The sequence below is a fragment of the Fundulus heteroclitus genome, chromosome 13 (genome assembly GCF_011125445.2).
Source record: "Fundulus heteroclitus isolate FHET01 chromosome 13, MU-UCD_Fhet_4.1, whole genome shotgun sequence".
NCBI lineage: Eukaryota > Metazoa > Chordata > Actinopteri > Cyprinodontiformes > Fundulidae > Fundulus > Fundulus heteroclitus.
The window spans coordinates 33,354,256-33,426,068 of NC_046373.1; the positions used below are offsets into that span (position 1 = coordinate 33,354,256).

General features: G+C 43.6%; 2 protein-coding genes and 1 long non-coding RNA gene across 8 annotated transcripts; all 3 read right to left on the reverse strand.

The window, feature by feature from the left end:
- Positions 1 to 5,953: 5,953 nt before the first annotated feature.
- LOC118565344 lies at positions 5,954 to 18,998 on the reverse strand. Of its 6 annotated transcripts, XM_036145609.1 has the most exons (17): positions 15,146 to 15,399; positions 14,884 to 14,916; positions 14,670 to 14,756; positions 14,359 to 14,430; positions 13,994 to 14,083; positions 12,637 to 12,739; positions 12,448 to 12,541; positions 12,286 to 12,335; positions 11,928 to 12,003; positions 11,684 to 11,758; positions 9,767 to 9,796; positions 9,469 to 9,513; positions 9,325 to 9,379; positions 8,651 to 8,841; positions 6,423 to 6,555; positions 6,127 to 6,284; positions 5,954 to 6,032 (listed from the first exon to the last, which is right to left on the reverse strand). In XM_036145609.1, exons 5-16 carry the CDS (start codon positions 14,050 to 14,052, stop codon positions 6,149 to 6,151), a joined length of 1,047 nt encoding a protein of 348 aa, XP_036001502.1. In that variant the 5' UTR covers positions 14,053 to 14,083; positions 14,359 to 14,430; positions 14,670 to 14,756; positions 14,884 to 14,916; positions 15,146 to 15,399; the 3' UTR covers positions 5,954 to 6,032; positions 6,127 to 6,148. The 6 variants fall into 6 exon arrangements, 5 of the variants coding, with proteins under 5 accessions (XP_036001502.1, XP_036001501.1, XP_036001503.1 ...); XM_036145608.1 differs by having other exon boundaries at positions 13,994 to 14,430; XM_036145610.1 differs by lacking the exon at positions 15,146 to 15,399 and adding an exon at positions 16,411 to 18,998 and having other exon boundaries at positions 13,994 to 14,756.
- A 5,686-nt stretch (positions 18,999 to 24,684) lies between these two features.
- Positions 24,685 to 39,561, reverse strand: LOC118565345 (SCAN domain-containing protein 3-like). Its single transcript, XM_036145613.1, has 2 exons — positions 37,806 to 39,561; positions 24,685 to 24,725 (listed from the first exon to the last, which is right to left on the reverse strand). Exon 1 carries the CDS (start codon positions 39,508 to 39,510, stop codon positions 37,837 to 37,839), a length of 1,674 nt encoding a protein of 557 aa, XP_036001506.1. The 5' UTR covers positions 39,511 to 39,561; the 3' UTR covers positions 24,685 to 24,725; positions 37,806 to 37,836.
- A 5,456-nt stretch (positions 39,562 to 45,017) lies between these two features.
- Positions 45,018 to 45,923, reverse strand: LOC118565547. Its single transcript, XR_004932434.1, has 3 exons — positions 45,814 to 45,923; positions 45,429 to 45,741; positions 45,018 to 45,353 (listed from the first exon to the last, which is right to left on the reverse strand). It is a non-coding gene; the product is annotated as an uncharacterized LOC118565547 (long non-coding RNA).
- Between the last annotated feature and the right edge of the window lie 25,890 nt (positions 45,924 to 71,813).

Consider the following 71,813-nt stretch of genomic DNA (forward strand, 5'->3'; position numbering starts at 1 on the left):
TAAAAGTGTGAAATACAAGTGCTAAATTCACAGTAAAATTGATAGTAGGTTGTTTTTGTGTGTGCATCTGTGCACCTTCATTCATACCTAGCAGGCTGCGGATTGACTGAGCAGGCTGAGCTAGCCTTCAAGAAGCTGTAGCAGCTAACGTTAGGCTAAGTTAGAGAAGATAAGATAAGATAGTCTTTATTGATCTCACAATGGAGAAATTCACTCGTCACATCGGCTCATACAAGAAGGTGCAGAGTAGGGAAGGTGCATTCAGTTATATACAGTGAATCTTCATATATACAATGGATCAGAAAGAATACCAAAAAATACAAAAAAGGAAATAGGAATGGGCATATGATGTCTCATTTACATTCTTAGTGGTCTATATATATATATATATATATATATATATATATATATATATATATACATAAAAACATATCTATATACTTAAATATATACATATATCTATGCGCCTACTTACATACGCACCTACGCGTATGTACGTGCATATACATTGTATATATTTGTACATACATACGTACATACATACATGTGTACTGACTTATGTTCAGGTGGTGTAAGGCAGCAGAAGTCACTACATCAGGATTATTGCACGGGTTGTAGGACAGTGTATTAAATAGATTATTGCACCTTGGTTATTGCACATTAATTATTACAGTTATGGTCACAGTTACAGTTACAGTGCAGCATTGTAAAATCTGGTAGCAGCAGGAATGAATGACCTGTGGTAGCGCTCCTTTTTACAGACAGGATGTCTAAGTCTTGCACTGAAGGAGCTGCTCAGCTCCTCTACAGTCTGGTGCAGGGGGTGGAAGGTGTTGTCCATGATGGATGTGAACTTGGACAGCACCCTCCTCTCAGCTACTTCCTCCACAGAGTCCAGAGTGCAGCCCAGGACAGAAGTGGCCTTCCTCACCAGCTTGTTCAGTCTCTTTCTGTCCCGCTCTGTGCTGCCAGGAGCCCAGCAGACAACAGCGTAGAGGAGGGCTGAGGCCACCACAGAGTCATAGAAAGTTTTTAGCAGAGGCCGGCTCACTCCAAAGGACCTCAGCCTCCTCAGGAGGTGGAGCCGGCTCTGGCCCTTCTTATACAGGGCGTCGGTCTTATGTGTCCAGTCCAGCTTATTGTTGACGTGAACACCCGGGTATTTGAAACTCTCCACAGTTTCTATGTCCTGCCCCTGGATGTTCACAGGTGAGTGAGGTGGGGGTCTTCTCCTGAAGTCAATCACCATCTCCTTGGTCTTACTGGTGTTTAAGCACAGATGGTTCTTCTCACACCAGTCCACAAAGTCCATGATGACCGACCGGTACTCCAGCTCGTTCCCCTCAGTCACACAGCCCACAATGGCCGAGTCGTCAGAGAACTTCTGAAGGTGGCAGCTGTCCGTGTTGTAGGTGAAGTCCGAGGTGTAAAGGGTGAAGAGAAACGGAGACAGAACGGTGCCCTGGGGGGCCCCGGTGCTGCAAAGTGCCACCTCTGACTGACAGCCGTGCAGCCGCACGTACTGAGGGCGGTCGGTGAGGTAGTCCATGGTCCAGTCAGCTAGATGTTTGTCCACCCCAGCGTCCTCCAGCTTCCCCCTCAGTAGCACCGGTCTGATGGTGTTGAAAGCGCTGGAGAAGTCAAAGAACATGACTCTCATGACGCTCCCGGTGGTCTCCAGGTGGGTTAGCGCCCGCTGCAGCAGGTAGATGATGGCGTCCTCTACTCCGATGTTGGGCTGGTAGGTAAACTGCAGCGGGTCCAGGGTGGGGCTCACCACAGTGCACAGGTGAGCTAGGATGAGGCGCTCCATGGTCTTCATCAGGTGGGAGGTCAGAGTAACTGGTCTGAAGTGGGCCGGTTCCCTGGCGTGCGGTGTTTTGGGAACCGGTACCACACAGGAGGTCTTCCACAGGGTGGGCACCACCCCCAGGCTGAGGCTCAGGTTGTAGATGTAGCTGAGGACCTCACAGAGCTCATCTGCACAGGTCCTCAGTAGCCTGGGGGGGGGATGCTGTCCGGTCCTGAGGCTTTCCTTTGTTTCAGCCTCGTCAGCTGTCCTCTCACCTGCATTGGTGTGACTGTGAGGGGGGAGGAAGGTAGGGCTGAAGGTGTGGATGGGTCAGTCGTTGATCGGAGTGGCGGTGGGGGGGATGGTAGGTCTCTGGAGCGCTGGTGGTTGGAGACATGTGGAGAGTTGAGGGCAAGGAGGGGGCCAGTGTGGGGGGAGTCGAACCGAGTGAAGAATGAGTTCATCTCATCTGCAGTCTTGGTGTCTCCGTCTGCAGCCCTGCTGGTCCTCTGCCCGAAGCCAGAGATGTTCTTCAGACCTCTCCACACATCCCTGACGTTGTTCTGTGCCAGCTGCTCCTCCATCTTCTTCCCATAATCCTTCTATTATAGATCTAAAATGAAAATGGCTATGTGGTGTCTGTTATTAACACGGGGCAAAGTGTTTTGGACATGCTAAAATGATTTACGACACAATGTAGGCCGATACATTTTCACCGGACTAGCCTGAAGTAAGCTAGCAGCAGAGTAACCTAAATCATAATATGTCCGAGGGCAGTTCACGCTCTCTCCTGGTCCCCTGGCTGAAGTAATCTGCTCCTGCTCTCAGGGCAGAGTAACCTTAATCATAATATGTCCGAGGGCAGTTCACGCTCTCTCCTGGTCCCAGGGCTGAAGTAATATGCTCCTGCTCTCAGGGCAGAGTAACCTAAATCATAATATGTCCGAGGGCAGTTCACGCTCTCACCTGGTCCCAGGGCTGAAGTAATCTGCTCCTGCTCTCAGGGCAGAGTAACCTAAATCATAATATGTCCGAGGGCAGTTCACGCTCTCACCTGGTCCCAGGGCTGAAGTAATATGCTCCTGCTCTCAGGGCAGAGTAACCTTAATCATAATATGTCCGAGGGCAGTTCACGCTCTCTCCTGGTCCCAGGGCTGAAGTAATCTGCTCCTGCTCTCAGGGCAGAGTAACCTAAATCATAATATGTCCGAGGGCAGTTCACGCTCTCACCTGGTCCCAGGGCTGAAGTAATCTGCTCCTGCTCTCAGGGCAGAGTAACCTTAATCATAATATGTCCGAGGGCAGTTCACGCTCTCTCCTGGTCCCAGGGCTGAAGTAATCTGCTCCTGCTCTCAGGGCAGAGTAACCTAAATCATAATTTCTATAAGGACAGTTCAGCTTCATGCTTACTCTGTGGGCCTCTAAAATCTGCATGCCCCTGTTGATGTTCTCTTCTTATTTTAGATAATGGAGAAATACTGGCTGAAGGGTGTTTCCAAAAGGCTGAAGAAGATACATGATGCCCGGGTTAAGCAAGAGGTTGTCATTGTCCAAGGAGAGGAAAAGGACTTCATGAACATTTATATAAATGAGGTGCAGGAAAAGCAGAATATGTATTTCAAAGCTCCAGTTTCCACTCATAAGGACTATCATTACTATGCCTGTGAAAGAGCCAGCAAAGCCAGTGGGCAAAGCAAAGGAGAGTCCCAAAAGACCAGGGCAAATTCTTGTGAGGCATACATATCTTTTAAATTCATTACTGATTCCGGATTCAGAGGTGTTGTGATCCATAAAATGCTGCAACACACTGGGCATGATGTATCTAATGAAGAGGATGGGATGAAAAATCGTATACACCCAGAACTGCTTGGATTTGTATAGATGTGGCTTACACAGGGTTGCTCAACATCGGAGACCCTCCTGAAGAGCTGTGATTGGGCACACAGAAATGGCCATGTTGATAAACAAAATTGAAGGTTCTATCTAACCCCTGAAGATGTACGCCTCATCAAAAAGAATCTCCATGGTGTCACCTTTCTGCATCGTAATGATTCTGTTAGTGTTGACTATTTGGTCAACACTGAGCTTCAACAAAACATTTGTTTTTATCAGCCACTCATCCACCAGCAACCCCTTATCATAGTTGTTCAAACACCATCGCAAAAAAAACTACTGGAAGAGAACCCCCATCCCATGGTTTTCATGGACGCCTCCTATAAAGGCATTACAGCCTATGGCTATGCCTTTTACGCACTGCTGTTGATCAATAAAACCGGAAGAGGTGTACCATTTGCATATTTTATCATGAGCAAGGAATCAAGTGAAACACTAAGCCTTTGCATACAGGAGCTTCAGCGAAGCAATCCTAGCTTTTATCCAAGGTCAGTGTTAGTGAATGTGTATGTTGTAATCAGTTCTTTATTAAAAGTAAACCACTGTATTGGAAACATTCAATATTTTATTTTAAAGAAACTGCACAAAGAAGCCTGTTACCGTCTATTCGGAATCCCAATTATTCAGAATTTGTAATGGTAGTGTACTTTAGTAGCTAAAGTAGGTCTTTCAGGCAAAATATTTTACCTTTGGAAATGTATGACTTGAAGGCCTGTTTGTTCTCTTTCCTAGCATGGTGTGGTACAACTCACTTTTTTTCTTTTGTCTTTTTTTTCAAATGCTATAGGTCCGTAATGATTGACCGTGACCTAAAGGTGCTCAATGCCGTCAAACATGTTTTTCCAGATGCAAAGGTTCTACTTTGTTGGTTCCATGTGCTTCAGGTGAAGTAAATGATTACACTGTATTACTTTTTGACAGGGAAATTTAGAATATTGTGCAGTTAAAATTCAAATAGATAAACAGAAAAAGTGAAGCTGGTAGGTATTTTCTGAAGAAATAGTGTTAATTATGTTAAAGGTACAGTAAGGGATTTCACAAGAAGCCACATTTGTTTGTGTATGTTTAAATTTTATTTTATTAGCAGACGGTTCTGTGCCAAAAACATACATGATATTTTAGCCAAAGACCAAAGGAAACACGCCAGAGAGGTAGCCATTTTTGTATGCTGCTATAGGCTGTTAATAGATGGCTTGTGAAGACTGATGGAGGGCACTTGACAGCTGACCAGAGAAATGTGGTCATACATGCCATAGTGTCCATGAAAGCATGCCCAAGGGTAATATTCTTCTTTTTTAATATTCATAAGCCCAGTACCAATTAAGTGATCAACAAAAGCAAAATTATACATTTTGTATTCTGTATACTGTATGGAACAATTGATATAATAGCCTTTAATAGTGATATTGATGATGAAGGATCTGAGACAAAAATCTGTTTTTTAGGAAGAAGAATTTCTGAGTGTGTCTGCTAAAAAGTGCAGCGAGATTGACACCTATTTAGGTAGTACACATGTGACAACCTACCTTAAGACCCATTGGTTCCCTTATGCTGAGCTGTGGGTTAATTTTGGCAGAACATTCTTTCACTGTAGCAGTGAGACCAACAACAAGGCAGAGAGGTATTATACTAACCATTTGTCATTCATATTTTAAAAAACAGTATTTAGTCCCTGGGCCAGAATCTGCAGGACGTCTCCTTTTCGTATGAACTGTCAGGGGGCAACTTTCTTCCACCGGGATAAGTTGCTTCACATAGCAGTGATCTCAAAACATGCGAAATACAGAAGCAAAAAAAGTAATCAACAGTCAACTGTACCACAAAAATGATGAAAACGTAACCGTCTTCCATAGTGATGGAAGCATTAGTGTTGTCAGTCTGAAAAGTCCAACTTTGTGCACGTGTACAGCAAATAGTCACAGAGAAAAATGTGTCTGTATACATGTTGTAAATATCCTCCAACCTCAAGAGCTACCCACACACTCAGAAAACACAGTACAGTCACAAAAGCCTGAAGCTGAACAGAAACCGTCTATACATGCCATGTTGACAGACCTACTAGAGTGGTGCAGTTCGAATAGTTTCAAGCCAAGCCATGACCTGTATAACACTGTACAAAGAGCACACAAGCTGGCTTTCAGCAACTTCACCAGTGTGTCCAAAAAAAAGAAAATTGTGGCTTTACATGCATATAGGCAACATATGAAAAGAACAAAGCATGAGAACTTCCAACTAAAACGAAGAACAAGGATACACAACAGACTCCACTCAAAGGACTGATTTTATTGAACATGTTGAACACTTGATATACAGTTATTGGGCCGGTTGGAGACTGGCTTGTTTGTCTCTATGGTAGGAGAAGAATAAGAGAATATGCAATACATCAATGCAGTATATGAATGAAAATAAAGAATTATAAATGTGTACAATCAATATCTCACTTTATTTCTGGGTCTCCAAAATTTAAATTTTTTTGGCCAGATAGGTGTCGATCAGGGCAAAGGTGCCCTTCAACATTTGGGGACCAAGGCCATGAGTGGCCAGGCCATAATTTTGCCAATTGGCCTCCATGGTGGTCAGGAGGTGTCCCAGTGTCTTCCTGCAAATGTATAGTAAATGGTACAGTTTGGTGGAGGCATTGATTTTGATGACAACAATGAGAAATAATGCAATTATTCAAAGGATGTCAAATGATAATGCAATAAGTCAAATGATAACTGTACACAAGCACAAGTACCTGCAGTTTTCAGTTTTTGCAATGGCCTCATGTAACCCATCACCCTCCTCCAGACAGGTCTGGCTGATTTTGGTGATGGGGAGGAACTTTGCTGCCAGGAAGTTCAGATCCTCTGAAAGGGTCACACATTCCTCTACAAAAAATACAATTGCATATTTACATTTAGAGAAATGTAAACAGGAACTTTAATGACAAGTATGTTTCGATAAACAATCTGATCTTTTATCTGCTCTTTGCTGCTGGTATTAATCTGCTGGTTACAATGAAAACTACTTTTAGTTTTGATTTGCAGCCTGCACACATTAGTACTCATACAACTGGTTTAAATCAACTAAGGGAAGGGTTCCCTCAAAGCCAAAGGCAAGTCTATCAAGAGTTCAGCAACAGTTTTAATCTGTGTGCACCTGAATAATATATTTTAGCATTAAAGCAACACTAAAGACTTTTTTGTACCTTAAAATAATGGTTCCAAAATAGCTTCAGTGGTTCATCAACTTGTAACAGGGTGATCGGCACTTCTGAATTCGCTTTGCGGCCCTCTATCGGCTATAACCGCACTATGTAAGTTTGCCAGATCGGGTAGCGTATCTGTAGCCTAGAAATCTAGAAGCACCCTAGCAAATTACATTTGCTTCCAGGGCTAGCGGATCTGTAGTTCGATGGAATGAGACATAAGAAACCACAAATTTGCCTCGCATCTGATGTCGCAATACATCGTACTTTTCATATTCTACCTTGTCTGTGGACATCGTTATTTGCAAAGCCGGTGCTGGGTAAACAAATAACGTGCGTGCGACAGAGGGAAAGTTCTTTGATGTTGCTTTAATTACAGTGTAGTAGACAGTAATCAGACAGTAAATCAGTAAATCGAATTACCCTTACTTTCTCTCTTCATCTTCTTAAAGGAAAATTCCGTTTTTTAGCACTTTAAGGCCGTTTTCTGGTTTGTTTTGGATGAACTAGGGTGGTGGATACCGAAATTTTGACGATTGGTCCTGTCTCGACTTTTCTGACTCGTTTTGAATCGCCTTTTCGCTTCTCAGGGTGGCTGGCAATGGGCATACTGTAGTAGGTTACTCAAACACGTCCTAAAACAACCCTTATGTAATATTCCGGTTTTAGTTCTGGTTTATGTTATTAGTTTTAGTTTTCCTCCTCTCTCCTGTTTTTGATTGTCTGGTAGTTTTGAGTTCTGTCTTGTTTGGATCCTCGTTTTGTTGGCGTTATGTTTTGGTTTACCTTGTTTTTTGCCATCACTTTTATGCTTAGCCTATTTTTTGTTATCTGGCCTTAGTTATTAGCTTTTTTCAGCTCGTGTCTGTTTGGTCTTATTTTCTACCTTAGGGTTTTTGTCCATCAGTCAGTGTGCTCCTTTTATCACCTCCACCTGTTTTTGTTAATTAGTCCCGCCCTGCTCTCCTGTTCCGTCACCTATTTAAGCCCACCTTAGTTATTTGTCTGTTGCCAGAATGTCTTGTGTAGTTCCCTCCCGTCAGCTTGCGGTAAGCACATCTCTGCCTCTGTTATTTTACCTGCCCGTCTGCTAGTCAGTGTCTGATCTGTTCTTTGTCCTCCTGTTTTTTGAGTCGGTTTAGCTTATGTCTGGTCCTGTTTGATTCCCGTATGTTTCCCTTTTTTGCCTCCTGGATTTTGTTATTAAACCCCTTTTCAACACTCAGCTCCGTGTCTGGCTCACATTTGGGTTCTATCTCTACGATTCATTACACCTTAAGGTTCGTTTTTAAAACTGTGCAACTCACCGAGTGGTAAGTGGTGTTCCTTGATGTTCCAAAACAAGTAGCGTAGCGAAATACAGTTTCTGTCGTCTTTAATTTGATATTTTGTAAAATCCCAATTATTTCTGTTGGAAGACTCTGATATTACTGCGCCACCGTCTATGCTTCAGGTTCAAATACGAATCATACATTGCGCCGATATATTTGCTTTTAATAGTCAACAAACTCCACTAACCACTCGGTGAGTTGCACAGTTTTGAAAACGAACCTTAAGGGTTGTTTTAGGACGTGTTTGAGTAACCTACTACAGTATGCCCATTGCCAGCCACCCTGAGAAGCGAAAAGGCGATTCAAAACGAGTCAGAAAAGTCGAGACAGGACCAATCGTCAAAATTTCAGTGTCCACCACCCTAGTTCATCCAAAACAAACCAGAAAAGGGCCTTAAAGTGCTAAAAATCGGAATTTTCCTTTAACCTCTAAACCTCAGTTACCTTCACACAACTTGCTGACACTTGTTGACAGCCTTATTCGTGGTCCTGGCTTGACCTCCGACTTGTGCAACTTGGCCATGAGCACCTCTTTTTGGCTCTTGCCTTTCCTTAAGTAGGCCACCAGAGCATTGGATGAATAGCACTCTGGTGACCCACACCTTCTAAACAGTTCCTCCCTTGTCACTGTATATCTGCAATATCAGTGGAGATTTTAAGCAGGCATACTGAGTTAAAACAATCTTCAACCTTGGAGAAATGTCAGTAGGTAACACTTTAGGTACAGGACAACACATAAAGGAGACCTAAAAAGGGTTCTACATAAGTCATTCCCAACAGCTTCTTAAATACATGACTCTGTATTCCCAGCTTTGGCCCAGTATATCTAGGTGGAAGCTCATATTGAAGGTGGCATTAACAAATGGCGATCAAATGACTGTATGTTACTGTACAGTCAATCAGCTTAATGCTACCCACACCCTTTTCTGTGATTGGACCTATCTGAGGCAAAGATTTGAACTTCCATTTAATCCCTGCTTGCAGAGCAAAATCAAATAGCATGCTTGGAGGGAAAGGGGCGCAATGTGTAGACCTCTGTAGACAGTTATTGTTTGGAACTATTTATTCATTAGAAATAATTATGTAAATGTATGAAATATTGAAATATGAAAAATTACCTTTTGGCCTTGGTCCCATCAGATATTCGGAGAACACTCTCCACTTCAAATAATACTATAGAAGTGAAAATATATTGTTGTTATTTTAATGTGACCTCATTTCATGCCCAAAACTATGATGACCATAATACAGTATCTTCCTACCTTGTTCCCCCTCTGCGGCCGCTGATTCTTGTGCCAGGCCACCATCTAATGTATTTAAGACAAATCAGAACAGCATTCAGGGAACAAACAGTTTCAAAGATCTCTGTATGTGTGTGTGGGTGCATTTGTACATAGGTGGTCTATTCAAGACCAGAATAGGTGTAAGCTAATTAAGTGTCATTTGGAACATAAACGTAATGTTGTATTTAATGGTGAAATTGTTATTCTGGTATAGTTACTCATGAACAGGGATGATCTTGTAACTCACAGAGTAAATCTCAGAACTAAAAAGTTTTACCTGCAACTCCTTTCTCTGTGGTCTCTGCTTCTGTTGATACATAAATAGAAACAATTATATTATGTAACAGCATGTCTATATACAGTAGGCTGACTAGCCAACAGACTTGCATACATGTCTGATATATATGTTGGCCCCATCCCATGCAGTGCTTTAAAAACCAGTAGCAATACATTCAAATCTATCCTAAAAGAAACTGGCAGCCAATGCAGGGACTTAAGTATAGGGGTGATATGTTCTCTTCTGCTTGTCTTTATTAGGACTCGTGCTGTCGCGTTTTTAACTAATTGAAGCTGTCTAATTGTCTTTTTTGGAAGTCCTATGAAGAGCCCATAGCAATAGTCTAGCCCGCTTGAGATAAAAGTATGGACAAGCTTTTCCAGGTCAGACTGGGACATAAGGTCTCTTAGATTGGCAATATTTTTCAGATGATAAAATGATGTCCTAGTTACAGCTCTCATATGATCATCAAAGTTGAGGTCACTATCAATTATGACTTTAGTCTTTACTTCAAGCACTTTTGTCCTAAAAAGTGTAGTCATTTTGTCTCTTTCATACTTCCTCCCAAATACAATTACTTCAGTCTCCTCTTTGTTCAACTGCAAATAGTTTTGGGACATCCACCTATTTATTTGGTCAAGGCAGTCACACAGTGAGCCAAGGGGATTCTTATCAGTGGGTGACAGGGCTAAATAAAGTTATGTGTCATCTGCATAGCTGTGATACGAAACCTGAGTGTTTTTTTATAATCTGACCCAGTGGGATCATGTAGAGATTAAAAATAAGTGGCCCCAGGATTAACCCTTGGGGGACACCTGACGTCAAGGGTGCTGGAGATGAGGTGTAATTACCAAGGGCAACAAAGAAAGTTCTCTCCTGCAGATAGGACTTCAGCCAGTTGATCACTCCGCCTGATAGTCCAAGCCAGTGTTCCAACCGGTGTAGGAGTATGCTATGGTCAATTGTATCAAAGGCTGCACTGAGGCCCAGTAATACAAGCACTGAAGTTTTGCCAGAGTCTGTGTTGAGACGTATGTTGTAGCGACTATCAACCACCTTTTGTCGCTTCTGGGTGCGGGGAATCTGGAATTTAACGCGCTTACAAAATGATGTTGAAACCAGGAGATAAGGTATGGGCGTTCCCATTTATTGAAGTAAGTTTGTATATGAACAAACTATCCAAACAATACGAGTGGCGGTCTTTACAAGTGAGATGGACAGGTAATTATGGAGAGTGTGGATATAAAAGAATTTAACCAGTGGACGCAGGCTATTGTGTGCCAAAGAAAGCTGTAAAAACCGTATGACCTCCCGTCACCCAAATCCTTTCTGCCCTCTCACGTCGCACCTATAAAGCCTTCCCCTCCATACCGCCACCAGTGGTAGAGCAGAATATAGGTCAGTGTGTCAACCTAAACAAAACACCGCCACCCAAAACAAATAAACCAGAAACAAACCATACCTAAACACCAACAACTATAAATGGCTCCTACATATGTCATTTAGCACCTTAATAAGAGCTGTTTCTGTACTATGATTATAACAATAATAATTGTCACAGCTTTGCCGGGTTCTTCAGCAGCACATCACTCTCCACCAGCTATCGGAACGCCCCCTATTAACACCAGATCCATGTTTCCGCCCTCCTGTGTGTATGTCATTAATATTAATTTCTGTACAAACCAAGATGACGGATTCCTAAAGAAACGCAAGCACCCACACCATTGGTGTATCTAAATTAGCTATGTACCAAAAATGACAGTTTACCGTGACTCGAAGAGCTGTAAATAGCGTTATAAGGCTGCGTGTACAAATCTGCTTGGAGCTCCAGTGGAATTTTGAATTGCAACGAGAATTCTCGGGCTAACCGTTCATGTGCCGTGTGAAAGGGCGGAAGTAAAGCAGACAAGCACCTACCCATCTGAGTGTAGGTAGCATTCTCCACGACAACAACCTCTTCCGTGTTGTCCACCTGGACAACGTCAGAGTCATCTAGCAGCAAAAAGGAGAATAAGCACATACTGTATATCTGGTAAAGGCCATGGGATAATTCTTGTCATCTAGCCAGTAGCCATGGATGAGACAGATACAGTACAGCCAGTAAGCCCTAAAGTCAGATCATGGATTGAGAATGTGTTGAGAGGTGTAACTGATAACTTACAAGCACAAAGAAAACACAGGCCCTTCTTTTGCAGGCACATAGTGTGGCAATGCCCACTACAGGTACCACATTTAACCTTAAAACACAATTATGTCAGAATCAAGTTTAGACGATAACAATAAGAGTTACAATTTATCTGAAAATTGCTTATCCAAAGCAAACTAAAATGATTCCATTTACAAGGGGCGTTTGGTATCATCAGGTCCATATCTTTGTTGTAAATATAAAAATTCCTCTCAAACATAGTCTGAACTACTTTCAAGCACTCATTAAATGCATTTCCTTTCTGCACTGATTTCTAAAAGCATAATGTAGCCAAAGCCAAAGTAAGCGCAGTATGTTATCAAACATTGTATACCCCTTTGCCATGCAGCAGCTTAACACAAGAACCACATCGTTTGGTGCGATCTGTGGGATACAAGTACTTGAATGAATATTTGATATGCCTCCTTGAGCAAAGTCACTAACATGAAAAGGAGAATCTTTGCAAAAGTACCCAATAAGACATTAATACTCTTACCTAGTGCTGCCCAAAGCTCTTGTGTCAATTGCTGTCTTTTTGTGAAAAGACAGCAGTCCCTGAAGGGGGAGACACTAAGGTGGCATTCTGCAAACTGTTAATGTGAAGTGTAGCATCATGATTTGATAATTCACATACTTAAATACATTTAAATGACATGGCAAAATGATTCTATATGTGAAATGTTACCATGATGGTGAAAACACCACAGGACACGCTGTCCATTTGCTTTCCATGTTTAAAGGACTTAATAGTCCAAGGTCCAGTTGTCTGCCTAGCCTCTGCAAATTTTCTAACAGTCAAAGGAAAAGCTCAGATTAACAACAATGTAAAAAAAAAATATTTGGAAGCATTGCTCTTTACACCAGAGATGACCAAGAAACAATATGTGGCATAAATTGTTCTTAGACATGAAGGCCAATTGGGCCGGTGCTTATGTGCGGTTTCCATGGTGCTAAGCGGACAAGAGCCGTACACTCCCCCAGCGTAAGGCAAGGCAAGGCAAGGCAAATTTATTTATATAGCACAATTCAGTACAAGACAATACAAAGTGCTTTACATGATTAAGATATACCAAAATAATAAAATGTAGATAGAAAATAGAATAAAAGCAAGTAGGGATAGAATGTAGTAACAAAAAAGAACATTAAAAACAGTAAAACTGTTTAACTAGATCAGTCAAAGGCAATTTTAAACAGATGTGTTTTTAATCTTGATTTAAAAGAACTCAGGCTTTCCGCACTTTTACAGTTTTCTGGAAGTTTGTTCCAGATAAACGGAGCATAGGAACTAAATGCTGCTTCTCCATGTTTAGTTCTGGTTCTAGGTATATGGAGTAGACTGGAGCCAGAAGACCTTAGTGGTCTGGAGGGTTGATACACTGATAACAAGTCTGTGATGTATTTAGGTGCTAAGCCATTTAAGGATTTATAGACTAACAGAAGTATTTTAAAGTCTATTCTCTGAGATACAGGGAGCCAGTGTAAGGACTTTAGAACTGGGGTTATGTGCTCTACTTTCTTAGTCTTAGTGAGGACGCGGGCAGCAGCGTTCTGGATCAGCTGTAGCTGTCTGATCCACTTTTTAGGCAGACCTGTGAAAACACCGTTGCAGTAATCAATTCTACTAAATATAAACGCATGGATTAGTTTTTCCAGATCCTGCTGAGACATCAGTCCTTTAATCCTAGAAATGTTCTTCAGGTGATAGAAAGCTGACCTTGTAATTGTCTTTAGATGCTTTTGAAGGTTCAGGTCTGAGTCCATCACTACACCCAGGTTTCGGGCCTGATTGGTGGTTTTTAGTTGAAGTCACTGAAGCTGTGTGCTAACTTTTGTTCTTTCCTCTATTGGTCCAAATATTATTACTTCATAGTAGGTAACTCCCAGCAGAAGCTGGTACCCATGTTACAGCTGGGTGGACTGAGTCTTGGCACGACGTGCAACATCAAGTCAACATCTAGGACTCAAACCAGCGATCCTATGATTCCTTGTCTAACCCCTTAGACCACTGAGCTACCCGCTCAGCATACGTTTCCCTAACTTACCCCCAATTGTCTTTGATTTGCGGACATCTTATCCGTAGACTCACCCAAAGAATTGGCATATGTAATGACCTTGGAGGTTAGGTCAAAATGCTACAAAAAGGAAACAGTAACTTTAGTGATTTGAAGCACAAAAACCAGGACAGAGACAGAGAGCATTGGTAAAGTTTGTAAACAGCGACAGAAACTGGAACTATGTTTGGAACCTGGAGTGGTGGAACAGGTTTGAGAGAAATTACATGTACAGTAATGACTCTCCTTGACCACTGGAGGAGAAGACGATCATAACTTGATTATCCCAATGCAGAATTATCAGAGAACTTAAACAATAAAACATTACTTACATAGTAAGCACTATGTTTACTTACAACAAAGGTCCAGTGGTTACCATTCTCCAAATAGGGGCCCATGATATACCTACTGCTGTGTAGAATGTTATTCTGGGGAGATGGGGTAATAGAACAATATACAGTAGGTCTTGTCTTGTCAGGATTATGATTGCCAAGTCTTGGTTAAAGAGGCTTATTATCAGAGCACAACTGTCCACATAAGTAGAGGGCTTCACAGTATTCTTAGGTAACATATACAGGCTACTATGTTATCACCCAGCATGAAGCATGAGTGAGGTTGTGTATAAATTGCATCCAGTCTAGTGTGTTGGTCAATAAATTAATCATACCTTCACAAAGTAGGTGCTCCTGGCCCTTTTTGTGCCCTCCAATATATTGGTAATTACATGTGATGTCAGGACACATGTTTGATCATGCTTAAATAAAAGACAACATTTGTGAATGAAGCAAGTGTGGATTTATAATGCTAGACACAGTAAGTTTTGGTTAAGTCCAAGATTTGATCTCAACATGACGTGGTAAAAAGTATGCACATCACATTACCTTTCCTTTCAGATAAAACATGGCATCCATGATCTACAGACAAGAAATGTTGATATTAGAAAAAAGCAATTGACAAGTAAAAGATGAGTTGTGGTTCCATACTTGGAGAGAATGCACTCCTTAGGGGTGGGCACTGAGACATCATGACTTGCAGTAGGCTAACATTGTATGTATGTATGCAAGTGTGTATGCATAATATGTATGCATGTATGTATGTATATATATGCAGGCATCAGACATTCCTTTGATAAAACATTCAAACCTCATCAGAGATGCAGTGTTGATTATAAAGGGAACGGAAACTTGCAAGGCTCAAGGGAAATTGCCCCACATCCCCTAGGTGGAAGTACCCTGGAAGGGCCTCATTTTTCACCCATTTCTCTATTTCTGTACGAGGGAAAGGCAGCATTATCTGTCTATGTCACACATTAACTTTTAAGATTAAGGTTTTTTTTGTTTGTTTTTTTACAAAATCAACAAACCAACAATAATAAAATAAAAAGAAAAAACTCCACTCATCATTCCAACAAAATTGGAGATACTCTGAGAAGAAATAAAGGTTAAACAAACACCCTAGGTTAAATATATAAGGACTGTCAATCTATGCAAATATCCCATTATATGTCAGAAGAGCTAAAATCCTCACAGAAATTACAAGTAGGTTACTCTGCCCTATAGACAAGTATTAATATTACTTCAGCCCTGGGACCAGGTGAGAGCGTGAACTGCCCTCGGACATATTATGATTTAGGTTACTCTGCCCTGAGAGCAGGAGCATATTACTTTAGCCCTGGGACCAGGAGAGAGCGTGAACTGCCCTCGGACATATTATGATTTAGGTCACTCTGCCCTGAGAGCAGGAGCATATTACTTCAGCCCTGGGACCAGGAGAGAGCGTGAACTGCCCTCGGACATATTATGATTAAGGTTAGTCTGCCCTGAGAGCAGGAGCATATTACTTCAGCCCTGGGACCAGGAGAGAGCGTGAACTGCCCTCGGACATATTATGATTTAGGTTACTCTGCCCTGAGAGCAGGAGCATATTACTTCAGCCCTGGGACCAGGAGAGAGCGTGAACTGCCCTCGGACATATTATGATTTAGGTTACTCTGCCCTGAGAGCAGGAGCAGATTACTTCAGCCCTGGGACCAGGTGAGAGCGTGAACTGCCCTCGGATATATTATGATTTAGGTTACTCTGCTGCTAGCTTACTTCAGGCTAGTCCGGTGAAAATGTATAGGCCTACATTGTGTCGTAAATCATTTTAGCATGTCCAAAACACTTTGCCCCGTGTTAATAACAGACACCACATAGCCATTTTCATTTTAGATCTATAATTCTCTAACTTAGCCTAACGTTAGCTGCTACAGCTTCTTGAAGGCTAGCTCAGCCTGCTCAGTCAATTCGCAGCCTGCTAGGTATGAATGAAGGTGCACAGATGCACACACGAAAACAACCTACTATCAATTTTACTGTGAATTTAGCACTTGTATTTCACACTTTTATTTCACAAGAAAATTAACTTACCTTCCCAATGGTTCTTATAGCTAATCGAGAACTGCGACCATGAAAATAAACAGTAACAACCGCTTGCTTCTCTCGCTAACTTCAAATTAGTTAGGCGCGCCTCTCCTCTGTTCTGATTGGTTGCCTGATTGAACCAATCCCATTAGTTTCTGCCCTCAGAACATCTTTCAGTAAGCAAAACTCCCATCTGCTTTGCAAAAGGGGAGAGATGATACACCTGCCGACTGCGGGCAACAGCTCTCGCTCTCTCTCCCGCTCAGGCTAGTTTTATTAAAGTTAGAACACAGATTATACAAGGTCACACAATGAATGACGCACACATCTTATTGCTATCTTACTCCCTAATAACTATCTTCTCGTTGTTTCCTCCAGCTGCATGTGAACCGGAGTTTCTGTTCTTTCCCACTGCCTAGGACTGGCCTTGAAACTCTCTCCTAATACTTTTGCTCGTAAACAGCTCATTTAACCTTATCTATTCACATTCTATTCTTCTAACAAACAGACAGGCCTCAAAGCAAATATATTGCACATTAAAAGCATGTTATACCTTCATAAATGTGTACTAAAAAATGAATCAAAATTAATACATTCCACAACTCATTCCACCTGCCAACCTCTCTACTTAAACTCACCTCAGTCAGCTCCTCTCTGCCGGATCGTCTTCATTTCTATCTCGTCCATTCCTCACGACTGCCTGCCTGCATTCCCTGCCTTGGTTTCCTGTCTTCTCCCAGCATCTGCCTGGCTCAACAGCACTGCACCCGCAGCTCTCCAGCTCCCGTCTGTCCTCCTGCTCCTACCATCACCACTCTCCTGCTCCAGCCTGGTATAAGCTGTTGGTCACATCCTCCACAACCCTCAACCTTCAATAAAAGCTCTTAAACTAAGCTCTGTGTGTGGCTGTGTTCAGGTTCGTCTAACAACTCATGACAATGACAGTACGAGTTTTCGTGAAGGAATCTGCTTAAAGATGGACTCAGCAGAGATCATCCCGCGTGACGCGGCGGAGCTCTTCTTCAGACAACTAAGAGAAAGTTTGGATACCGTTGCTACGCTTAGCCCACCTTGGAGGCGGGTGGTTGCAGTAGCCCAAATACGGGATATGTTAAGAGATAACGCTTTCCTCCTGTCACATCTTAAAATAACTGGGCTGTTTGAGAAACTGGACTGGAATCATCGTGCAGCGGTTTCTCAGCTCCTCAACAAGCCACCTCCTCCCTGACCACCACTCACCTGTTTGTCCATCTCGCCTGCTGCACCCGCTACTTCTGCTTCCTCCTCGCCCACAATAGCGTCCTCGTTGCCAACAAACCCCTCCCAGCACAAACACTGTGCCCGCTGACACAGAAACGCCTCTGTTGTCCCTCCTGAGGCTCAGCCTGACACCACCACAGCTCCTCTGGTGTTTCAGACCGAGTCTCCCCAGTGAGTTAGCCTGAGGTCATCCCGGCTGCCCCGGTGAGCCAGGCTAGACGCCATTGAGTTCCCCATTGTCTCTACCACCACCTCTACGACACTCAGCTGGCCCCACGACTAAGATCTTCTGCCGCTGTGCGGAAGACCACGCCTCCTCCAGCCAGAGCTCTACATATTCAGGAGTCGCTTCTGTGGGCCTTCTTTTATGGGGACAGAGAAGATTTATTCCCTCGATCAGTTGTTTCAGTTATGCCTCCCGTCCCCCAGCTAGAGACAATTGGGTCAGTAGCTGCTCAGCCACCCAGAGCTGAGCCTATAGCTCATCCAGTCAAAGCCAGAAAGAACACTTCTAAACACGTCCACGATTAAGTGGATAATCTGGACCCTGCTCCATTCGCAGAGGGTCTGGCTGCCGCTTCAGCTCCTCTCTCCGTGGGTGCGATGCTCGCCAGTCTTCCAGTCTGCATTGGTGCGACAGTAGCCAGTCCTCCAGTCTGCGTGGATGCGATGGTCGCCAGTCCATCAGCCTGCGTTGGTGCGACGCTCGCATCTGCTCCTGTCTGCATGGGTCCAAGCACGGCACTGCTCCGGTCTGCAAGGGTCCGATGCACGGCACTGCTCCAGTCCGCCAGGGACCAACACTCGCCACTGCTCCATCCTGCGAGGGTGCGACACACGCCACTGTTTCAGTCTGTGAGGGTCCGACGCACAACACTGCTCCTGTCTGCGAGTGTCCGATGTCCGCCTCTGCTCCAGCCTGCGAGGGTTCGACGTCAGTCTTCACTCCCCAGTCCTTCGAGGAGGGGGTCCGGGCAGACCCGCCTCCAGCTTTCGCTCCAGAGTCCTTCGAGAAGCTGGTCCAGGTGGACCGGCTCCGGGTTCATTGGGCTCGTCTTCCACTATTCATCTTTCTTAATAAGCTTCTTAAAATCGTAACTCTGTGTGAGGCTGAATTCGGGTTCACAAACCTCAGCTCAGGACAAATGGTAGGCATATGATAACTAAAATAACTTATTAAAGTACTCCTACAAAAAAAATTAGGAATCAAAAGCTTGTACAACAATGAAAAAAGATATAAAATAAATATTAAATACGCAAAATAAAGCAAATTCAGCAAATAAATTGCTAAAAATAAATAAAGTGCAAAAAATTACAGCCTTCAAATCTGTGAATGAATCTGAAAATTACTTCACCAGCCCTCCTGTAGTCATAGCAGAACCAGAAGCATCCCTCCATTTCTGTGACAAACAAACAATCGTCACAACATTTAATTTTCTGACCAACTGTACTATTTTTATATATTTACCCATTAATGAGCAGAGGTGTCAAGTAACGAAGTACAAATACTTTGTTACTGTACTTAAGTACACTTTTCAGGTATCTATACTTTACTCCATTACTTATTTTTCTTCCTACTTCTTACTTCTACTCATTACATTTTCACACAAGTATCTGTACTTTCTATTCCTTACATTTTTAAAACAAACGTTGCTCGTTACTCTTGGCTTCAGTTTAAAATTTATAAATATTAATTTCACGCAATGTGCGCCATCCAATGCAGATCATTGGCGCCAACCACACCTAGTGAGAACTAGTGTAATTGGATGAGTCATATAACGCAAACACTCATTGGTTAGCCATTCTATAGCAATTTTTTCTTTTCTTCTCTCTCTCTCTCTCTCTCTCTCTCTCTCTCTCTCTCTCTCTCATAACCATATCTCTGTGATGACACCAGCATCTTCCAAAGGCCACAGAGCCCCAGATCCTCCTCCTCTACATAACAAAGAACATGGCTGTGCTCAGGACTTTCAGATAACCTCTCTTTAATACACACACGGGCCCTAGCAGCAACTAGTGATGGGTCGATAAGGGCGTCATGAAGCGTTTCGACACATTGCCAAACTGTATTGATACTGTGCCAATACTGTGTCACTGAATACTGACACCTGCTGGACCTTAAAAATCCCTACAGGCAACCTAGTTGACAGAGTTAACAGACACTGATTTGATGACCTTGTACACACAATATTTACAATTTAAGTGATTGTATGTTGCATTGTATTTTATATTTCCATTTGAATTTAAAAATTAGATTTTTTTTTTTTTTTAGATACAGTTAATAAATAATGTGAACCTGTATCATAACATAATAACTTACAAGTAAACATGTTGTGAATGCTTGTGGACTGGATTTTTTATTTATTTTTTAAAAAAAATTTTTGCTGCCATGTCCTTTCAGTGCACCCCCCCCCCACACACACACACACACACTCCCCCTTTTGTGTTGAACAGTGAAGTGTGGTGAAAACAGCTTTAATTCTACATCACATAACTTTCATATCGCCCATGCATTGACTTTTTCAACAATTTTCTCTTGCGGTTTTCAGCAGCAACGGCATTGTTTCTTATGGTTTAATATTTCTAATTCTATTTCCTGTCATTGCCATGGTGAATCAGTTTTTTGCGTTCCAGTGATCGGGCTTTTTTTCATGCTCACGTTCAATTGTTGATTGGGCGCTGTGTTTAGTTACCTGACTATCTGTTCTGAAATCGGACATGCTGAGGATGACAAAGGGAGGAAGAACTACTCAGAGTAGCAGCTTTCGACTTAGTGTAGATCAGCCGTTTTTTGTGAAACGACGCTCTGAACAAAGACGCACAGCGCAACCTGCCGAACTATAAAGGCGTCTGCCCAACCCATCAATCAGCGGTGCACTCCGATCAGCACCTGGCGCTCACAGAGCGGGGCAGTGGTACACCATCACACCAGAGTTGCAAAATTGTTTAAAAAAATTTGGTTTATTATTATTTTGTTTACAGTTCAGCTTGGATTTTATTTACTGCGCAGCATAGCTTTGCTGTGTGCGCTGAATCTAGATGCTGTGAGTGAATGTAAACGTGCGTAGTTTAGAGGGGACAGAAACAATTTGGCACGTCAGTCAGTTCGAAACAGTACCTGTATCGGTCACGTGACTTTACCATAGCGATACGCGCATCGACACAGGTTTTGCTCTACAAGCTCGACGCATGCGCCGACCCATCGGTGTTGCTGGACCCATCACTAGCAGCAACCTTATCAGACAAGATTGTTTCCAGCATCAGCTTGGGTCTTTTGTCGGATATAGATGTGATATATTTGTGATATGTGGCAGAAATAAGAAAACCAAAAGGTTTACTTATACTAACATACTAACCACTAAATCATCTAAACTGGCTTTATTAAACATTAGCTCTTTTTAACAGAAACATGAATTAACCTGGCTGCGGTCACTCCAGGTTCTTTGACTGAATAATGTGGTGTTTCTATTGTAGACTTCTGTAGAAGTAAAAAGACTCATGAAACCATAACTATATTTTACCATATTTAATCTAAAAAGGCAGAGGGATGTTTACAGCTTCAGTACTGGACTCTCACACAAACAACTCAGGGGCCTGATTTCAGACGTCAGAGAGAGAGTCCCGTTCATTCTTCACACAGCAGGACCAAATTGTGTACACTCATTCAGAGGTGTGCCCAGTATGATATCAGTGTTCTGTTCATCACATTGGTGGAGATGATGGAGAGGATACTGTAATGCAGTCATGTCCTCACTGACACATTTTCCCCTAATCAGTAATTCTGTCCAATCCAAGAATGTCAGGCTCTGGCCTCCAGAGTTTGTTTATCTGTAATCTCCATGGTAACCTATAATGCAGTCCAGTCTCTGTAGTCATACAATCTCTAACAGTTACATGCATTTAATGAAGCACCTATTCTAATAGAGTCAGCTCCTCCAAACTACAATTTTCTTTGTGAGAACAGACAGCAAAGAAAAGGTGGAGGAGTGGCAACATTGTTTTGCGATTTACTAAAGTGTAAAAAGGTGTTTCTGGGAAAGTTTGACTCTTTTGAATATTTGGCTGTCCAGGTAAAGAGCCCAGTACAAACTTGAATGTTTACAGGCCTCCTAAGTCCCAATCAAACTTATTTAATGATCTTAGTGAACTCTTATATATGTGATATGTGTCATGGTTTGGGTTTTGTTATGGTTTGTTTGTTGTTTGATTAATTAGTTCTCTCTCCTGTCTTAGTATTAGCTCTGGTTTTTATTATTTGCTTGTGTTCTGTTTAGACTTAGTCTGTTTTTTTTAGCTTAGGTTTGGTCTTTATGGTTATTTTGGTTCTGGATTAGTCTAGTTTTAGTTTCTGTTTTGGTGCAGTGTTTCTCTTCGTTTAAACAATTCTGTGATAGGTTTAGTTTCTGTTTTAGTTTGGGTTTGTCTTTATTTATCCTTAATCTGCTTTAGTTTATTAGTTTTCCACCTGCCAGTCATTAAGTTTCACATCTCAGTAACATCCTGTCTGTTTGCCTGTTTTTCCTGCCCACCTGTGTACCGACTTGAACTGCTATTCGACCACAAGCTCTGTCTTTGTCCTGCTCGCACCTTTTTGTTAAAATAAAACCTTAATAACTCATCTGCTTGTCTGGCCTGAATACTGGGTCCACTTTGTCTCCGATTCTGTAATGACCAGAGGCAGCGGACCCAGAATTCAGCCAGACCACCAGAGGTTCAGATCAGGTTCTTTATTAACAAAAATCAAAGACTGGGACAAAAACCAAAAACACCTCACAACCAAAACACGGCACAAAAATAAACGGACAAGCTTGGCAGGCAAGGCAGGAACAGACAGGCAGAAACAAGATGGCTCAGATCTTTGGAGAAAAACAGGGTCAAAATCCATAAGCAAAAAACAAGACCAGTATACTGCTGGAGTAGACTCACCCGTCAACTCAACGAGAGACGACCTGGCACTGATGTCTTGTCTCAACAGTTTATATGGAGGTAGAAGCAGATGAAACCGGTGAGAGGTGATTGCAGCAGGGGTGGAGTTAGGCAGGTGTGCAGAGTAAGTAATTAGAATAGACATCAGTGCTGAGGCTCAAAACAAGAACAGATCAGAAACCAAACCTAAAATAACTGCAAAAAAAACCCTCAAAACCCACACTATGACACAAACCAAACTAAGACAGAACCAAAACTAAAAAGCTGACAAGCCAAGTGGACAGGAACAGAAACTACACCAGACTTGACAAGAACCAAAACAACCCTGAAGTACAAACCTAAGGCAGGAGAGTGAAAAAACTAATCACATAAACCAGAATATTACAGATTCATGACAATATGTGTTGATTACAACTGTTTAATTATTGTGGGAGACTTCAACTTCCATGTTGACAACCCTGAAGACAGAGGTGCAAATGAACTGTGTGAAATACTTAGAAATTCTGGTTTAACTCAACATGTTAAACAGCCAATGCACAAACGGGGACATATTTTAGATTTCCAAGGTTAATGTAACCTATATTGCTCTATAAGTTGAATCATACATACCAATTATGTTGTATGTATTTCCCTTTGAAAGCAAAGGGACATCATAAGAAAATGCACCTTTAAGGACAATGACATGAAACTTTTATCCAAGCTTACTCTTCTACTTCAACCTCATGCTGCAACTCAGTAGATGAACTGCTCGATAGCTTTCTGTCTAAAGTCTCAGATATCACTGACTGCATTGCTCTAATTAAAGTGAAGGGTGTTTCCAGTAAGAAAATAATCTCTGTGGAGAAGCTCTCCTTATATTTCTGTGTCTCTCTGTATATATATATATATATATATATATATATATATATATATATATATATATATATATATATATATATATATATATATATATAAAAATTAGGGCTGGGCAAGTTAACGCGTTAATTCCGCGTTAATTCATTAGACTATTAACGGCGATATTTATTTTATCGCGCATTAACGCATGTTGCTCACATGCTTTCAGTCAGTGTCAGTCAGGCAGCACTCTCCCGCTCCCCCTCCCCTCTCGTACATGGCTCAGCGGCGCCAGCCAATCAGCACGCAGGCTCAGCCTGGCCCGCCCACTCAGCTCTCACACAAACTTGACAAACAAACAGCTGAGAGAGACCGCAGCAGCGAAAAAACATGAACAGGGGAAGTAGCACCGTTTGGCTTTATTTTAATACCGTAAATTAAATCAAGCTGTATGTTTTGTAAAAAGCCGGTTCATTTCAGTGGAAACACAGCAAATATATCTAAGCACGTGAAAAAACATGAAAACGTCGAGCCCCAGAAACGGAGAGAGGAGACGAAACTTCTCTCATTGCCCCGACAGACCCACAGACGTCTCTGACTGAGGCGTTTCAGTCCTCCTGGGAACATCCAGGTAGATCAGTGGATGGATGGATGGATGGATGGATGTTACTGGAGCCCACACATAACATGTAATTAAGACCTTGAAAGAACCCAGTACATATATTAAAAAGTGTTATTTAAGATAAGATAACATTAGCTAATCCTTTTTTTATCCCACGACGGGGAAATTTATAGGATTAAAGCAACAGGCAGGTGCACACAACACAGACAAAATTACATAAGGATTGAAATATATAAGAGGTGGATTAGCAAAAAAACACTGAACATAACATTATTATTATTATTATTATTATTATTTAATTGTAATAATAAAATAAAAACCACAAAACCCAAAAGGTCAACAGTTTCATGATACATCAAGCTTAGGGACTGGCTAATATACAGCAGGTCAAAAAAGGCCATATTTTGGCTGTAGTGCTTGCTGTTCTCTTATAAAGAAAAGATCAACTAGTGCACTAAATTCAATAGATGGGTTGAAAATATCCAGTATAAAATAAGTGCTACAAATGTTACAACACTTTTGTTCATATGGCAGCAGAACATTAAAATAAAAGTGCTCTTTACACTACGTTTGAATTCATTCTTGGAGTTTGTAAATACAATGCGATTAATCGCGATTAATCGCGATTAATCAGGGAGATTAATCGCGATTAAATATTTTAATCGTTGCCCAGCCCTAATAAAAATAAATAAATCATTGGTGTGACACAATAACAAACTAGCTTGAGCGCATTGCTGAGCACTGAGAGTTTCTCAGTGTATATTGTTTTTTATCAGAGTAGGTCAACAAGTGGGGATAACGAGTTGTCACTATAATTGGCACTATAAAAATTAAATTTTATTGAAAATTGAATTGATTAGTTTGTTCCAATTTGTCTTCATGATTCCACAAGCAAACACGTTTGCACACATATTTCAGTGAGCAAAGGAGTTCTTGGGTATGTGTCTCCATTAAGCTACCCATACACTGTATGATTGCTTAGCTTGTATGACTGTTTTTCCTTTTTTGAGCCAGTTCTTCAGTCATGCAAGAATTTTTTGGATTGGGCCTATTTCAGCTATAGCATGGTGTAGTATACAGGGGGTAATGAGGGGCGATTAGCCTCTCACGACCACCTCCCAATCAAGAATCGTACGGTCGTATAAAAATGAAATATCTTTGAATTCAGTTGGCCCTTGTGAGGTGATCGGGAGTGCATCTTGCTGTAGAAGTAGAGCTACGAGCATCTACGAGCCGATTTCTCCCAAACTTGCGCATTGCCCATGTGCAAACAAGGGAATTCTTCTTCTTCTCAGATGGAAACATAGGAGTGGAGAGAGAAGCATGGTGGAGGTATGTGTGACATGGAGTCAAACAACGCGTAGAATTGCCAAGGCAGCGTGTTTTGCACTAGTGAGCCTCATAACAACAGCGAGCAATGACACTTCTGTATTTTTCTTCTACTGTCTACGATGGCTTCTGGGTAGACAAGTCCGACAAGCAGCATCTCTCTACGGGGTTGAGTGCAACATGTGGTTCTTGGACGTACAGTGTGAGCAGTCAGATTGCATGTGAGCATTGGGTTGTACAGTGTAAGTACAGATATCATGAGCTGTGAACTTTTAAACCCTGCAGTTTTGTCGTAAAGTTTGAGCTGTATCTTAATACAACAATTGAAATTATCGTACAGTGCATGCCTGGCTTTAGATCCCAACTTTATTGTGTCTTCCAATGAAAGAGTTAGGCCTCCTTGCTAGTCTTTTTATTTCCTGAAAATTTCTGAATATCTGAAATCTCAGAATATTTTTGTAATCAAAGCTCAATCATCGATCAATTTGAATTTTAATTAGCTTGACTTCCATGTGAACTGCCATCTAGAGTAGTTGTTTCTAAATGATCAATAACCGAGATCTCTGTTTGCGGTCCCTCAAAAAAAGTTTATTTGCTAGAGAAATGAAGGGACATTTCTGTTGCTGCTTGTTCTCTGTTAGTAAAGTAGTTATCTATACCACTGTAACATAATGGTCAGACAGGGAACCTTGAGTGGGGCTAGATTCTGGGAACCATTGCAGACGGACAGTCATTCTTTGGAAATATTGTGTGTTTTCATGCATGTGTGGTGGGTGGAGCAGATAAACAGAGCAGCCTGGAGCTTGAAAGAAATAAAAAAAAAACTTTGTAATAGCAGAGTATGTCCCCATGTCCTCAAGTGCAGCTTATTACATTTGCATCTCAACTCTATGTGCTTTGAAGATTTAAGCATTTCTCTGAGTCTGGGTTACCATTAATTTATTTTCCTCCACTTTCAGCCTGCTTGATACCTACCTTCCATATCCACCTGTTCTGTGTATATGTGTGCAGTACTCTAGAGCAAAAACAAAAAAAGAGTTTTAAATCAAAGGTTTTGCTAAATCATCTTTTTAGCTGATAATCATACACCATGAGTGAAAGATTAATTAGAAAGCTGTTTATGCATTTGTGCAAGCTGTAATGACAGCCTCATTTTAGCCATTGAGTAATTAGAATGATTAAGAAGTGAAAAGCTCATCTTGCACTGTTACAATGACAAATCTCCAAACTCTCAGAAAAAGCACATTTTAAGTACTTCTCTGAATAGTCCAAAAAAAAATCAAAGCAGTAAAATGAGGAATGTTTCCACTATGCAGAAAATGTGCACATTTCATGTGCGCAAGTTAATTATGCCACTTCACAGGAGCTTGTGAAAGGATAAGGAAAGCTGCATAAATTTAGCTGTAATCCAGGCAGGCAGAACTCATTTGCAGGGATGGTCTTATCTGGGCACTGCAGCTTTCTCACAAAATTAACCTTGGATATTTGGGCCCAGTTCAGCCAGCGTTTGATTCTCTCTCTATCTCCTTCTCTCTCTCTCTCTATTTTCTCCCTTTCTCTCTTCCTTTCAGTCACACATTCTCTGCAAACAACCCCTCCCCCTAGAACAACCCCTCCCCCTAGAAACCAGTACTCCCCTTTACTCCCTGTAAAGGATGTCAATTTGTCTAATTGAGCCTCTTACATTTTTTTAAAACAGTTTATCACTGAAATTGATGAAGTACTTCAATACATATATAGGAAGGAAGGAAGGAAGGAAGGAAGGAAGGAAGGAAGGAAGGAAGGAAGGAAGGAAGGAAGGAAGGAAGGAAGGAAGGAAGGAAGGAAGGAAGGAAGGAAGGAAGGAAGGAAGGAACTATTTATATTTTGATCCATCTACAAACTTCTCCACATCATCCATGACATGCCTGTGGTGCTCCCTGGTCTTTATCATGCTGTTCATTTACTAATGCTCTGAGGCCTTCACAGAAGAGCTGCATTTATACAGAGATTAAACTACACATAGTTGCACTACAGTGATTGGGACATTTTCAGTTGAGTGCACATGATTCTATTTAGGGGCATCAGTGTGAAAGGGAGCTTAATACAAAAGCACAATGAAACCACTGAGGAAAAAGTAGACAATTGTTGGGGGGCCTGCAAAGACAAAAGGCCCATAAACTGGTTAAGTGTCTTTATTACTAAAAACTTTTGTTTTAATTGCATAAGCTTAAAGGTTATAGCCAAAACATTTTTGTCAAAGACATACATTTTTCAAAAATAATACAACCACAGAACGTCTAGAGTGATGCAGAATAAAAGTTCTAAGTTTTGATGGTTCCAAAATATCTAAAAATGTATATCTGGTTATGATGCCAGTATCGACGCGAAAGGATTCTTCTATTTCTATCAACACCAATAGAAATAGTAGGTTGAAGTCACGTGAGACAGAGCTCAGGCATTGTCTGGGATCATATTAGCTCTGCGATTGCGCTGAGAAATGGCTTCTTCTTGGAATTAGATTTCTCAGATTCAAGTGGACCAAAAATAAGGCAAAATGAGGGTGAACATCAGTTAACCTTTTGAGCACTGGTGCCGACTTCAGGAAGCAAAGGGGCTCAAAAGCGACACAGTGGTTGCCGCTTTTCTTCTGGACAGGTAAGTAGAAAGTTTGCTGTTACTAACCATTATGCTAGTGCTACCGAACCTGCCAGCCAGCTGGCAACCAGTACAGTTGAAGGTTTGAACTACAACAGTTTGCCGGGACGAGTTAAACTTTGTAGCTATCTCCTTTAACTTAAAAACATGGTTTTCAACAAAAGAGAGTATTTGGGAATATATTTTACAGTTCCAAAACACACTTTGGATCTCTGATCAGAATTTAACAGTGCGAGAAAGGGACATTAAAATAGCAGTCAGGAGGGCAGGAGTAAATTAGGTTTGCTGAAAAAGCAGCTGTGAGCCCAACTTGTTTAATTTCCCTGTTGTTTCACCTCAAGGACTACAGTCCTCTTGCCCTGACATCCCACACTATGAACGTTCTAGAGAGACTCCTGTTGGCCCAACTGAGTTAGTAAACAAGCTATATATCAAGACCCCCTGCACTTTGCTGGAGTTGAAGATGCCATCGTACACCTGCTTCAGCAAAACCACTGTCCTTTAAACAAGGTAGACAGCACTGTAAGGATCATGTTAAAGTAAACATGAAGTACATTTAACACAATGCAGCCTAATTTGCTTTGTCAGAAACTCCAGAACACGCAGAGGGAGGCCTCAACAATTGTCTGGGTCAGAAGCTACTTGATTAACAGACCCCAGTTTGTGAGACTCAAGGGTTGAGTGTATAACCAGGTAGTCAGTCGAACAGGAGCACCACAGGGCAATGTACTTTCACCATTCCTCTTCACTCTTTACACCTCGGTGGCTGATGAAACAGCTGTGGCACCTTCTAAGTGTGTGATGGCCTCTTCCAATACAAGACATACTCCAGTCATCTGCAGAAATACTCAGACAACTCTGCAGTCGTTGGGTGCATCAAAGATGGAGAGAAAGCTGAGTATAGGGAGCTGGTGGAGCACTTTGTGACATGTCGTGAAAACAGTAATCTAATACTGAATGTGAATAAAATAAGGGAGATGATTGTACGTTTCAGGAAAAACAGGAATAGGTTCAACACTATTACCATACTGGGAGAAGAAGTCAAGGTGGTGTAGGAGTATAAATATCTTAGTGTTCACCAGGACAACAGACTGGACTGGAGATGCAACTCTGAAACTGTGTACAAGAAGAGCCAAAGCAGCCTGTACTTTCTAAGGGATTTTAGGTCCACCAGGGTTTGCAGCAAGATGCTGCAGATTTTCGCTGCCATCATCTGTTCGGTAGCAGCATCAGAGCAACAGAGTTAAAGAAGTTCAATAAGCTTAAAGAAGGCTAGCTCTCTTGTGGGGACCCTTCTAGATTTTATGAAGAATCCTTTGCATAAAGAACATTATGGACATCCCTGAGTGTCCTCTTCATCAGACTGTCATGCAACAACAGAATGTCTTCAGTCAGAGGCTCCTCCAAAACTGCTGTAAGACAGACTGCTACAGGAGATCCTTCCTGCCAGCTGCCATCATCATCTATGACAGCTTGTTGAAGAAATCTTCATGAGTTACACCAGCATTTAATTTCCCTTTGTGATTATTTTATTTTAATCCCACAATCCCCTGTGCTGTCTTCATCAACTGTGCCATTAGTGGTGGACTGGAGTTGACTGACAGATAGCAAAGAGGGATGTGTGTCTGCGAGCGCTAGGTGTGCTCTGTGCTCAGCTCTCTGTGCCCGCCCACCCACCCAATCTTCAGTGACATGGGGTTGACTTTTGCAGCTGAGCGTCTCGTGCAGTGAGAAAAGACAGAGCCAATTCAACCTCTTTTTGTGTTCTTCCCACTACGACTATGAGGAATAAAGAACTTTGTGTTCTCATGGAGTATATAGCAAGCTTTTGGAAGAGCTAATGCTCTGACACCTTCTGTTTGTCTCCAATCACCTTAGATGCTCCTCACATGATGGGGCCATGTGCAGCTTCACTGCACATGGCCCCATCATGGACTATTTCACAAACTGGTGCCAGGAAGCCATGCTGGAACTGAATGTCACCAAAACAAAGGACATGTGTATTGACTTCAGGCACAAGACCTGTAACCCCTCTATAACCATCATAAATGGGCAAGACATTGAAATTGTTCACCAGTATAAATATCTTGGGTCTATCATAGACGACAAACTAACTTTTAACAGTAACACAGACATGCTGTGTAAGAAAGGGCAGCAGCGCTTATACTGCCTCAGAAAGCTAGCCAGGTTTCAGGTTGACAAGACTCTGATGACCATGTTCTACAGATTCTTTATAGAGTCCATACTCACTTTCTCTGCCATCTGCTGGTTTGCTCTTCTTAACATAAAGAATAAAAATGCCATATCCAAGGTTATTAAGGTATGTAGTAAAATCACAGGCGTCCAACAGAAAAACATGACTGAAATATACAAAGAGCAGGTAATTAGGAAGGCTGAGTCCATCTTGGATAATTACACCCATCCCCTACACAACCAATGTCAGTTTCTACCCTCTGGTTCCCGTTTTAAATATCCACCAGCCCGGACAAATAGATACAAACATTCTTTTCTTCCCTCTGCTGTCCAGCTGCTAAACGCTACCAGGAAAATCAGATAGTCACATGTTGCATACATATAGGCCTTCGCTTTATTCATTCTCTGCGCTGCACATATTTATATACATTTATTCACCTTACTTTTATATTTTATGTGTTTCTTGTGTTTTTATGTGTGAAGTGTGAATGTTTTATTATTACTACTGCACAAAAATTGCCCATATTGGGACAAATAAAAGTTACTACTACTACTAATTTGTACGGATGGGAAACACCTGTGGCTGACATCCACCTGGTGCACCCAGCTGGAGAAAGGTAAGAACAACACACCACACTTCCACTGCACACAACGTAAGTGGTTTTATATGTTTTTATTCTTTAAAATTTGGTATTGATTTAGTTTTTATAATATTTTTGGTATTTGTGTGATAATTTGGTTTGTTCTGACTAGACTGTTGTTAACAGGTTACTCTTATCGGTGAAGGACCTACATGGTAAGTTTGTGATAGACATATGATTTGCGTAAACTGAAATGAGTTATAATCTACACCATACTTTAACAAAAAAAACCTTTAAGGTGTAGAAGTAAGTGAACCCCGATCGAAAGATACGATTGTCTCGATACAGAGTATTCCGGTTAATCTAGGAAGTTGAAAATGCAGCGGAAATTTGGTCATTGGTCAATACAGTGGAAGCTGATTTTGGGTTTGTCGATTCTGATTCTTATGTTGGGGATGTTTACTTTGAGCATTGTTATTCAGGGAGCAGGTACTGTTGGTCTTATTAGACATCAGAAGCAGGCCATTCAGGATGAATATGATTGTCTGACTCAACACCGTGGTATTGAACTGCATTACATTAGGAACAGGGGTTATATTTGAATTTGATTTATGTTCAGTAATACATTGTGGAAATGACCCATCAGTCTGGAAGGAATCTGATATTTATGCTTGTGTGTTGCTGAAGGGCACCCTACCCTCTCTTTACATTGGTGTCAAAACTGGGTTTATATGAGATGGCACACAGGGAATAAGGCTACTCCGGTTCGCCATGGAGGTTTTGATAGATTACTACAAGAAGCATTAACCCTTACTAGAGGTCATCACCAGGTAGAGCGGGGAGTTAACCCCATTATTCTGACAATTTCGGAATTGAACATTAATCCTTATTTTGGGGAAACAACTGGGGTTTATTCTGAGTATAGTAGTGGGGTAACTATGCCCAACCCTTGTAGTATTAGTTTGTCAGGTTTTTATCTCGTCCTTGGTGTAGATACAGGGGGTGAAGGTCCCGTTGGTTTGATTAAAATCTCTCTACATAATGCAACTACTTCTGCTGAACAGGTTCCTTCATCACATGTGGGTAAAGGGTTATCCTCTTCAGAAGGATTTCATGTAGATTATAATAAACTGACCCCTGGAAACATTATTGGGAGTTCTACAGGGGAAATGAGACAGAACTTGTGGGTTTCTTGGATGCCTCAGACTGCTAGAGAGTATACTGTTGATAATTGTGTAGACTGCACCTTTATTTCCTTTTGAGTATCCTAGAGAATATAATTGCATCTTGGAATTGACAAAAGGCCACTCTGCGAGGTGCAAGTAGTATCATGATCTTTTCCCTCCCATGAATAGTAAAACTAAACCTAGGCCTTTTACTCCTGGAAATCAAAGCAAGCAGTATGTGTGCTTTAACTTCACAGACGAGGGAAAGAGGATTCATCAAGGGTAGGAGTAATTCCACCTGAGTGGTGGAAATGGGTGTTTCCTTTGAGAGGAATAGGTATATCTGCTGGTGCGGATTCCATTCGGCCGTTGGAGTGTGTGCAATGGTAAGATTGGTGGCACCACTGTTGCTCATGGGACCAGGAATGAAGCAGGGAAACTTGTTACATAGAATTAAGTGCAGTTCTGAGTTTGATTTAACACATAATTCTCCTACTTATATTGATGCTATAGAGGTCCCTAGAGGAGTTCCAGATCAATACAAATTAGTGGATCAGGTTGCAGCAGGGTTTGAATACATATTCCTTTGGGTTACCTCTAATAAGAATGTTAATAGAATTAACTACATACATTATAATGTGTTGCGTTTGTCTAATCCAGGGGTTCTTAACCTTTTCGACCTTGAGGCCCAATTTTTAAAGTACAAAGTGGCCCGGGGCCCATTAAATATTAACACTGTACAGTTTGATTTGTATTCAATAATAAACCAAATCCACTTATTGTTTAACAAGCAAAAAAAATTGTCTAATAAAATGACATGATAAAAGGGGATCATCACAAAAACTTTTATTAAACGTTTATATAAACCTGCACACACACATCAAGACACCGAACAGGCTTATAATTCATGGACCAAATCAAGCTGTGTTAATAAAAAAAATTTAAGGATCAATTCAGGCTGTTTAATCATATTAAAAAAGACCAATAGTAGTGTCATGTTTGCCTTGAGATGTCGGGCCCACATGCAGAAACACACTCGGTAACAACGGGTAAGTTTAAAAGGTTTATTTGTTTACACAGGCAAGAATGCTAGGCGGCGAAGCTAATCTGCGGGCTGGAAGGAACTCGGGCAGGAACTCGGGCGGCAGGGAACCAGGTCGATCTGGAGGTGAGGGAAGAACATTAATTCTCGGAGGGAAAAGCCCTAAGGAAAGTAGTCAGGTGAACGTAAGCTTACCACGAGGTGCTAGAAACCTGACCGGGGAGGACGGCAGTGTGGACTCAGCTGGATGTTGGTCGTAGGTGTCCGGGCGGCTGAGAGCGTGGCGAGAGGTCCGAGCAGCACCGGAGAATCCAGGACAACGGATGGAACCTGGGGGTCGTTGGAAGTGCGTCTCGTCCGCGAAGCAAGGCTCCACTCGAGAGGAACGAGGGAATCCCAGAAGGTGACTCGAGGAGGACTGAGGAGCTTGAAGAAGGACGAAGGAGCACGAGGAGGTACCACAACGGTAACACTCAGGCATCCACCCGTTGTCCGAGTGCAGATCTTATAGTGCAGCTCCGGTGCTGCTGACGAGCTGCAGGTGCGTCTACTCCGCTCACCAGCCAACCACGAACACCTGTGGACGAAGCAAAGATGGCAACAGGCTGCATGGCCCTGCCAGCTGAGTCCTGACACCACCCCCCCCTCAAGGGTCGCCACCTGGCGGCCCAGAGGAAGACGTGGATGGACGAGAGGAGAGAAAAGAGTCAATGAGTGAGCGGTCCGGAATGGCGGAGCCAGGGATCCAGGACCGATCCTCGGGACCGCGGCCCACCCAGTCGACGAGATACTGGAACCCCTTACCTCGCCGACGGGAGGCCACGATCCGTTGGATCTGGCGTCCATGATGGTCCTGGGAGGGTGGAGGGGGTTCGGCCGGAGGGCACAAGGGGCTGGAGTTGACAGGCTTGATCTGAGAGACATGGAATGTGGGATGAACTCGGGAGTGGAACGGGAGGCGGAGACGGACAGTCATGGGACTGGGAATGGAGGTTATCTCGTAGGGGCCAGTGAATCGTGGGGACAGTTTGCGTGAGGCTGCTCCGGAGGGGAGGTCACGGGTGGAGAGCCAGACTTGTTGACCTGGTTGATAACTGGGGGCTGGGATGCGTCTACGGTCGGCGAACTTGCGGTTATTCTCGGCGGTGTCCTTTAAGGCCTGGATGGTTTGAGACCAATAGAGTTTGCAGCGGTCGATGTGGTCCTTTACCGAGGGTACAGCGATCCGTCTGCTGTCTTCGGGGAGTAGTGGTGGCTGGTAGCCTAGAGAGACCTCGAAGGGGGACATTCCTGTTGCGGCGGAGACGTGGCTGTTGTGTGCGTATTCGATCCAGGGTAGATATTTGCTCCAGTCTGATGGGTTCTGTGAGGTGAGGCAGCGGAGGGCGGTCTCCAGCTCCTGGTTCAAACGTTCTGTCTGACCGTTGGTCTGCGGGTGGTAGCCTGAGGTTAGGGTATACCGGGCCCCCAGGGCCACGGCAAACTCCTTCCATACCCGCGATATGAATTGGGGACCACGGTCAGACAGAACCTCCTGGGGAATTCCGTGTAGGCGGAAGACATGTTTGACCAGGAGCTGGGCCGTTTGAAAAGCTGAGGGTAGTTTTCTGAGGGGAATGAGATGACAGGCCTTAGAAAAACGGTCGATTACTGTTAGGATGACTGTCATACCTTGTGACGAGGGGAGCCCAGTAACAAAGTCCAGGGCGATATGGGACCAGGGACGTTCTGGGACAGGCAGAGGCTGAAGAAGGTGGCCGGTTTGACGGTTTGCTCTGAGCGCATACGGGACAAGAGAGAACGAAGTCCTTGACGTCTTGGGACATGGAAGGCCACCAGAACCACCGTGACAAAAAGGAGCGGGTTCGATGAATGCCAGGGTGAGCAGAGAACTTCTCTGAATGAGCCCACTGTAGTACTCGGGTACGGGCTGAGCGGGGAACATAGGTTCGGTTGGGGGGGCCGGTTCCAGGGTCTGGATCTGTGAGCTGGGCTTGGGAGATGACATCCTGGATCTCCCACTGGAGGGCTCCAAAAACACAAGAGGGAGGAATAATGGTCGTGGGTTCCCTCTCTGCGTCGGGTGGTGAGTAGAGACGGGACAGGGCGTCTGGCTTCTGATTCTTAGAACCGGGACGGTAGGAGATGGATAAATTGAATCGGGAGAAAAAAAGGGACCAGCGGGCTTGTCTAGGGTTTAGTCTCTTAGCTGTTTGAATGTAAGCCAGATTTTTATGGTCGGTCCAGATGAGGACGGGCTGCTCGGACCCCTCAAGCCAATGGCGCCACTCCTCCAGGGCAAGCTTGATTGCAAGCAGCTCTCTGTCGCCCACATCGTAATTCCGTTCAGCAGGAGACAACCGTCGAGAGAAGAAGGCACAGGGGTGCAGTTTGTGGTCTAGGTCGGAGCTTTGGGAAAGGATCGCGCCCACTCCTGTGTCTGAGGCGTCGATTTCGACCACAAACTGTTTCTTTGGATCTGGGTGGACGAGGATTGGTGCTTGGGAGAACCTCCTCTTGAGGTCGGAGAATGCTGTGTTTGCTTGCGGGTTCCAGGAGAAGGGTATCTTGACCGACGTGAGGGCGTGGAGAGGAGCGGCGATCTGGCTATAACCCCGGATGAACCGACGATAAAAGTTGGCGAAGCCTAAGAAACGTTGCAGCTCCTTCCGGGTCCCGGGGACCGGCCAGTCGAGGACCGCCTTGATCTTCTCGGGGTCAGATCGAACCCTTCCTCCTTCTAGAATGAGGCCAAGGAAGGACACAGAGGGTTTGTGGAACTCACATTTTTCAGCTTTGACGAATAATTTATTCTCGAGCAGGCGTTGCAGGACCAACCGAACATGACGCCAATGATCTGTGGGATTGTTGGAGTAAATGAGTATATCGTCAAGGTAAACAAAGACGAACACATTGAGGAAGTCTTGGAGGACGTCATTGACCAGAGCCTGGAATACTGCTGGGGCGTTACAGAGGCCGAACGGCATGACTTGATACTCAAAGTGGCCCAGGGGAGTCTTGAAGGCTGTCTTCCACTCAACTCCCCGGCGGATCCGCACCAAGTGGTAAGCATTACGTAAGTCTAACTTAGTAAAGACCGTGGCTGACTGGACCGGTTCTAGGGCGGAGGAAAGGAGTGGGAGAGGATACTTATTCTTCACCGTGATGGCGTTTAACCCTCGATAATCGATACAGGGGCGTAGGGAACCGTCCTTCTTGGACACAAAGAAAAACCCTGCTCCCAAAGGGGATGACGAGGTTCTAATCAGCCCGGCTGCTAACGATTCTTTAATATATTTCTCCATGGCCTGGCGTTCGGCCTGAGAGATGCCGAACGCCAGGCATCTCTCAGAGACCAAACTGCTGGCAATTTGGGAAACGGGTCTCTGCCCACTTAAGAGCTCGGCCGGTAAGTAGCCGTAAAATAAAGGAAATCTTCACGTCATCCTGGACGAACAAGCGAGGGGAACGATTAAAAACTAGGGCACATTGGAACAAAAATCCTCCGCAATCACCACTGTCTCCGGAGAATTTCTCCGGAGCAGGGGAGGAGGCCTGGGGATCGGGCGGTGACGTCACTGGATTCATGACTGACTCGGAAGCGGAAGTAGAAGGGGCTGAAGCGGCTGCCTGCTGGTTAGCATTTAGCATGGCCGTGAGTTGGTTAATTTGACCGGCTAAACTCTGTATCTGGCCTTGCAGGCCTACTACAGTGGATTCTAACCCACGGATCTGATCTTGCTGGGCCGCTAGAGCCCCACCGAGTGTGCCTGCTGAGGCGCTTTGGCCTGAGTGTTCTTCTGTCATGTTTGCCTTGAGATGTCGGGCCCACATGCAGAAACACACTCGGTAACAACGGGTAAGTTTAAAAGGTTTATTTGTTTACACAGGCAAGAATGCTAGGCGGCGAAGCTAATCTGCGGGCTGGAAGGAACTCGGGCAGGAACTCGGGCGGCAGGGAACCAGGTCGATCTGGAGGTGAGGGAAGAACATTAATTCTCGGAGGGAAAAGCCCTAAGGAAAGTAGTCAGGTGAACGTAAGCTTACCACGAGGTGCTAGAAACCTGACCGGGGAGGACGGCAGTGTGGACTCAGCTGGATGTTGGTCGTAGGTGTCCGGGCGGCTGAGAGCGTGGCGAGAGGTCCGAGCAGCACCGGAGAATCCAGGACAACGGATGGAACCTGGGGGTCGTTGGAAGTGCGTCTCGTCCGCGAAGCAAGGCTCCACTCGAGAGGAACGAGGGAATCCCAGAAGGTGACTCGAGGAGGACTGAGGAGCTTGAAGAAGGACGAAGGAGCACAAGGAGGTACCACAACGGTAACACTCAGGCATCCACCCGTTGTCCGAGTGCAGATCTTATAGTGCAGCTCCGGTGCTGCTGACGAGCTGCAGGTGCGTCTACTCCGCTCACCAGCCAACCACGAACACCTGTGGACGAAGCAAAGATGGCAACAGGCTGCATGGCCCTGCCAGCTGAGTCCTGACAAGTAGGAGTTTTACTTTAAATTAATACAATAAATTATATATATATATATATATATATATATATATATATATATATATATATATATATATATAAATCATGAAATCAATAAAAAGGGGGTGATCAAATAAATGCATTCAAATAATATAAATCTATAAATATAAATAAACTAAATGAAATTAAAGTGCAAATGAAACTATAGCCTTATAATCTGCAAAGCCATTGTAAAATTGCTTCAGCAGTCTCCATTTTTGCATGGCAGAACCAGAAGAACCTTTATATCTGTGACAAATGAACAATGACACAAATAATAACAACAATTAACAACAATAATACAACTCCCTCTTATCTTCACCTCTTAATGAGACACTTGGGCCTGCCTCTGAGACATAATCAGATCCAGTCTGGGTGGAATGGGAGAAAGGCTCACTCTCAGAGTAGCCTCCAGAGTTGCTCTGAGTCTGTTTCGGGCTTTGGTCTTAGTTGTGGCCACGATGGAGAATCCTGATTCACACAGGTACGTAGTTGTGAATGGGAGAAGGAGTTTCACAGCCCTCAGTGCAAGACATGGGTACTCCTTTGAGACAGCAATCCAGAAGGAGCCCAGGTCCAGTTTGCCCCACTGCAGCTTTAAAGTGCTGTCAGTAGAAACATCCAGAAGCTGGGATTCCAGGTGTGAGGGCAAAGCAACATCATTTAAAGTGGAATCCACTGAAAATGGGTCCAAAATCCACATGTTTCCCTCTCTGGGATCCTCAGGAAAGTAGTCACCAAATTTCTTTGCCAGTTGGGAGAGGTGCTGGGAGACTGAGTCACTGATCTTCACCTGAGGGGAGTTTTCCAAAATGTCAGACAAAAGTGGAAACATGTCCATCCTCTTTTCCTGGGCCCTCTTGGTCCACAAAGCAAGTTTCCTCTTGAAAGCTTCAACTTTGTCTGCAACACAAAATATGTTGCTGTTTCTTCCTTGAAGTGAGGTGTTCAGTTGGTTCAGTAGTGAAAAAATGTCACAGAGGTAGGCAAGTTTTGCTGTGAACATTGTGTCAGCATAGTAATGTGCAAGATGAGATTTTTTCTCAGTGAGAAAAGAGAACACCTCATTCCTCAGTTCAAACAAACGATTGAGGACCAGTCCTCTCGAGAGCCATCTCACTTCACTGTGATATAGCAGCTGGACATGATCTGCTTCTATGTCCTCACAAAGCTTAGCAAAACATCTGGAGTTCACAGCATTGCTTTTAATAAAGTTTATGGTTTTCACACTTACATCCATCACCTGGTGGAGATCCGGTGACATCTGTTTTGCTGCAAGGCTTTCACGGTGGAGAAAACAGTGTGTCCATTTTGCTTCTGGTGCACGACCAAGTATCTGTGTAATGACACCATGATGCTTGCCAGTCATTGATGCTGCACCATCACTGCACACCCCGACACAGTTCTGCCAGTCCAGGCCGTTCTCAGTGAAGTAGTTATCCATGCAGCGGAAACATTCCTGAGCCGTAGTTCGTGTTGGTAGCTCTCCACAAAACAGTATGTCTTCGTGCAAACTACTGTCCCAGCGATAGCGAACAAAAACTAGCAGCAGTGCAGCATTCGTGACATCCGTGGACTCGTCTAATTGCAAAGAAAAAAAAGGACTACTTTTTATTCTTTCTGTAAGTTGATGCTGTATGTCTGAGGCCATGTCCGCGATACGATGACTCACAGTGTCGTTAGAGAATGGGATGGTCAGCAGCTTTTTTGCGGCGGCCTCTCCGATTAGCTCACGGCACATATCAACAGCGGCAGGCAGAATCAACTCCTCTGCTATGGTGAATGCTTTCTTACTCTGTGCCACACGTCTGGCTACGAGGTAGCTGGCTTTCAATGCACATTTAGAGTTGCTTGTCAGTGACACGACAGACCTTTTCTGCATCTGCAGCCCAATTTCCTTCCTCCTAAAATATTCCACCGGCTTTCCCACGAGCATCGGGTGCTTGGTCTCTAGATGCCGCTGTAGTTTTGAGGGCTTGAGAGCTTCGTTGGACAGCATTAGCCCACACTCCACACACTGGGCTTTTGGCACTGCCTCTGTTCCTCCATTTACAAACCGTATTTAATGAAGTCGAGATTGTATTTCCGCAAAAACTTTGTCTTTTGGGTGGGGGTGTCGGCAGGACGTTCGTCTTCATTTTTTCTTTTTAAAAACTTATCCATTTTTGCGAGAAGGGTAATCCAATGTAAACGTCCGCTAGCTCTCACCTTTTACTACTGTGAGCTAACTTTTAGCTAACGGATGAAGTATTTTTAGAAGCCTCCGACCCTGCGGTGGCGCTGTCAAAAAACCTAGGGTCCTGAGAGTGCTGTCCTGAGAATGCTGCCTCCGACCCTGCAGGTTCATACTATAGGGTAGTTCACGCGTGACGTCAGCGCTACATCCGGGCACTGTGGTTGGCAAAAAACAGAGCTTCTCTCGTCTACTACGTGACAAAACGGGTGATTTAGAGCGTGCTTTTAGTTAGTTTATTTTTGGAATCTAAACAATTCCTTCGACTTGTTGTGCTCCCGGTTGCACACAGAGGCATTCCAAATCGTTGGATGTACGTTTCTGTCGTTTACCGAAGGAGGAAGGTCGAATAAAGAAATGGATATTTTCAATGAAAAGAGCGCAGGCAGACACTCCCAATGGACTGGGGGAGCCATCATTCTACGAGAGAATTTGCAGTCTACACTTCATCTCCGGTAAATACAACTTAATTCTGCTCTAGTCATTGTTCTACTTAAATAGCGGCGGAGGGGAGGTGGCGATCGCTACACGGGCCGGAGAAGCGGCCCGTGTAGCGATAGCTACCTCCCCTCCGCCGCTGTTTGAAGAAGCAGCAGCATCGGCTGCTGCCGCTCCTCCGGCCCGTGTACGGGCTATTACGCCCCCGTTCACAGGCGCTAGTACTTCTGTGTTTACGCTGCAATGTCGCCGACACCGCCACCCATTTTAACAAGACAAAAGCACTTAAATAATCCGTAGTGAAAAATGTTTGTTTTTAAAACCTACCGGGCCTCTGCTGAGACGCGGCCTGTGTCCGATGCTGCTTTCTGCTGTTACACAAACGTGTCTGAACATCCATCCATCCATTTTCTGACCCTCTTAATCCCTCATGGCGTCGCGGGCGTTTGCTGGAGCCTTTTTCCCGATATAAAATAATTGTAGCCGTCCAGTGGTTTCATGCTTTCGTGCTCTCTTGTCCGTACTGGCCTGCGTGTTTATAAAGCAGCTGTGTCGCGGTAAGATACCCTTGGCCAGCATTTCACAGATTCACTCCGTCCCTTCAGGCTTTTGCTGTGTGGATCTGGCAATCTGACACCATCAACCATCAACTTACTCTTAAAACGATCTTGTGATACGTTATCTAAAGAAGAAAAATACGTGGAGAACTTGTCAGTTTCTCTGTTTGCGTCCGCCATTGTGTTCGCCTTTTGCCAAACAGTCCGGCGCGCATGTGCGAAAAACCCACATCAAAACAATAACAATGAACTGGTCATTTTTGCTGCGAAGTAGACAGTCTAATTCTCTGTGTATTGGCGCTTTTTAAACAACTGAGTGATGCATTACCGCCACCACATGGTCGAAAGCTGCACGCAGTCCCACGGCCCTTGCGGCCCACAGGTGCAAAACTGAAATATTTTTGCGGACCACAAGGGGGCGCTGGCGGCCCAACTTTGGGCCGCGGCCCTATGGTTAAGAATCACTGGTCTAATCTGACTAGAGATGCAGTAGAAGGTCTGGCTGAACAATTACCTCCTACCTGTCTTATGACTGTTCAAAATAGGATGGCATTAGACATGTTTTGGTGGGAAAAGGGGGTGTTTGTGCCATGTTTGGAGATGTGTGATGTACTTCCATCCATCTTCTTCCGCTTATCCGGGGTCGGGTCGCGGGGGTAGCAGCTTCAGTAGGGAGGCCCAGACGTCCCTCTCCCCAGCCACTTGGGCCAGCTCCTCTGGGGGAATCCCAAGGCGTTCCCAGGCCAGCCGGGAGACATAGTCCCTCCAGCGTGTCCTGGGTCTTCCCCTGGGCCTCCTCCCGGTGGGACGTGCCCGGAATACCTCACCAGGGAGGCGTCTGGTAGGGATCCTAACCAGATGCCCGAGCCACCTCAACTGGCTCCTCTCGACGTGGAGGAGCAGTGGCTCTACTCTGAGTCCTCCCCGGATGACTGAGGTCCTCACCCTATCTCTAAGGGAGAGCCCAGACACACTACAGAGAAAACTCATTTTGGCCGCTTGTATCCGGGATCTCATTCTTTCGGTCACGACCCAAAGCCCGTGACCATAGATGAGGGTAGGAACGTAGATCGACCGGTAAATCGAGAGCTTCACCACAACGGATCGGTTCAGCGCCCGCTTAACGGCAGACGCCACACCAATCCGCCTGTCGATCTCCCACTCCATCTTCCCCTCATTCGTGAACAAGACCCTAAGATACTTGAACTCCTCCACTAGGGGCAGCACATCCTCCCCAACCCGGAGAAGACACTCTACCCTTTTTCGGTTCAAGACCATGGTCTCGGATTTGGAGGCACTGATTTTCATCCCGGCCGCTTCGCACTCGGCTGCAGACCGCTCTAGTGAGAGCTGTAGATCACGCCCTGATGAAGCCAATAGGACCACGTCATCCGCAAATAGCAGAGACGCATTCCTAAGGCCACCAAAACAGATCCCCTCAACACCTTGGCTGCGCCTAGAAATTCTGTCCATAAAAGTTCTGAACAGAATCGGTGACAAAAGGGCAACCTTGGCGGAGTCTAACTCTCACCGGAAATGAGTTCTACTTACTGCCAGCAATGCGGACCAGACTCTGACACCGGTCGTACAGAGACCTAACAGCCCTTATTAAAGGGCCAGGTACTCCATACTCCCGGAGTACCCCCCACAGAATCCCTCGAGGGACACGGTTGAATGCCTTCTCCAAATCCACAAAACACATGTAGACTGGTTGGGCAAACTCCCATGCACCCAACAGGATCCTGCTCAGGGTGTAGAGCTGATCCAGTGTACCACGGCCAGGACGAAAACCACACTGCTCTTCCTGAATCCGAGATTCGACTATCCGACGGATCCTCCTATCCAGAACCCGTGAATAGACCTTAACAGGGAGGCTTAAGAGCGTGATTCCTCTGTAGTTGGAACACACCCTCCGGTCCCCCTTTTTAAATAGGGGGACCACCACCCCTGTGGTCCTCAGGCTCTGCTCAGGCTCTGCTTCCGCAATGGAAATATCTTATTTGGGATTAAGGAGGTCTTCAAAGTATTCCGCCCACCGACGCACGATGTCTCATGTCGAGGTCAGCAGCACACCACCCCCACTGTAAACAGTGTTGGTACTGCATTGCTTCCCCCTCCTGAGACGCCGGATGGTGGACCAGAATCGCTTCGGAGCCGTACGGAAGTCTTTCTCCATGGCCTCTCCGAACTCTTCCCACGCCTGAGTTTTTGCCTTGGCAACCAGCCGACCCGCCCGCCGCTAATGCTGAGTGCTGTATGTTTTGTTCTATGATGATTTGCCTCAATACGTTCAGCAGTAAGAATGGGGTGTGTTTGAGAATCCCACCTTCTTAGCTGTATGATTATATTGGGTATTGGTTTTGACACAGATTTGAGATTGATCTCTCTTCATGAGAGATCAAAAGGGGGATTTGTTATGAAAATATATAATTTATATGATAATAGTGTATTTAAAGATACGTTGTATTTCTAGAGGTATTTCGTGGAGGTAAAAGTAAGATTAAAGCTTATTCAATCAGACAAGTTTAGAGGAGGTGTTTTAACAAACACCAATTCGGGCTGTGAGACAGGGCGGGCGTGTTGTGATGCGGCACAAAGCGCTTTTTCCAATCAACATAGTCCTGACAAGGAAATAGCTTATTTGATTATGCTAGTTTACAGGCGCCGCGACGTCCTGTCTCAGTAAACATATGGTGGCGGGGTTTAACAATCAAATATCCGGTGACATATTGCAGGAGGCGGTGGTAGAGCCCCTCTTTCACCTTGATATAAAACCTTCAGTGAACCTCCCCTTCAAAGACATACACAGCTTAAACTCACATCATGTCCGGAGGTCGTTCTTCACTGGTTGTCACTGCTCAGGTTCATAATGCAGGATTGACGCTGACGCAGGAGTTTAATGAGATTTTCACCGGTAAGTTACTGTTTTAATTAATATCAGCAACCTTTAGCAGCTTTTAATATATTGTAACAATTCTGTGTTTTAGTTCTGCTGGGGGGCCTTTGGTTATTTGTTTGTTAAGTTACCTTGTGAAGCTTAATATAATGTGTAAACTGTTTATGAGTGTTCTCCTAAGATGCTGGCAACTACCGATCTCTGTCGCATTGGGGATTTAGCATGAAGTCAGCGGTGAAGCTATGTGTAGCTACATGTAGCCATGTGAACCTTTCTGAAGCTATGAGGGTGCTAGTTTTCGTCAGACTTGCAGCCTCATTTGTAGTCATTCCAATAAACCCTGTTCGCGGGGCTATATCTTCTGTTACCATTATTACAATATATTTTTTTTATTTCTTAGCATCCATGGCCGCTCAACTGGAAGATTTCATTTTAACACAATTGGACTATGGTAAAATCTAATTTAACCTCATATTCAATTTTATTTAAATATAGCATTGTAAAAATACAAATAAATTATTTTAACCAATTTTATTTTTATTTTTTCATCCCAGACTTATTTAGCGATAGAGGTTTAATTGATGAAAAGTACAGATGACCCCCACATGCTCCCCTGACCCCTGATCAAACGCATCGCCAAGGAAGGTTGTCTCGGAAGCGGACCAAAAGGAACCTAGTGCCCGACGTTGCAGTTGGGAATACATCGACCTCCAAGCGATCGCGGACAGAAGACATTCATGATTCCTCTGTGATAATAATATCTTTTTCACCGGCACCATTCAACTCCCTCAGCATCAAGAAGACGTCATTGTTACAGGCTGTTCAAGTCGCATTCCCTCGCTGCTCGCTTTGCCCCTGCAGAAAACACGGATAATGCGCCACAACAAGGACGGCCGTTACCCGGTGAGTTAAGAATAAGTACGCAATTATTTTATAACTATAAAACTATCCTTGATTGTATTTTTCTGATTTAGCACTTTAATTTCTCTTTGTGAGTGCGTTTTTTTTTTTTTTATTTACAGTAACTCCGCTGCCGGCAATAGAAAATGGTGATACCGCATAACAGAAGAAATCCCTCACATCTCATCAGATCAGCATCCGCCATCACAAGGTGAGTTGGGTTCAAATCTGACCCACAATCCTTTGCTGCATGTCTTCCCCCTTTCCTGCCATCCTACAGTTTTGCTATAATCTATATAAATCTTAAACTATCCCCTTGATTATATTTTCTTAAATTAGCCCCGTTTTAAAACTCTGTCTCTGTCTGCTTTTTTATCTGCAGCAGCTCCAGCTACCAAACACGTGAGACGTTCCTTAAAAAAAGAGCAAAATAGGGCCCAGTTTTAACAGACTGCGTTTGAATGTTCGGGGCTTCCAACGAGCTATTACCAGAATCACATCCAAGGTGGAGACTGCTCGAAGGATTATCAAGGGTACATCTTAATTTCAAAGCTTTCAAAGAATTAGTTTGTGATATAATAAATAAATATATTGTCATGTCGTTCTTTTTATATATTAAAAGGTGTCATGATTGGTTTGATATGTTTGACCAACATGCAGAGGACACCGGCACACAGGGAGCAGTTTAAGGTATTTATTAATAAAACTGCAGGAGATTTGTTCAGTGAAGTAATCACAAGACGAAAACTGGTTCTAAATGGAACGATCACGGGAGGAGAGACTCGAGAGGTGTTAACTCGGGTGGGAACACGAACGATCTAGGAGACAAGGGAGAGAATAATTAAATGAGTCTAAACATGGGACTAAGGGGAAAACGAGAGGTGCCTGCTTACCACAAAGGCTCGGAAACCGGACCGAGGGGGAAGCGGAGTGGACTCAGCTCCAGATGGAGTGTTGTGAACAGATGATCGGTGGGCGTAGGCGTAGGGCAGGGTCCGAGCAGCGCTGGTGGGTCCAGAGACAGCAGTAGGAACCAGGCTGATCCGAAGGGGTTCTTCTTCAGTCCGAACAGGCGAGACCATGTAAGCTCGATGGGGGCAATCCAAAAACATCCAGAGGCAGGTAACCAGTGGAGCAAGACTTAAGCTGTCCAGGTCCGAAAAAAAGATCTTCCCACACGAGAAGCCACGGGGCACGAGAGCGGACCTGAGGGAAACACAAGTCTTTTTAGGAAGTTTCAGTTAGTCAAAAGGACTATGGCTGCTTAAGCATACTGACAACAGTTAATATTCTGGCGTCCTCCAGCTGTCAGAGCGCAGATCTTATAGTGCAGCTGAGCGCTGCTGAACACGCTGCAGGCGTGCGCGCCCCGCCCACCAGTCAGCTGTCATCACCTGTGGAAAGAGCGGAGAGAGAGAGAGCAGGGCCGTCAGAAAACTGCACGGCTCTGCTCGCTAAGTCCTGACAATGGTTGTTTTTAGAATTAGCTTGTCATCCAATAAATGGCTCTTTTTTTTGTCCTGATTATATATATAAAAAAATCTAATTATAATTTTTCTCTTGTTTTACAGCCGCTGCACTACAGTAGAACGTATACCGGTTTCTTCTTGCCGTCATTCTACCTTCTATCGTCGGAAATCTGCTGTACTTCTGAGAACCTGCAGGGTTCTGATGGATGAACTGCTCGACTCATCAACGTCATAGTACTGTTAACCAGCTAAGTTGTGACCTCCGTAAAAAATGGATAGTCAGCAAATCAGAGATGATTTGGATGAAATTGTGGAAGCCATAAATTAACTTAGGAATCTCCCTGTTCAACCTGCAGCCGAATTTGTCAATCTAACCCCAGGTTCCCCCGTCAGACTTCAAGGGCAGACTGATCCCGATTGGGATTTTGAGCATTTACTATGGTTAGAACAAGCCATCCACAAATTAAATGATTCTTTCTCTCAACCACTCTCGCCTGTTAATGACTCGTTACAGTTTCAACAACAAGTTACAAATGCTTTAAATTAAATCACTCAAGTGGTTAATAACAAAATAAAATTCTGCCGGATTGTAATCAGCCCTTTGACTTTCAGAAAGAAGCTCTTTATTATTGTCAAAATGGTGTGGAGATTCTTTTCAGGGATTGTGTGAAATTCAGAGAAAAGTTCTTTAAACAGAAAACGTGGATCCTTTTAAATGCATCACAATAGCCTCCGCCTGCATGAAGGTTTTCACATCCCATTTCCCTTACAATCCCCTCCCCGGTGGACTACAAACGGCAAAAGACATTTTCAAATGCATCCATTCAGCTCTGAATATCTTAAAAGGTAACATTAAAGCATCTCCTTCTCAACATAAAAAACTGGAAAAGCAAAAAAAGATTATCATATTGTTGGCTGATAAAAGAACGGGGTTAAAACGCGAGCAGTTTGCTCTGAAAAATCAAACAGTGGGCTTTATTCTTCCCTTGTTATTTTATTTATTTATTTTGATTTTGATTTTGGAAAGATGCCTACCCTCACCACAGTGGACTTTGACACGCTTCTACATAAGATAGCTGTTATGGAATAGAAGATCTGCCGACTCGAAATGAATTATGATGTAAACGGCGCGTATGGAAATGAAACAACCCTGCCTGTGACTCCGAACGGCGACCACCAGCCCAGCCATTTTTATTTCAACTTGTATATTTTCAATGTGTTTCTTGACAACAGGGAGATAGTAGGGGTTATGAAAGGTTTCAGTGATAATATCTCCAGACACACCATGGACCTGAACCGTTTGCAAGAGTGGTGCGTGAGTGTCTCCCACCATCTGTGAGGTAACAACATCGCTGTAGAAATAAAGGTGGTAGAAACCTGCCTTAAAATATATAGGATGAGGGGCATGCCAGTGGTCAAATTTGACCCATTTTCCGGGTTCCATACCGAGCATGTAGGCCATTGAAGCGTGAAAATGTAGATGGTACTGAGCTACAGCCTAGTAGGTGAGTATGTTTGCAGAGTTCACTCCTGAAGAAGCCTAGAGCCACAGAGAGAGTCGTCTGCATTTTCCATGGCTTTGCAGCAATCCCTCATACTGAGCAAGCATGAAGTGACAGCGGAAAAAAAACTCCCCACAACAGTCATTTCAATGCAAAACTGGAGAACAGTAGACTGGAGAAAAGTAGAACTCAGCAGAGTGAGAAAAATAGACCCTGATGTCCTGCCATAACCTAATTCCTATAGCAGCATAACTATAGAGGTAGCTCAGGGTAACATGAGCCACTCCAACTATAAGCTTTGTCAAAAAGGAAAGTTTTAAGATTAGTCTTAAAAGTAGACAGGGTGTCTGCCCCATGGACCAAAACTGGGAGTTGGTTCCACAGGAGAGGAGCCTGATAGCTAAATGATCTGCCTCCCATACTACTTTTAGAGACTCTAGGAACCACCAGCAGACCTGCAGTCTGAGAGCGAAGTGCTCTATTAGGAACATATGGGGTAATCAGAGCCCTGATATATGATGGAGCTTGATTATTAAGGGCTTTATACGTTTGAAGAAGAATCTTAAATTCTATTCTTGATTTAAAATAAAGCCAATGAAGGGAAGCTAAAATTGGAGAAATATGATCCCTCTTGTTCATTTTCATCAGAATTCTTGCTACAGCATTTTGGATCAGCTGAAGACTTTGAACTGCATTTTGTGGACTTTCTGATAGTAAGGAATTACAGTAGTCCAGCTTTGAAGTAACAAATGCATGGACTAGTTTTTCAGCATCACCTCTGGACAGAATGTTTCTAATTTTGGCAATATTCCTGAGGTGAAAAAAGGAAACTCTGGAAACCTGTTTAATATGGGATTTAAATGACATGTCTTGGTCGAAAATAACACCAAGATTTTTTACTTTATTACCAGAGGCCAAGTTAATGCCATTGAGATTAGGTGGTTGAGTAAGAAGTTTATTTTTTGAGGACTCTGGTCCAAAGATTACAACTTCTGTCTTGTAAGAGTTTAAGTGCAGGAAATTTAAAGTCATCCAGCTTTTAATGTCATCAAGACATGACTGCAGTTGAAGTAATTGATTGGATTCATCAGGATTTATGGATAAATATAGCTGAGTGTCATCAGCATAACAGTAGAAATTAATCCCATGCTGTCTGATAATTTTGCCAATCGGAAGCATATACATAGTAAAGAGAATTGGTCCAAGGACTGAACCCTGTGGTACTCCACAAGTGACCCTAGAGTTTAAAGAAGATTTATTATTAACATGAACAAACTGGAATCTGTCTGATAGATAAGATTGAAACCAGCCTAATACTTCCCCCTTAATCCCTACAGTATGTCTTTGTATGAGAATATTGTAATCAACTGTATCAAATGCAGCACTGAGATCTAACAGGACAAGTACAGACACAAGTCCATTTTCTAAAGCCATGAGAATATCATTGGTGACATTCACCAGAGCTGTTTCAGTGCTATGATGAGCTCTGAAGCCTGACTGAAACTCCTCAAGTAGGTCATTACTTTGTAAATGTTCACAAAGTTGATTAGCAACTACTTTCTCAAGGACTTTAGATAAGAAAAGATGATGAGATATACAGGGGTTGGAAAATGAAACTGAAACACCTGGTTTTAGACCACAATAATTTATTAGTATGGTGTAGGGCCTCCTTTTGCGGCCAGTACAGCGTTAATTCGTCTTGGGAAAGACATATACAAGTCCTGCACAGTGGTCAGATGGATTTTAAGCCATTATTTTTGCAGGATAGTGGCCAGGTCACAACGTGCTGGTGGAGGAAAATGTGTCCTGACTCGCTCCTCCAAAACACCCCAAAGTGGCTCAATAATATTTAGATCTGGTGACTGTGCAGGCCATGGGAGATGTTCATCTTCACTTTCATGTTCATCAAACCAATCTTTCACCAGTCTTGCTGTGTGTATTGGTGCATTGTCACCCTGATACACAGCACCTCTTTTAGGATACAATGTTTGAACCATTGGATGCACATGGTCCTCCAGAATGGTTCGGTAGTCCTTGGCAGTGACGCACCCATCTAGCACAAGTATGGGGCCAAGGGAATGCCATGATATGGCAGCCCAAACTATCACTGATCCACTCCCATGCTTCACTCTGGGCATGCAACAGTCTGGGTGGTACGCTTCTTTGGGGCTTCTCCACACCGTAACTCTCCGGGATGTGGGGAAAACAGTAAAGGTGGACTAATCAGAGAACAATACATGTTTCAAATTGTCCACAGCCCAAGATTTGCGCTCCTTGCACCATTGGAACTGACGTTTGGCATTGGCACGAGTGACCAAAGGTTTGGCTATAACAGCCCGGCCATGGATATTGACCCTGTGGAGCTCCCGATCGACAGTTTTGGTGGAAACAGGAGAGTTGAGGTACACATTTAATTCTGCCGTGATTTGGGGAGCCGTGGTTTTGTTTTTTGCATACAATCCGGGTTAACACCCAAACATCCCTTTTAGACAGCTTCCTCTTTCGTCCACAGTTAATCCTGTTGGATGTGGTTCGTCCTTCTTGGTGGTATGCTGACATTACCCTGGACACCGTGGCTCTTGATACATCACAAAGACTTGCTGTCTTGGTCACAGATGCGCCAGCAAGACGTGCACCAACAATTTGTCCTCTTTTGAACTCTGGTATGTCACCCATACTGTTGTATGCATTGCAATATTTTGAGCAAATCTGTGCTCTTACCCTGCTAATTGGACCTTCACACTCTGCTCTTATTGGTTCAATGTGCAATTAATGAAGATTGGCCACCAGGCTGGTCCAATTTAGCCATGAAACCTCCCACACTAAAATGAGAGGTGTTTCAGTTTCATTGTCCAACCCCTGTAGGTCTGTAATTTACTAACGCATCTTGATCAAGAGATGGTTTCTTAAGTAAAGGTTTAATAACAGCTATTTTAAAAGCCTTTGGTACATATCCATTTACTAAGGATAGATTAATCATGTCTAAAATAGTGCCACTGATCAAAGGGAATATCTCTTTAAAGAACTTGGTTGGGATTGGGTCTTACATACAGGTAGAAGGTTTAGATGAAGCTAAAATTTTAGATAGCTCAGAGAGCTCTACTGCTTCTAAACAGTTCAGACACTGCACAGGTTCTAAAGATTCCTCCAACGTTGCCTCACCTACTGAGGACGAGGTAATCATGTTTGGGACGATGTCAGTTATTTTATTTTTAATGGAATCAATTTTATTTATGAAGAATACCATAAAGTCATTACTGCTAATAGCTAAGGGAATGGATGGATCAATGGAGCTGTGACTCTGAGTAAGTTTGGCAACTGTACTGAAGAGAAATCTAGGATTACTTTTATTCTCCTCAATTAATGATGAAAGATATGCTGCTCTAACTCTGCGAAGGGTCTTTCTATACAACAATAGACTGTCCCTCCAGATACTAAGACCTGTCTGACTCCCCCCACGGTGCATTTGTCTAATATTTCACCCACTTGATACATTTTGTTTTTTGACATTTTCACCTTTTGAAACTCCTCTGTGTACAAATAACTTTGAACCGGCTCTCCGTCTAAATCTATCAGTTTGAAAACGGTAGGAGATTGTTGTATCACTTCTGTAACTGTAAAGATTTTGTCCATGAAACTCTGTTCATATTTCTTGTCAAACACTCCACTTACCTTGGAGATTCTGACATGATCGCCTTGCTTAAATGCCATCTTGAGTTTTGTGCAACGTTTGGAATTAGTCCCGTAAAGATTCTGAAACACCTGAAAAGCGTTACTAGCGGTGACTTCGATAGTGCCATTGTAATACTTGAGTGATAGCTGTGGTTGTAACTTTTGACCAAATCCTGAAGCACATTTAGATATCGGAGAGTGTTGTTTGCGGTGAAATATCACCACATTCTTGATTTTAACGTACGGTTAAACGTCTCAACCACCAACCCTTTTATTTCACTAGCCGTGGAAAAATGTTCAATACCGTTTTTATCCATTAACGCTTTGAATGATTTGTTGAAAAATTCTTTACTGTCATCAGTTTGAAGTTTCTTTGGAATCTGACTCTCTTTTAAAATGGACTCGAAAGCTTTTATGACATTATACACAGTTTTCCTTTTTAAAACCCTGACATAGGCTCTTTTGGAAAATACGTCAATAACGGTTAATAAATAATTGTGACCGTCATTTTCTTTGGACATGCTCTGCGTATCACAAAGATCTGCTTGGAACTGTTTCAGAGGCCTGGTGACAAACACTCTATTTCTAGGAAATCGTATTCTTTCCTGTTTATGCAAACAATAAGCATCTTGTTCTGATAAAAAGTCTTGGACCTTTTCAACCGGTACCTTCTTACCGGTTTCACTTTCCAGAGCTCTCTGTAATCTGCTCAAAACATTCATGGTCTCTCTGACTAGGACGGTCCATGTTGGATCTGTAACACTTATCACGACACTCAAAAGATGATGCACAGCAGTTTTCACTGCTCTGATGAACCCGAAGCGGATCCAACCGTCGTATTCTTCGGAGCCCGTGTCAGCCTCTCCTTGGCTTGTTGGAAGCTGCGAATCAAGCAGCTGAGAAGGGTCCTGGGAGGGGGGATCTCCTTGGCCTGAGGAAAGTTGTGAGTCCTGGGGTTGGGAAAGCCCTGGGGAGGGTGGAAGATTCACAGCTTGTGAATCTTCGTCTTGGGTCTCTGATAGAGAAGGCATGATAGGAAGCCTGGAATTCTTATACCATAAAACAAAGTACTCGGGACTGCCTTTCATGCATCCGGGGGGCCTGGACCAGTCGACGGTGTGCCTCTGCAGAGCTGTGAGGATACTCTCGCTCACACTGTCGCTTTGGGAAGAAGAATCAGGAGTTGGCGAGGATGCGGGTGAAGGACGGTGGTACGGCCCCAGGAAGAATTTGTCGCTGTCCGGGGACCCATGCTGCAGTGATGTCGAAGCGTTTGAAGGAGTCCACGGTGGAGTAGGAGAAGCTGTCCACCCCGCAGAACATCATACTGTTGCCTGTGTCCTTCCTCATGGTTTCAGATGTTAGATGTCTGGTCAGTGAAGCTGTATGGAGTCCCAATCAGCCTGCCTGGCTGTTTTTTATACTGAGAAGGGCATGGTTAATGCTGAAGGGGTGGTATCGGCTGTTGTGAGGGGTCGCTTTCTTGACCGCCAAAATGTCTTTCCAGTTGCAGCAGTCGCGAAACAGCGTTGAAATCCGGTCTGCTATTCCGATCATCTTGTCACGCAACGCATCAAACGGAATGGTTAACAAAGTCCTGAACACACCGCAGTCTCCATTATAATACTCAAGCACAAAAATAACCTGAGTTGTTTTATCCTGAGCCTTTTTGAGACTTGCACGAAAAAACTATCGACCGGTAACCCCTGTCTTTGACTGAAAGAATCTGTTATTCTGTCCTCGGCTCCTTGTTTCACAGCGAAGCCCGCTGCATTCGACTCTTTGGGTTCTAGTCTGCGGGGCATGATGAGTTTCAGAACAGCCCAATTTTTTCACATTAGCATGCCCAAGGAGTGGATACTTTGCAGCTTGTCAGCTCCTTCATCCAGTTTATAGAGACATAGATTCATACTTGAAGACGTACCCCCATTTACCGCGAGCTCCATAGGGTTCCAAAGACCATTCTTCTTGCAGAGGTTGGGTCGGAGGCATCTGAGTTCTGCATAAAAACAGCGTAGCCTTGTGAGGGGTCTGCCGACCTTGTCGAACATCAAGGGGTGGGACATTCGAGGCGGGACTTCCGGTAGTGGAAGGCGGGACTTCCGCCAAAAATGGAAGGCGGGACTTCCGACAGTCACTTTTGGAATGTGGGCGGGGTTTTGAGTTTGATTCAAGGGTACTCTATTTGTTTTTTCAGTGGTGCCAGTGCATCCACCACACAGCAATATGCACAAGTGTATTTGACTGTTTACAGCAATTAAAGTGGTGGATGCACATCTTTTCACAACAATCTGATAATCTGTGATACATGTCACCTTGGAGATCATCCAGGAGAGGAATGTGATGCTAGAAAACACCCATAAAATGTCTTGCTATATTAGTTAATTTCACTGTTAACATACGTTTTTTTTCTATTTGTGCATTTCTTTGCATTTAGCTTTCCAGTTTATTCAAGTTTTTGATTGAGTTATTTCTGTATGCCTTTACCCTTGAGTTTTCTTGAGTGAGTGTTCTGTTACTGTGATGGACTGGCAATCTGTACCCTCTTGCCAATTGACATCTGGAGATGGGCACCAGCACCCCTTGCGAACCCAACAGGGATAAGCATGTTGGAAAATTGATGTGCCGTGCCAGGATATTAAAGCCATGATGACAGAATGAATAAAGTCAGATTGAATTCTTAACATGTACCATGGGGAAGGACCAAAAGGTATTTCACACCCAAAGCAGAGACAGCCTCACAGCAGGTGAGGCAGCAGATGCTGCCATGAGCCATGCCATGCAAGCCACACAGACACAGACTCTCAGTCTTCACTTCCTGCCTGAGACAAAAGGAGGGGAGACGTTGGCCTGGACCAGCAAGCCAGGCAGGCCTCACATGGGGCTCAAGGCCCCCAAAAGCCCACAAGCTGCACAAAACGGGCCTTCTGTGAAACTCATCTGCCCTCGCTTCAATGGTACCAAAAAGGGGGAAATTCTCATCCTCTGCGGAGCTGAGGACCTCCCTGGCATCGGCAGTGGTGTCAAAAGTACACACATTTGTTACTTAAGTAGAAGTATAGATACTGCAGTTTAAAAACACTCTGGTAAAAGTTGAAGTATCAACTTGACCTCTTTACTCAAGTAAAAGTGAAAAAGTATGTGCTCCAAAAACTACTTAAAGTATAAAAGTAGAAAGTAACCTTTAAAAAAAATGCCACTATATTCAATTCAATTCAAATCAATTTTATTTATATAGCGCCAAATCATGAAACATGTCATCTCAAGGCACTTTACAAAGTCAAGTTCAATCATATTTTACAGATTGGGTCAGATTATACAGATTGGTCAAAAATGTCCTATATAAGGAAACCAGTTGATTGCATCAAAGTCCCGACAAGCAGCATTCACTCCTGGGGAAGCGTAGAGCCACAGGAAGAGTCATCTGCATTGTACATGGCTTTGCTGCAATCCCTCATACTGAGCAAGCATGAAGCGACAGTGGGAAGAAAAACCACCCATTAACGGGAAGGAAAAACCTCTGGCAGAACCGGGCTCAGTATGAACGGTCATCTGCCTCGACCGACTGGGGTTACAGAAGACAGAACAGAGACACAACAAGAGAAACAAAAAAGCACAGAAGCACACATTGATCTAGTAATCTGTTCTACATTAGATGGTAGTAGCGGGTGAGCCGTCTTCTCTGGATGATGTCACAGTTAACAGAACGCCAGACCAGGTGTACCTACTATGAAGAAAAAGAGAGAGAGCAAAAAGTTAAAAGCTGAAATGACAACAGTCATTTCAATGTAATACAATGCAAAACTGGAGAACAGTAGACTGAAGAACAGTAGAAATCAGTAGAGTGAGAAAATTAGACCCTGATGTCCTCCAGCAGCCTAGGCCTATCACAGCACAACTATAGAGATAGCTCAGGGTATGAGCCACTCTAACTATAAGCTTTGTCAAAAAGGAAAGTTTTAACATTAGTCTTAAAAATAGATAGGGTGTCTGCCTCACGGACCAAAACTGGGAGTTGGTTCCACAGGAGAGGAGCCTGATAGCTAAAGGATCTGCCTCCCATTCTACTTTTAGAGACTCTAGGAACCACCAGCAGACCTGCAGTCTGAGAGCGAAGTGCTCTGTTAGGAACATATGGGGTAATCAGAGCTCTGATATATGATGGAGCTTGATTATTAAGGGCTTTATACGTTAGAAGGAGAATTTTAAATTCTATTCTTGATTTAACAGGAAGCCAATGAAGGGAAGCTAAAATTGGAGACATATGATCCCTCTTGTTGATTTTCATCAGAACTCTTGCCGCAGCATTTTGAATCAGCTGAAGACTTCGAACTGCATTTTGTGGACTTCCTGATAGTAAAGAATTACAATAGTCCAGCCTTGAAGTAACAAATGCATGGACTAGTTTTTCAGCATCACTCCTGGACAGAATGTTTCTAATTTTGGCGATATTCCGGAGGTGAAAAAAGGAAACTCTGGAAACCTGTTTAATATGGGATTTAAATGACATGTCTTGGTCGAAAACAACACCAAGATTTTTAACTTTAGTACCAGAGGCCAAGTTAATGCCATCCAGATTAAGGGATTGATTAAGAACTTTATTTTTTGAAGACTCTGGCCCAAAGATTACAACTTCTGTCTTGTCAGAATTTAAATGCAGGAAATTTAAAGTCATCCAGCTTTTGATGTCATCAAGACATGACTGCAGTCGAAGTAACCGATTGGATTCATCAGGATTTATGGATAAATATAGCTGAGTGTCATCAGCATAACAGTGGAAATTAATCCCATGCTGTCTGATAATTTTGCCAATCGGAAGCATATATATAGTAAATAGAATTGGTTCAATATGAATTGAAAGCTTAATTTAAACACTGATTAGTTCTACATGTGGCCCAAGACACAACCTAATCATTAACCCATTAGTCAAAGACAAAGTCACTCAAAGAGCATGTTCTCTCTCAAACTTTATTGGAATTCAATTCCAAACAGAGGTAGTATTTAAGCCTGCAGAACTGCCAGAACATAAATGTGTGAGTTCCATCAAATACCTAAGGTAAACTATACCCTTTGGTGCAAAAACATTATATGTAGTTTGTAGAGAGAGAGAGAGAGAGAGAGAGAGAGAGAGAGAGAGAGAGAGAGAGAGAGAGAGAGAGAGAGAGAGAGAGAGAGAGAGAGAGACCACCATCTCACACAATTCACACTTGGACACAATTGCCCAGGATAAAAACGTGATGAAAATATATGGATATTGAATTCAAGAAATTTTGGAGAGATGACATGAAGGAAGGCTATAAAATTGGTAATTCAATTGCCCAGGACACACAACCAACACAATTGAAGACAGTGAAAAACGCTGAAGGCACACAATTACTTAACATGGCAAAATAAACCAGATGTTAGACGTCTTAAGCTTACAAAAGTGTAGTAGCTGTAGAGATTGGGGGCACCTTATTCCGAAAAAATCTAAGAGGCAAGGCTAACGCCTTCGACAATCTTAGCTGCTACGCGGACATGTCTTGGCATGTCCCTATGCTAACCAAGCTGCAGCAAAATATGAATTATCACAGTTCGGTAGTAACAAAGAATAAGCTTACAACTTACCTCTACATGTTTTTTCAAATTGGAGTTCTTGAACGCCAAAATAACGTGGATCTTGGGTTTACAGAGTTTGCATTGCATTTTCCATGAGTAATTTTTTCTCCCGACTATTTCGAAAAAAAATTTGAGATAGGGCCAAGGATGCGGGAGGTCTTGTTGGTCTCAGTCTCCATCTCCCGACACGCTCTCGCCTGTGTCCGACCTTTCGACATCTTTTTCTGAATCTGACATTATTGTAGCATGACATACACTTAACGTTTGCAGTTTGAAAAACACCTGCTTCTGATGATTTCCTTTCGCGTCAGCACAAATTTGACGAATAGCTAACCAATGAGTGTTTGCGTTATATGACTCATCCAATTACACTAGTTCTCACTAGGTGTGGATGGCACCAATGATCTGCATTGGATGGCGCACATTACGTGAAATAAATATTTATAAATATTAAACTAAAGCCAAGAATAATGAGTAACGTTTGTTTTAAAAATGTAAGGAATAGAAAGTACAGATACTTGTGTGAAAATGTAATGAGTAGAAGTCAGAAGTAGGAAGAAAAATAAGTAATGTAGTAAAGTATAGATACCTAAAAAGTGTACTTAAGTACAGTAACGAAGTATTTGTACTTCGTTACTTGACACCTCTGATGTTGCGTGAAATCAAGAAAGGGTACATCTGGGCTTTATGGAGAAAAATTAGAGGTGGGTGCAGTTTGGACATATGTCTGTGGGGATAGAGGTTTTTGGGTTCTCTGTGGGAATTAAAAGGGGAATCTTCTTTTTGTCCTGTTGAGATCTGGGGTAAATTCTCCTGTAATTCTGATGTAGTCTCTTTCTGTGTCATCTTTCTGGCTCTCTTTATCGTGGCTTGTTCGGACTGGGCCTATCATTTGTTTTGGCACTGGCTGAGTTTTGTTTTGGAACAGAGCTGATTGGTCATGGTTCGCAGAATAGAAACTGTTTGAAATCAGGCATTTTGCACCTGACTTCTTTAGAGAGAACCCATCTCTGTTGAACAGAGATGTCTCCTCTCCAAAAGGATGTTAAAGTTGTCTATGAAGGTTACAGCTGTTTTTTTGCATGTTTTTTTCAGCAATTTGTTTAGCACCAGAACTCTTGAAAAAAATCTCATCTCCACAATTAATGGGCACAAGGGCCGCTGAGAAACACCTTGACATTAAGGCCATCAACTAAATTTAGAAGACAAATATAATCCTCTTTCAATACTTCTGCTTTTCTTATCCAGACAGTGTCACCCAGGGCTTCAGCTTGTATTGTGAGTTGTTCCAGGGTCAGGCATTCTTTCATGATAATTTTGAAGAATGTCTGATACATTAGACACCAGGCCATAGTTCAAATAGTTATGAATCAAAAGTTCTTAATCCCACTTACAGATCCATTGCACAATATTAGGGTTCTTGGCCCCGTGGCTTGTTTTTTCCCTGGTAGCTTAGAGCGAAGATTGTTGACAATACCTTTGATTGTTGTCATGATCTTCCTGTGTGTCATGTTGAAGCGGAGCGAATCGGTTTTGTAGCAGAATTCCAACATTTCCAGCAGGTTTACTCCTATGTGGAGTTCCTTGATCTTTTGTCCTGGCACCCAGAGTGGTCCAGGGAGGGCTGCCGAAAGGTTTATTCTCATGTTCCTCAGGGAACTGTTTGTTTGCTGAATTGCTGGGCTGGTGGTCACAGTTCGGAATCACAGGCAGGGTTGTTTCATTTCCATACGCAGCGTTTACATGAAAATTCACTGCAAGTCCATAACTGTCATTTTCTGTAGAAGGGCTTCAATATCCTATTGGTGAAGGCAGGCATCTTTTGTTGATTAGCTAGAATCAGGTGGTTCTTCTCCATATCCACTTAATGTTGAATTCTTTCTATAACTGTTTTTTTCTGAGAAGTCTTTCTAACTCCGCTGGGGTGTAAAGAGGCATCTTGTGTGGATTGACTGAAAACTAAAATGTTCCACGTGGGGGGGAAATAAATAAATAAATAAATAAATCCAACTTTCTGTAATAAGAGATAAAAAGTTAAAGGCAGGAAAATCCAAGCAACCAGGGAGTAGAGGAGAAAGCATTCGAGTGGGCGGAGAGACAGAAGCAGAAGTGACTTTACCTTAAGTAAACCAAAGGAAATAAAATTAAGGATAAAAGAGCAGTATGTTCTTCAATTTGTAAAGACAGAAATAAGAGAGGTTGTAGTAGTGCCACGTTCTCCAGCAGTGATGGGAAATTTGATTATTTTTCCTGACTATTTGTCAATCATGTCACTGAGTCTGTCACCTACTAAAGTGTAAGAGTAACACTATGTAATCTTAAATCACATAATTTTTCAATGTCTAAGACTTTGTTTCAATTTTTGCACTGAAGCCTTCAAACAGTAGTTTTCATACTCTTAGGTTGAAATTGATCTCCACGATGAACAATAGAAGAAACTTAAAAATTAACTCAAGGACTAATTTTTGCTTAAGCTGAGCCAAGCTGATTTGTTAACTCACTGATCCAGCCCTGCTCAAGCTGAGCCAATCTGATTTGTTAATTCATTGATCTGCCCATGCTTGAACTTAGCCAAGCTGATTTCTCAACTCACTGATCGGTCCTGCTCGAATTGCACTGTTGGGTTTTGTGAGTGGAGTTGGGTTGCAGCTTGTAGCTGAGTGTATCGTTCAAAGCTCAGAGCAGAACAGTAACGGGAAGTTGAACTGAAATAACAAACCATAGGTATAGCTTTTCCCAGTGACATGTCTGGTCTGTTCTTTTCACACAGCTTACAGTAGCAGGGGCTAGTAAGTGAAAAGGTTAAAAGAGAAGACGAATTGTGACTCATGAGTCGTCTTTGTGTTTTGTCCACGTTATCGCCACTCCAAGCATTAATCCAGTACAGAAGGGTTGAGCTGCTAGATGGGGAAAAGATAAGGAGTTTACTGACCCTAGAGACAGTCAAAACCATTTTTTTTTTACACCTGAACTGCAGCAGACAACAGATCCCCCCCGGTTCTGAGGCCTAAGAGAGAGAGGAGAAACTCTAAACAAAAGTGGGGGAAGCAGAGTGGACTTCCCGCTAGGCCAGCAAGCTGCTCTTTGTTTCAAGCTGACAGGACTACAAATGAAAAGAAAATGGTTTGGCACTGTATATTCATAACCCACGGTGTACAACTACTTAACAAATTAGAACCCTCTACTCCCCGAATCTGGAAGTGCAGACCATTGAACTGGTAAGAGAACTCAGCTCTGTTCTGATTATTGCAGGCTACATACAACCAAAACCTAATGTAAAATTTGCTTCCTAAACCCAGAGGGGTTTAAAAAATTACATAGCTGATATAAATCAAGAACAGCTCCATAGCTATAAAATGTAAATACAAACTTTTGGTATCTGTGTGAAGGTAAGGCATTAAAGAATATCTTTCCAGTGGAAGCACTATTGCAACTGTCACTATGTCTGATTTGTATGGGATTAAACAAAGGAAAAATCTTGTTTTTAAACCTCACCTTGTCAGGGTTCTCTGTTTGGCCGGTGCTCTAACTCTGCTTCACAGGTAGTTCTAGTTTGCTGGGGGGCATGGCCCACACCTGCGGCTCATTTGGAGCACTGTTAACTGGCGTCTTAAGGAAGGCACAGACAGATGGAGGACGCCAGAGCCTTACCCAGTCGTGGTACGACGTGGCCTCTGACCTGATCCTGCAAACCTGAACTTGAGTTTTTTCGTATCTTTGGAACCTGACTAATTTTGGATCTCCTGCCTTTCTTGTAGTTTTGTGTTTGGATTACTCACCTGTCTTGAAGTCTCGCTCGACGAACCAGCTTCCATCAATCCCCGAAACTCAGATGTTGCTCTGGTATTTCCCCTCGTAATCTCTGGATGTTAGCCAGCTGGGCTCAAGGTTTCCCTTCCCTGGATTCTGCTGGTTCCCTCTGATCTCTGGTCAAACCGTCTGTCTCCCCTGTGGCTTGCTCCGGATCCCTCGCCACCTTGCCATCAGTCCGCCCTCCAGCTGCTAACCACCGGCCATCCTCGCCATCCTCAGAGTTTCCCTCACCTTCCCCTCCCCGGTTAGGGTTAGGTTCGCTCAACTAAACGGTAAGCAGCTCGGTTTCTAGGATTTTCTATCTGGTTTAGTCTTTCGTAAACACTGTCCTCCTCTTCCACCAGTTCCTCCGGCACTGACGTTCAGACCTCGATGGATCTCCAAAGCCCAGCAGATACTCGGTCGGTCGGCAGTTAGCCGTGCAGCAGGAACAACTAAACGGGTTAGGTTTAGCGTTAAATTCTACATACAAACAGCTTCAACACGTCACCGCTCAGCTCAATCAGCTGAAGGCTTCGCTCTCTTCCACGTCCGCTCAGCCTGTCCCTCTGGCACCCGAGACTCCTCCCCCTACAGCATCAGCTTTTGAAGACACCAGTCAAACCCCTCTCTCTGAGAGTCCTTTTCCTGCTCCTGAGAAGTTCTCAGGAGAGAGCGGCGACTGCGGTGGTTTCCTTTTTCAATGTAATCTCGTGTTTAACCGTTCCCCTCGTACATTTTCCACTGACCAGTCTAAGATTTCATTCGTACTTCGGCTCTTGACAGGTAGAGCTCTGCGATGGGCTGAAGCCCGGTTCTCAGACTGTCAAGCGTTCGGGTGTACATTTATTGAATTCGTCACCGAATTAAAAACGGTTTTCTCTGCCGAGCTGGACCCGCTCCATTTATCCATTTATTTATTATTTTTTTCCCCCAGTGTCCTGTCTAGTAATGTGGCAATAGGAATTGATGTCTCAATGCCAGATATAGATTTCCGCTTGATTTATGCATGTTAATAGCTTTATTGTGATTCCTGCAGGGAGAATTTCAAATTATATGGACACTACAATGGGAGAGTAAAGGAAAAAGAAGAAGAGAAAAAAAGAAAGAGAAGAGGAGAAAGAGAGAAGAGATAAAAGGGAGAGAATGATAAAACGTTCTCCATCTGCTCCATCACCTGGAAAGAGAGATGCAAAAAGAACAGCACAACCAACAAACATAAAGCAACAGATACAATCGAGTAACACCTAGATGCCATTGCTAAATCATATGTACTATTATTTAAGCTGACATGTGTAAAGTGAAACATGAAAAAAGAAAGTGAAAGAACATAAATAAATAAATAAATTACAGGCTTTCTGTATATAAGTGAACACTTAATACCTGGAACCCTGCACCTGTGGGAGTTTGTGAGAGTGCACTAGTTTAGGTGAAAATTATCCAGAAGGAAACAGCTCGATAGTGGTTGTGGAGAACCAAAGGCCCGCCTTCCCCGAGCACAGAGGCAGGAGTCAGGGGACCCATAACCCTGGACTCCCAAAGGGGCACCAAAGCAGGGCGCCCAGGAGGGGCCGACACAGGATATCTGCAACCCCCCCCCCCAAGGAAAGAGGAGAGACGACCCAGAGGAAATCCCCCAGCCATCGCAATGCCGACGCCCCCAAGAGCCGCAGGGACGAACCCGTGGGCTCCGCCGGCAGCCAGCCCCGCTGAAGTGGTCCCGGCCATGGGCCCTGAGGGACAGAGGCCCCAGGGGCGCCCTGCCCCAGGGGCGCCCTGTCCCCGCGGCGGGGGCCCCGGCAAGGGGCCCCGGACACAGTTGCCAGCACCTCCTCCAGGCCCCAGACTCCTTGCCGCCATCGGAGAACGGAGGTGTGTGCACCCCCTCCAAGCAACTGCCCAGAACCCTCAATGTCTAAATGCGAGAGAAGGTGAAGGGAGCCGTCCGAGGCGAGGCTCACACAACATAAGCCCCCCCCCCCAAACGTCTTCCGCCCCACCCCCATACCATGTCCTACATGAATGTGCGTTGTGAAAATGTTTGGATTGAAAGTGTCTAAAATGCATGATAAAATTGGGGAGAGGGACGTCACAGAACCTGACAACCTCTAGTAACGCCCCCTCCCCAAGGACCTACATGTGTGGCGGCGTGATGGAGCAGACATACAGAGGAGTCCGGGGATGGGGAGCAATCACTGGGGAGCCATCCCAGGGAGCCAGCTCCCCTACTGACTCCAATAGGCACCCCCGCTCCCCGAAAGCCCCACCCAGAGAAGGGGGGCCCCACCAGCGGCACCACCGTAGCCCGGGGCCAGGGAGAGGCCGCAAGGCCTGCCAGCCAACCACCCACCAGGACCAACACCTCCACCCCCCTAGCCCACCCACCAAGCCTACTGGCTTTACCCCCCCCCAAAAAAAAAAAATAAATAAGAGGGGGGACCCTGGCCAGCCAGCCTGCACGAGCCATCCCAAACCCCACCCTCCCAAGCGAAACCCGCACCGGGAGACAATACGGACCAGGACCGGGACAGGGGGCCGGACACAAGCCCACCAGAACGTCCAAACCCCCCCCCCCCCCCCACCCGTAGATTTAATCCCTCCCCAACACTACCATTCAAACAACTCACCATACATTCGACAGTAGACATCCAGGCTGGGTAAGTCCCTACTCCCCCTCCTTCCCCTCCCCCCACTAGCAGAGTGCCAATTCAATGAAGGGGAAGAGCATCTGCCCTAAGATGTTAAGGTCCATGCCCCCCTACTAGCTCAACAGGCCCCGAGGCCCCAGACCCACCCCGGCCCCACCCAGCGGCAGCACAGCTACCAGGTCAGTAACCCACGTCAGTCACCGCGCAGCTCCCCAAGAGCGCCGCAAGCGGCTGCTGTAGGCCTCCCAAGCCCTTCCCAGATGGGGGCAACAGACCCTAGAGTCAGACCCACCAGGCGCTCCACTCCGAGTGCCCCCAGAGCCCCAGGAACCCCTCCATCCAGCCACTGCGCCATGCAGGAAGCAACCCACTGCCCCCTATTCCACTAAGTGATGGTGTTGATCAAAGGAGCCCAAAGAGATAGATCAGATGTGGATGCAGATGCTGTCTCAAGATTAATATGATCCAACAAAAGATCTCTATATTGATTGGTACTTAGATTTTCTTTACTTTTCCAATTCATGAGGATAGTTTTCTTTGCGATACATAATGCAGTGAAAACCGTGTAAACTATTCCTTTTACCAGAGGGCTTTCCTCAAAATTACCGAGCAAACAAACTGATGGGGAATGTGTAATTTTACAGCTCAGGCACTTTGATAAGTCCTTACATATCTGTGTCCAGAACCTCTGGACTGGTGTGCATAACCATAATGCATGAAAATAATTATCAGGATGATTGCCTATGCAGTGTGGACAGATATTAGATTGTGCCAAACCCATCTTGAATAATCTTTGTCCTGTGTAGTGTACTCTGTGAAGGATTTTGTATTGTATTAGTTGTAAGTTGGTGTTTCTAATCAATTTGAAAGTTCTTAGATATATCTGAGCCCAGAAGTTTTGTTCAAAGCTGCCTGATAAATCCTCTTCCCATTTCATAATAGGAAGAGATATTGAATCATCTATTTTAGTCAGTATCCTGTATGATTTAGACAGTAGTTTGGGGGGGGGGGGGGTTTAAATCTAGGAACTCTAACATATTAGTTGGGATTTGTAAACCACCTTTAATATGCTTAAATTTATTTCTAATTATAGATTTAAGTTGTTCATATTCCAAGAATTTATTTTTACTAATGCCGTATTGCATATTTAGTTTAGCAAAATTGATAAACTCGGTTCCGTCAAGTAGATGTTCCAGATATTTAATAGCTTTATTCTTCCAGTATGTAAAGTTTATCATTTTATTATTTTGTAGGATATCATGGTTATTCCAGATAGGTGTACGACTGCATGGGATAAGGGATGACTTTGTCATTTTAAGGAACTCCCACCATGCTGTCAGAGTAAAACTAATGTTGATATTTTTGAAGCATGTATGCCGTTTTATATTTGAGCTAATAAACGGCAAATCTGAAATCATGATATTATTGCACATTTCCTGTTCTATATCTAACCAAGGCTCATCTAGATGATTTTTTCCCCCCATTTAGAGATGTATTGTAGCCTATAGTTATGGAAGTTAGGCAAATCTAATCCTCCTCTGTCTTTAGTCTTCTGTATTGTCTTTAAGCTAATACGTGGGGGGTTATCTTTCCAAAGGAATTTAGAAATGACAGAGTCTAAAGATTTAAACCAGTCGGATGATGGTTTATTGGGGATCATTGAAAATAAATAATTAATTCTAGGTAGGACCATCATTTTTATTGAAGCTACCCTACCCATAAGTGAAATTGGAAGCGATTTCCATCTTTTAAGGTCTTCTTCTATCCTGTTTAAAAGTGGGGTGTGGTTAAGTTTTAGTAAATCCGTTAATTTAGACGACACAGTAATACCTAAATATTTAATATTTCCTGATTGCATTTGTAAATCTAGGGAGTTTTTGAGAGAGCAACTAATTGACACTACCGTAGATTTAGACCAGTTTAAAGAGTAATCTGATACTTTAGAGAAAGATTCTAGTATTCTAACTAGAATCGTTCAACTTCTGAAGAAGTTGAAAAAGGCGCCCGCCTGGTGGTGGGCATGACCGTCAAAGGCAAAGTTTCAGAGTTCCTTTGTCGTAGTCTCTCATCGCTTGGGGATTTTAAATCAAACCTTCTGAGTGAAAAGGATTTGTCTTCATCTAAACCTGCCGACCAGGAAAACTTTGCGTCTGCAGAGCTGCAAACTGCGTATTATGATCTGAGATGCAGCTAATGACATAATTGGCGACAGCCGACAGTCAAAGTTTGCCATTCATTTGCTACGGTAGTCCTAAACCACTACTGACGTAATACACTTTTTGGCCACAAAAGTCATTTTGGGGGCATTGTTTCCACCTCTTCTCTTAGAGCCGTTTTTAATAGAAGAAAAGGCAAAAACGGTCCAAACAAAAGGTCGTAACGTTTACATTTGTAGCCTGTGCCTTACATAAACACTAGAATTAAATCTTAATAAATAAAAGTATAGACAATTATTTCAGTAACTCAATTCAGTAACTGAAATACACTATATACAGGAGTTTGACAATGAAACTGAAACACCTCTCATTTTAGTGTGGGAGGTTTCATGGCTAAATTGGACCAGCCTGGTGGCTATTCTTCATTAATTGCACATTGAACCAATAAGAGCAGAGTGTGAAGGTCCAATTAGCAGGGTAAGAGCACAGTTTTGCTCAAAATAATGCAATGCACACAACATTATGGGTGACATGGGTGAGTTCAAAGGAGGACAAATTGTTGGTGCACATCTTGCTGGATGTGTCAAAACTTTCTTCAATTGAATAAAAACAAAACTGAAGTGATAATATTTGGACCAATAGAGCCGATCCTCGGCTGCAGAAGCTGGCTCTTGGGACGTGGAATGTCACCTCTCTGGTGGGGAAGGAGCCTGAGCTTGTGTGCGAGGTTGAGAGGTTCCGACTAGAGATAGTCGGACTCACCTCGACGCACCGCTCTGGCTCCGGAACCAGTCTCCTTGAGAGGGGCTGGACATTCTTCCACTCTGGAGTTGCCCATGGTGAGAGGCGCCGAGCTGGGGTTGGCATACTTGTTGCCCCCCATCTCGGTGCCTGCACGTTGGGGTTTTCCCCGGTGAACGAGAGGGTGGCCTCCCTCCGCATTCGTGTAGGGGGACGGGTTCTGACTGTTGTTTGCGCTTATGCGCCAAACAGCAGTTCAGATTACCCACCCTTTTTGGAGTCCTTGGAAGGGGTACTGGAGAGTGCCCCTCCTGGGGACTCCCTCGTTTTGCTGGGGGACTTCAACACTCACGTGGGCAATGACAGTGGGACCTGGAGGGGCGTGGTTGGGAGGAATGGCCCACCTGATCTGAACTTGAGTGGTGTTTTGTTGTTGGACTTCTGTGCTCATCATGGATTGTCCATCACAAACACCATGTTCAAGCATAAGGGTGTCCATATGTGCTCTTGGCACCAGGACACCCTAGGTCGCAGTTCAATGATCGACTTTGTTGTCATTTCATCTGATCTGCGGCCGTATGTCTTGGACACTCGGGTGAAGAGAGGGGCGGAGCTCTCCACCGACCACTACCTGGTGGTGAGTTGGCTCCGATGGCGGGGGAGGAAGCCGGTCCGACCGGGCAGGCCCAAACGTACTGTGAGGGTTTGCTGGGAACGTCTGGCAGAGTCCCCTGTGAGGCGGAGCTTTAACTCCCACCTCCGGGAGAACTTTAAACACGTCCCGAGGGAGGCGGGGGACATTGAGTCGGAATGGACCATGTTCCACGCCTCTATTGTTGAGGCGGCTAGTCGGAGCTGTGGTCGCAAGGTTGTCGGTGCATGTCGCGGCGGCAACCCTCGAACCCGCTGGTGGACACCAACGGTGAGGGAAGCCGTCAAGCTGAAGAAGGAGTCCTACCGGGCTTTTTTGGCCTGTGGGACTCCGGAAGCAGCTGATGTGTACCGGCAGTCGAAGCGGCAGGCGGCTCGGCTGGTCGCCGAGGCAAAAACTCGGGCGTGGGAAGAGTTCGGAGAGGCCATGGAGAAAGACTTCCGTACGGCTTCGAAGCGATTCAATTCAATTCAATTCAATTTTATTTATATAGCGCCAAATCATGAAACATGTCATCTCAAGGCACTTTACAAAGTCAAGTTCAATCATATTATACAGATTGGGTCAGATTATACAGATTGGTCAAAAATTTCCTATATAAGGAAACCAGTTGATTGCATCAAAGTCCCGACAAGCAGCATTCACTCCTGGGGAACCGTAGAGCCACAGGAAGAGTCATCTGCATTGTACATGGCTTTGCTGCAATCCCTCATACTGAGCAAGCATGAAGCGACAGTGGGAAGAAAAACCACCCATTAACGGGAAAAAAAACCTCCGGCAGAACCGGGCTCAGTATGAACGGTCATCTGCCTCGACCGACTGGGGTTACAGAAGACAGAACAGAGACACAACAAGAGAAACAAAAAAGCACAGAAGCACACATTGATCTAGTAATCTGTTCTACATTAGATGGTAGTAGCAGGTGAGTCGTCTTCTCTGGATGATGTCAAAGTTAACAGAACGCCAGACCAGGTGTACCTACTATGAAGAGAAAAGAGAGAGAACAGAAAGTTAAAGCAGAAATGACAACACATAATGCATAATTGAAGAACAGTAGAACTCAATATAGTGAGAAAATTAGATCCTGATATACTCCAGTAACCTAAGCCTATAGCAGTAAAACTATAAAGGTAGCTGAGAGTAACATGAGTCACTAGTTATAATTTTTGTCAAAAAGAAAAGTTTTAAGCCTAGTCTTAAAAGTAGACAGGGTGTCTGCCTCACGGACCAAAACTGGGAGTTGGTTCCACAGGAGAGGAGCCTGATAGCTAAAGGATCTGCCTCCCATTCTACTTTTAGAGACTCTAGGAACCACCAGCAGACCTGCAGTCTGAGAGCGAAGTGCTCTGTTAGGAACATACGGGGTAATCAGAGCTCTGATATATGATGGAGCTTGATTATTAAGGGCTTTATACGTTAGAAGAAGAATTTTAAATTCTATTCTTGATTTAACAGGAAGCCAATGAAGGGAAGCTAAAATTGGAGAAATATGATCCCTCTTGTTGATTTTCATCAGAACTCTTGCTGCAGCATTTTGGATCAGCTGAAGGCTTTGAACTGCATTTTGTGGACTTCCTGATAGTAAAGAATTACAATAGTCCAGCCTTGAAGTAACAAATGCATGGACCAGTTTTTCAGCATCACTCCTGGACAGAATGTTTCTAATTTTGGCGATATTCCGGAGGTGAAAAAAGGAAACTCTGGAAACCTGTTTAATATGGGATTTAAATGACATGTCTTGGTCAAAAATAACACCAAGATTTTTTACTTTATTACCAGAGGCCAGGTTAATGCCACCCAGATTAAGTGATTGGTTAAGAAGTTTATTTTTTGAGGACTCTGGCCCAAAGATTAAAACTTCGGTCTTGTCAGAATTTAGATGCAGGAAATTTAAAGTCATCCAGCTTTTGATGTCATCAAGACATGACTGCAGTCGAAGTAATTGATTGGATTCATCAGGATTTATGGATAAATATAGCTGAGTATCATCAGCATAACAGTGGAAATTAATCCCATGCTGTCTGATAATTTTGCCAATCGGAAGCATATATATAGTAAAGAGAATTGGTCCAAGGACTGAACCCTGTGGTACTCCACAGGTGACCCTAGAGTTTGAGGAAGATTTATTATTAACATGAACAAATTGGAATCTGTCTGACAGATAAGATTTAAACCAGCCTAATGCTTTCCCCTTAATCCCTACAGTATGTTCAAGTCTTTGTAGGAGAATATTGTGATCAACTGTATCAAACGCAGCACTGAGATCTAACAGGACAAGTATAGACACAAGTCCATTATCTGAGGCCATGAGAATATCATTAGTGACCTTCACCAGAGCTGTTTCAGTGCTATGATGAGCTCTGAAGCCTGACTGAAACTCCTCAAGTAGGTCATTACTTTGTAAATGTTCACAAAGTTGATTAGCAACTACTTTCTCAAGAATTTTAGATAAGAAAAGAAGATTAGATATAGGTCTGTAATTTACTAACTCATCTTGATCAAGAGAAGGTTTCTTAAGTAAAGGTTTAATAACAGCTACTTTCAAAACCTGTGGTACATATCCATTTACTAAGGATAGATTAATCATGTCTAAAATAGTGCCACTGATCAAAGGGAATATCTCCTTAAACAACTTGGTTGGGATTGGGTCTAACATACAGGTAGAAGGTTTAGATAAAGCTAAAATTTTAGATAGCTCAGAAAGCTCTACTGCTTCTAAACAGTTCAAACACTGCGCAGATTCTAAAGATTCCTCCAATGCTGCCTCACTTACTGAGGACGAGGTAATCATGTTTGGGAGGATGCCAATTATTTTATTTTTAATGGCATCAATTTTATTTATGAAGAATCCCATAAAATCATTACTACTAAGAGCTAAGGGAATGGATGGATCAACAGAGCTGTGGCTCTGGGTAAGTTTGGCAACTGTACTAAAGAGAAATCTAGGATTATTTTTATTCTCTTCAATTAATGATGAAAAATATGCTACTCTAACTCTGCGGAGGGTCTTGTTATACAACAATAGTCTGTCCCTCCAGATTAAGTAGGATTCCTCTTGGTGTGTAGAGCGCCATTTTCTCTCCAATTTCCTAACATTGTGCTTCAAGGAACGCAGCTCTGAATTAAACCAAGGAGCCAGCTTCCTGTGAATAATCACCTTCTTTTTCAAGGGAGCTACATTGTCTAATGCAGAATGCAATGAGGAAGTCACATTGTTAGCAAAGGTATCGATTTGTGAATGGGAAGAAACAGCAATGCTGCCATCTACAGGGCATTTCTGCAATACTGAGGATATTAAGAAGGGGACAGACTCTTTAAGTTTTGATACAGCATTATCCGATAAAAATCTACTATAATGGAACCCTCTTTTGGGGGTGGAGAATTCAGTTAGATTAAACTCAAATGTTATTAAAAAATGATCAGACAGGACAGGGTTGTGAGAGAATACTGTTAATTCTTCACAATCAATGCCATATGTCAGAACAAGGTCTAAAGTATGGAGCCGAGAGTGCGTCGGTTCATGCACATTTTGAGCAAAACCAATTGAATCTAGGATAGTTTTAAAGGCTACACTAAGGTTATCACATTCAGTGTCAACATGGATGTTAAAATCACCCACTATAATAACCTTATCAGTATTTAACACCAAATCAGATAAGAAATCTGACAACTCATCCAAAAACTGAGCGTAAGGGCCTGGTGGACGATACAAAACAACAAACAGAAGAGGTTTTATTGCTTTGCAGTTTGGATGAGGGAAACTGAGGGTTAAATGTTCAAAAGAACTGTAATTATTAGTTGGCCTGGGACTAATTAATAAATCAGACTGAAAGATAGTTGCCACTCCTCCTCCTCTTCCCACAGATCTGGGAATGTGGAAATTTGAATAACTGGAGGGGGTTGACTCATTTATACTAACGTAGTCCTCTTGTAGCCAGGTTTCTGTGAGACAAAACAAATCAATCTGATTATCAGAAATCAATTCATTAACTAACAAAGTCTTTGGAGGGAGAGACCTTATATTTAATAGACCACATTTTATTATTTTATTTTTAGGTTCAAGGTGAACCATATTGATTTTTATTAGGTTTTTATGATTTGTTCCTTTTAGATCAGTTTTTGATCTGTTAAGTTTTGGCCGTGGGAAAGACACCGTCTCAATAGGATAATGGGTGGGTAACAGTACAGAAGCTGCAGAGAGGTGTGTTAAACTACGGCTCTGCTTCCTGGTCTGGACTCTGGGTTGTCAGCATTTAGGAGAACTAATAAATCCGGCCAGATTCCTAGAAAGAAGAGCTGCACCATCCAAAGTAGGATGGATGCCGTCTCTCCGGATCAGACCAGGTTTTCCCCAGAAAGTTCTCCAGTTATCAATGTAGCCCACGTCGTTTTCTGGACACCACCTAGACAACCAGCGGTTGAATGATGACATGCGGCTAAACATGTCATCACTGGTCAGATCAGGCAGGGGACCAGAGAAAATTACAGAGTCCGACATAGTTTTAGCAAACTCACAAACCGAAGCAACACCAACTTTGGTGACCTCTGATCGGCGTGACCGGGTGTCATTACCGCCAGCGTGAATAACAATTTTGCGGTATTTACGCTTATCCTTAGCCAGTAGTTTTAGGTAGGATTCTATGTCGCCTGTTCTGGCCCCTGGCAGGCATTTAACTATGGTCCCTGGTTTCTTTAGTGCCACATTTCTCATTATGGAGCTGCCAATAATTAAGGTCGGCTCCTCGGCGAGATTGTCGCTCAGAGGGGAAAATTTATTAGAAACGCAGATGGGTTGGTGGTGATCTGGGGTCTGTAATCTAGAGCTATGCTTCCTACGAACTGTCACCCAGCCAGCCTGGTTACCAGGCTGGCTGGGTGCTACTGCTTTAGGTTCGCTACGTGAAGTTACTCTAATGCGGCTCCGCGCTAGCAAAAGAGCGGCTATCAGCTGGTTTTTCAACAGCACGGAGCCGGGTCTCCAATTCTGACACCCTCGCCTCCAAAGCTACAAAAACACTACATTTATTACATGTACCATCATCACTAAA

Excerpts from the sequence above, each read along its gene's own strand:
- LOC118565344 (XM_036145610.1), bottom strand. The coding sequence starts at position 14,052 with ATGCCAATTCTTTGGGTGAGTCTACGGATAAGATGTCCGCAAATCAAA. Across the intron at positions 12,740-13,993 it reads CAAATCAAAGACAATTGGGG|AAAATTTGCAGAGGCTAGGC; the intron begins GTAAGTTAGGGA and ends TTTGACTGTTAG. Across the intron at positions 6,556-8,650 it reads TGTCAGCAAGTTGTGTGAAG|AGGAATGTGTGACCCTTTCA; the intron begins GTAACTGAGGTT and ends TATTTTTTGTAG.
- LOC118565345 (XM_036145613.1), bottom strand. The coding sequence starts at position 39,510 with ATGCTGTCCAACGAAGCTCTCAAGCCCTCAAAACTACAGCGGCATCTA.